Source organism: Hyla sarda, chromosome 4 (genome assembly GCF_029499605.1).
Source record: "Hyla sarda isolate aHylSar1 chromosome 4, aHylSar1.hap1, whole genome shotgun sequence".
NCBI classification, from domain to species: domain Eukaryota; kingdom Metazoa; phylum Chordata; class Amphibia; order Anura; family Hylidae; genus Hyla; species Hyla sarda.
The window spans coordinates 7,471,368-7,543,456 of NC_079192.1; the positions used below are offsets into that span (position 1 = coordinate 7,471,368).

Below are 72,089 nucleotides of genomic sequence, written 5' to 3' on the forward strand. Positions count from 1 at the left end.
CTATGATGTCGTGGCCCCGCGCTATAGAAAGTGAAAGGACTCATGACATACCGGTACGTCATGAGTCCTTAAGGGGTTAAAGGGGTACTCCACTGGAAAAAAAAATATCAACTGGTGCCAGAAAGGTAAACATATTTGTAAATTACTTCTATTAAAAAAATGTTATCGTTCAAGTACTTATCAGCTGCTGTATAGCACAGAGGAAGTTCTTTTCTTTTTGAATTTCCTCTCTGTGCTCTCTGCTGACACATGTCAGGAACTGTCCAGAGCAGCATATGTTTGCTATGGGGATTTTCTCCTACTCTGGACAGTTCCTAAAATGGACAGAGGTGTCAGCAGAGAACACTGTGGTCAGACAGAAAGGAAATTTAAAAAGAAAAAAAACTTCCTGTGGAGCAAATAGCAGCTAATAAGTACTGTAATTATCAAGATTTGTTAATAGATGTAATTTACAAATATTTTTAACTTTCTGGCGCCAGTTAATTAAAAAAAATGTTTTCCAGTGGAGTACCCTTTTAATGCAAAAATTGACACAGGTCAGATTAGCAAAAATGGCTGTGTTCTCAAGGTCAAAATTGGCTGCATCCTTAAGGGGTTAATTACACACACAGTATTCCTACCTGGATGTAAGACAACAGAGTTTAAAGTGTGTACATTGAACACACAATAGCCTTCTAGAGCGGCTTTAGGATTTGTCTAATTAGACAGTGCTGCTACCACCACTGCTGTCCGCTGGCTACTACAAGCCGACCATTTTGCCACATCCTGCTGTACGCTGACAACTATACAACGCCACCTGATGTATGCTACCTACTTACAGCCCCACTAGTCCATCACTTCTTTTATCTCCAGTGTAGCAGATAGAGTGTTCAGTGCAGTGTTGTCACCCCATAAGGAAACAAAATTGTCTGTCAGCAACATGGAAAAACTCACATTTGTTAAAATGAATCAGGCATGGATCAGTGAGGATTTAAACCTCCCATGAACAATGCCACTTATTAGACAGTACTACCACCACTGCTCTACATTGGCTACTACTAGTCTGACCAGACCTCCTACTGTACACTGGTACTACAATTCATTCACCTTCTGCTGAACGCTGTTCACTACAAAACCACCAGTACGCAACCTCCTGCTGTACTCTGGATACTACTGTAACTCCAACTTCTGCTGTATGCTGGAAACTACAGGTCCTCTTCCTCCTGCTGTACACTGGTCCTACAGGCCTTACTAGTCTGCCACCTTCTGCTATCTGCTTTGTACTACCAGGCTGCCACCTGATGTACCCAGGCTACTTCCAGCCTCACCAGCATGCTACCTCCTGCTGTATTCTGGAAACTACAGCTAACCAGTCTGTCAGCCCCTGTTGTATGGTATGCTGGCTACTACAAGTTGACTAACACCCAATGTACACTGTTTACTACTAGTCCCACCAGTCTGCCACCCCCCTTGCTGCTGCTACTTTCAACCAGGCCTACACAGCCTTTTATACAAAAACTTATTATTCTTTACTATTTTGGGACACCACAATTTTGGTAGATTGTTTTACAATAAAAAATAAATAAAAAAAATGGCTTTTTTTGCTGTCTAGGGGGGGGGGGGGGTGGTCATCAATTTTATTTTACAACGCCCCAAAAGGGAGAATTTTAGGTCATTATTTTCAAAATTACAAAATGTTAAAAATTGACTTCTTCAGTTAAAAATTTTTAAATAAAAAAATTGATTTCTTTACTGTTTAGCGGGTCTTCAAACAAAAAAAAAAAAAAATCAACAACTCTTTATTGTCTACAGGTCCTTTTGTAACTCCCAAAAGGAATACTTTGTAAGATTGTTTTCAAATTTTTAAAATTAAGTTCTTAAGTTAACCACTTAAGAACAGCAGGCGTATGCATAAACCCCCGTTTTAAAGTCCTTAACGACTGAGGGTGTATGGATCTGGACGGCAAAGATGGTGGCGATCGGCACCGGTTGGGGTCTCCTACCCTGCCCTGGTCCAGCGGGGGTCCCCTCAGGATCGGTGGCGACGACAGGGGCAGCAGCGGTGGCGGTCCCAGCGGAAGGATATAGCAGGAGGTGGGGCCTGTTAACTTCCTGCTGTTGCTTAGCAATAAATCGCAGCATGCACAGCCAAAGGGCATGCTGGGAGTTGTAGTTTTGCAACAGCTGGTGTTTCAAATGCAACTCCCAGCATGCCCTTTGGTAGTCTGTGCATGCTGGGGGTTGTAGTTTTGCAACAGCTAAAGGCACTTTTTTTTCTATGAAAAAGTATTCAGCCAGCTGTCCCAGCATGCAGAGACTACCAAAGGGCATGCTGTGAGTTGTAGCAGTGTGCCTCCAGCTGTTGCAAAGCTACAACTCCCAGCATGCCCTTCAACTGTCAATGCATGCTGATTGTTGCAGTTTCGCAACAGCTGGAGACACATTGGTTGTGAAAACTGAGTTTGTTACCTAACTCAGTGTTTTGCAACCAGTGTACCTGCAGCTATTGCAAAAATACAACTCGAAGCATGCACTGAGACTGTACATGCTGGGAGTTCTAGTTTTGCAACAGCTGGAGGCACACTGGTTGTGAAACACTGAGTTAAGTAACAAACTCTGTGTTTTGCAACCAATGTGCCTCCAGCTGTTGCATAACTACAACTCCCAGCATGTATGGTCGGTCAGTGCATGCTGGGAGTTGTAGTTTTGCAACAGCTGGAGGTTTGCCCCCCCCCCCATGCGAATGTACAGGGTACATTCACACAGGCGGGTTTACAGAGAGTTCTGCCGCAGCTCAAACTCCCAGCGAGAAACTCATTGTAAACCTCCGCCCGTGTGAATGTATCCTAAAAACACTACACTAACATATAATAAAGGGTAAAACACTACATATACACATACCCCTACACAGTCCCCCCCACTCCAATAAGAAAAAAAAAAAACGTATTGTACGGAAGTGTTTCCAAAACGGAGCCCCCAGCTGTTGAAAAACAACAACTCCCAGTATTGCCAGACAGCCACTGACTGTCAAGGTGGGAGTTTTGCAATAGCTGGAGACACCCTGTTTGGAGAAACACTGCCATAGGGTATTTTTGTGGCGGATTCACATCCCCAACTAAGTCCTCAAATGCGCATGGCACTCTCTCACTTCGGAGACCTCTCGTATTTCAAGGAAACAGTTTAGGGCCACATATGGGGTATCTTCGTACTCAGGAGAAATTATATTACACATTTTGGGGGACTTTTTCTCCTTTTACCCCTTATGAAAAGGTAAAGTTGGGGTCTACATGAGCATGTTAGCGTAAAAAAAAATATATTTTTACACTAACATGCTGGTGTTGCCCCATACTTTTAATTTTCACAAGCGGTAAAAGGAAAAAAAGACCCCAAAATTTGTAACGCAATTTCTCCTGAGTACAGAACTACCCCATATGTGGGCGTTAAGTGCTCTGCGGGTGTACAACATGGCTCAGGAGTGAGAGCGCACCATGTACATTTGAGGTCTAAATTGGTGATTTGCACAGGGGTGATTTTTACAGCGGTTCTGACATGAAAGCAAAACAAAAAATACCCAGATGTGACGCCATTTTGGAAACTACACTCCTCATGGAATATAACAAGGGGTATAGTGAGCCCTAAGACCCCACAGGTGTTTGACAAATTTCCGTTGAAGTTGGACGTGAAAATGAAAAAAAAAAAAAATTGTTATTACTAAAATGCTGGTGTTACCCTACAGTTTTCATTTTCATAGGGGAAAATAGGAAAAAAGCCCCCAAAATGTGTAGCACTATTTCTTCTGAGTAACAACATAACCCATATGTGGATGTAAAGTGCTCTACGGGCGAACTACAATGCTCAGAAGAGAAGGAGCGCCATTGGGCTTCTGGAGAGAGAATGTGTCCAAAATTGAAGGCCATGTGTGTTTACAAAGCCCCCATAGTGCCAGAATAGTGGACCCCCCCCACATGTGACCCCATTTTGGAAACTACACCCCTCACGTATTGTAATAAGGGGTTCAGTGAGCATTTACACCCCACAGGTGTCTGACAGATTTTTTGAGCAGTGGTCTGTGAAAATGAAAATTTTTATTTTTTATTTGCACAGCCCACTGTTTAAAAAAGATCTGTCAAATGCCAGTGGGGTGTAAATTTTCACTGTACCCCTTATTAAATTCTGTGAGTGGTGTAGTTTCCAAAATAGGGTCCACTGTTCTGGCACCACGGGGGACTTTGTAAACGCACATGGCCCCTGACTTCCATTCCAAACAAATTCTCTCACCATAAGCTCAATGGCAATCCTCCTCTTCTGAGCATTGTAGTTCGCCCTCAGAACACTTTACATCCATATATGGGGTATTTCCATACTCAGAAGAAATGGGCTCACTGTACCCCTTGTTACGTTCCTAGAGGGGTGTAGTTTCCAAAATAGTATGCCATGTTGAGTTTTTTGCTGTTGTGGCACCATAGGGGCTTCCTAAATGCAACATGCCCCCCAAAAACCATTTCAGCAAAATTTGCTTTCCAAAAGCAAAATGTGACTACTTCTCTTCTGAGCATTGTAGTGCACCCGCAGTGCACTTGACATCCACACATGGGGCATTTCCATACTCAGAAGAGATGGGGTTACAACATTTGGGGGCATTTTCTCCTATAACCCCTTGTAAAAATGTAAAAGTTGGAGGAAAACCAGCATTTTAGTGGAAAAAAAATTCATTTACACATCCAACTTTAACGAAAAGTCATCAAACACCTGGTCCCCTTGTTTCGTGCCTAGAGGGATGTAGTTTCCAAAATGGTATGCCATGTGGGGTTTTCTGCTGTTCTGGCACCATAGAGGCTTCCTAAATGTGACATGCCCCCCAAAAAACATTTTAGCAAAATTCACTCTCCAAAATCCCATTGTCTCTCCTTCCCTTCTGAGCCCTCTACTGAGCCCGCCGAACACTTGACATACACATATGAGGTATTTCCTTAATCGAGAGAAATTGGGGTACAATTTTTTTTTTGGGGGGGGGGCTTTTTCTCCTTTTACCCCTTGTAAAATTTCAAAAACTGGGTCTACAAGAACTTGCTAGTGTAAAAAATGAAGATTTTGAATTTTCTCCTTCACCTTGCTGCTATTCCTGTGAAACACCAAAAGGGTTAACACACTTTCTGAATGTCATTTTGAATACTTGGAGGGGTGCAGTTTTTAGAATGGGGTAATTTATGGGGTATTTCTAATATGAAGGCCCTTCAAATCCACTTCAAAATTGAACTGGTCCCTGAAAAATTCAGATTTTGAAAATGTTGTGAAAAATTGGAAAATTGCTGCTGAACTTTGAAGCCCTCTGATGTCTTCCAAAAGTAAAAACATGTCAACTTTATGATGCAAACATAAATTAGACATATTGTATATGTGAATCAATATATAATTTATTTGGAAGATTCATTTTCTTTACAAGCAGAGAGTTTCAAAGTTAGAAAAATGCAAAATTTTCTAAATTTTCATGAAATTTGTGGATTTTTCACCAAGAAAAGATGCAAGTAACGACAAAAATTTACCACTGTGTTAAAGTAGAATATGTCACGAAAAAACAATCTCGGAATCAAAACAATCGGTAAAAGCATCCCAGAGTTATTAATGCTTAAAGTGACAGTGGTCAGATTTGCAAAAAAGGGCTCAGTCCTTAAGGTGAAAAAAGGCACAGTCCTTAAGGAGTTAAAGGGGTACTCCGGTGGAAAACTTTTTTTTTTTTTAAATCAACTGATGTCAGAAAGTAAAACAGATTTGCAAATTACTTCTATTAAAAAATCTTAATCTTACAGTACTTATTAGCTGCTGAATACTACAGAGGATTTTTTTTTACTTTTTGGAACACTGTGCTCTCTGCTGACATCACGAGCACAGTGTTTTCTGCTGACATGTCTGTCCATTTTAAGAACTGTCCAGAGTAGGAGAAAATCCCCATAGCAAACATATGCTGCTCTGGACAGTTCCTAAAGAAAATAATTTCCTCTGTAGTATTCAGCAGCTAATAAGTACTGGAAGTATTCAGATTTTTTAATAGAAGTAATTTACAAATCTGTTTAGCTTTCTGGCACCAGTTGATTTAAAAAAGTTTTCCACCGGAGTACCCCTTTAAGTTCTTTACTATTTTGAAACACCATCACCAATTCTGTTGCTCTTCCAAAAAAGGGATAATTTTTGGAACGCTTGGAAAAAGCCATTGCTGCTTCCAAAACCTCTATGTGCATTTTAATACCATCTGGCATCTACTGACAACCAGGGATACTTTATTTTACTGTAGTAAAATACAACTTATCCTCTATCTAAAGGCTAGCTGATAAGTTATAGATTGCGGGGTCCGACTGCTGGGACTCCTCGCTATCTCCTGCATGTCACCCCATCAGTCTGCAGAAAGGGGGTGTTCCAAACCCCTGCACAAAGCGGCGGCCGACATGCCCCCTCCGTGTATCACATAGAGATACATAAAGAGGGTATGTCAGTCGTAGCTTCCTGTGGGGGTTGGCACGTCCAAGTCTGGAGCCATGTCCATATGCCCTTAATGGCCCCATGATGGATTCATAAAAATAAGAGTTACATTTGACACCTGCTGAATGTGTACAGTCTGTAAGAACATAAGTTTAAGGCAGAACATTACATATCATTCTTGGGCACCATGTTTGATTTACCCCCACAAAATTTAAGTTGGTAAATCTGAGTATATATATATATATATATATATATATATATATATATGTAGTAGAAAATGAAGAAAGAAAAAGACTGGTGCGCACCTCATGCGGGTAAACCCATGATTATGGGAAAGGCATTATAGATGATAATCTCGGGCCAAGTTGGACCCTTACCTGAAAGAGTTACGCCGAGAGCATAACGTCTGTGATGGCATATAGCATAGAGTTGCAGCCTCCTGGTCCTTCTGAAATTTCTGGGAAATCCGGTGTGGAATGAATAGAAAGAAAGCAGGTCAATGACCTTGAAAATGGGACATAAACCGGGGCGCAGACTTCTGAATGGGTTAATACAATTTTATTGTATAGATGCAACGCAACATTAAAGAGAGCTTTTCTAGCCCGGACCGGGTTCTTCGTCAGGCGATCAAGAACTGGGAGCACATGGGATATTAAAACAATAGTGGAGAATCCTTCCGGGTCCAGTGACCGTGCCGGTCAAACCGGAAACAATAATTTTAATACAAAGATGCATTCTAATTTTAACTTTGTAGTAAAACAACATTAAAACACTCTCTTTAATGTTGCTTTGCATCTATACAATGACATTGTATTAACCCATTCAGAAGTCTGAGCCCCGGTTGATGTCCCATTTTCAAGGTCGTTGACTTGCTTTCTTTATATATATATATATATATATATATATATATATATATATATAGATATATATGTATTTTTTATTTTTATTTTTCTGAAATAACAGGCATAGCATATTTTTAGTACCGTCTTCAGGGGCAAAAACACTATGATATGTCAAAAGTGTGTGGGAAGTTTAAGCACACTTTGAACCAAGATCTTGGATTATAAACTCACTGATGTATATTATATCATTCATATTTTACCAAATCACCCACTTATGTAGTATTTCTTGTACGGCTTTCCTAATATCTTTATTTTTCAGACTGTATATAATGGGGTTAACCATAGGAGTAAACATAGTATATAGCAGGGAGAAGATTTTACTCATGGAGCGTGTTAGACCTTTTGTTGGTACAACATAAACACTGCACATAGTAGAGTAAAATATGGAGACCACAACGAGGTGGGAGCTACAGGTGGAGAAGGCTTTCTGTCTACTGATATTGGATGAGATCCTTAGAATTGATAAAACAATATAAGTATAAGACATTATAATGATGGTGGTTGGAATAAAGACAACTGGAAAGCCTAATAAATACATCTCCAAGTGAACAATAAAGGTGTCAGAACAGGAAAGTTCTAGTGAAGGGATAATGTCGCAGAATAAATGGTCAATAACATTGGGACCACAGAAGTTTAGCTTTGTTATAGTTATGGTGGAAATAAAAATAATAGAAAATCCAATGACCCAACAGATAATGACCAATTTAACACAATTTCCTCTTGTCATGATAGAAGAGTAACGGAGAGGATTACAGATGGCCACATATCTGTCATAAGACATCACAGCCAGGAGAAGACATTCAGATGTTTCTGAGACGCCAAAAAAGTAAAGCTGAGTTATACAGTCGTTAAAAGTAATGGTTCCCCCATTATTCAGTAAGATATGAAGCAACTTGGGGACAACATCTGTGATCACCAAAATGTCACTGGTGGCCAGCTGTGAGATAAAGAAGTACATGGGGGTGTGAAGGTTCTTGCTGGTTGACACCAGGGTGATGATCAGGAGGTTCCCACATACTGTGCACAAGTATATACACAGGAAAAGACAGAAAAGGACAATTCTTAAATCTTGACTGACTTGAAATCCTGAGAGGAAAAACTCAGTGACCGCAGACAGATTGTTCTCCTGTGTGCAGAACAGAAGATACCAGAACAAAAAAACTTTATTGTTTCCGTTTATCAACCAAGCTCTATTGTCCATTCAATTCTGATCAATCTGCCATACTGTATATTACAGCTGATATGATGTAATAAAATCTAACAATCCTATTTACATCTAAAGTGAAGAAAGGACCAAAGAGACTATATTTTTTCTCTATTTACAAAACTATATATAAGTGTACAAAAACATAATTTCTGAGCCCAAGATGGGAAAGAAGGAGAAGAAATATGTTGAGATAGAGAAAAATGTGAGAAGACATGAATTAAAGGGGTTATCCAACATAAGGTGACTTTAATACTTTCCTGCCAGAAAGGAATGGAAATGCTTAGGAATGATCCGTGCTTGTGTTGGTGGTAAATGGCTGTGTCCTGAGTCGTCCATAACACTACTGTTTTTTTTGTGTGAATTGACTATTTTATGTTTGTGTTCCCTCCCTCCAACCACAATCCCCAGGATCCCTTGTTTCTAGGTGGGAGGTAATTTATCTCCCTTCCACACATCAGCCACCCCACCCATTACAGCACAGTTGAGCTCCCTGCCATGCTTGCTGTGCTTGAAACTCCAATTTCCTGCAACCCTGGGGAGAATGATTTCACACCCAGCGGTTGCCTTACCCATTGAAAGGTTCCCTTTCAACACCTGTCTAGTGATGTAATGTCTTGGGTCACACTGCAACCTATCAAAGGCCAGAGACAGCACTCACTTTTTATACTGCTAAAAATGAACATCCGGGGCAAAGACCACATAAGAAATGCGAGATCAGCCATCAAACACAGGTACAAACTGTTACGCCGAGCGCTCCGGGTCCCCGCTCCTCCCCTGAGCGCTCACGGCGTCTCTCTCCCTGCAGCGCCCCGGTCAGTCCCGCTGACCGGGAGCGCTGCACTGACATGGCCGTCGGGGATGCGATTCGCACAGCGGGACGCGCCCGCTCGCGAATCGCATCCCAAGTCACTTACCCGTCCCGGTCCCCTGCTGTCATGTGCTGGCGCGCGCGGCTCCGCTCTCTAGGGTGCGCGCGCGCCAGCTCTCTGAGATTTAAAGGGCCAGTGCACCAATGATTGGTGCCTGGCCCAATTAGCTTAATTGGCTTCCACCTGCTCCCTGGCTATATCACATCACTTCCCCTGCACTCCCTGGCCGGATCTTGTTGCCTTGTGCCAGTGAAAGCGTTTAGTGTTGTCCAAAGCCTGTGTTACCTGAACTCCTGCTATCCATCTTGACTACGAACCTTGCCGCCTGCCCCGACCTTCTGCTACGTCTGACCTTTCGTACTCTTGCTTCCGAATTATCATGGAATAACGAGGCTCTCTGCGCGACCTTTAAAAAAGGCCTATCCAGTAGCATCAAGGATGTGCTGGCCGCACGAGAGATTCCTGCCAACCTGCAAGAACTTATCCATTTGGCCACCCGCATTGACATGCGTTTTTCTGAGAGACATCAGGAGCTCCGCCAGGAAAAAGACTTAGATCTCTGGGCACCTCTCCCACAGTATCCGTTGCAATCTACGCCTGGGCCTCCCGCCGAGGAGGCCATGCAAGTGGATCGGTCTCGCCTAACCCAGGAAGAGAGGAATCGCCGTAGGGAAGAAAATCTTTGTCTGTACTGTGCCAGTACCGAGCATTTCTTGGTGGATTGCCCTATTCGTCCTCCACGTCTGGGAAACGCACGCACGCACCCAGCTCACGTGGGTGTGGCGTCTCTTGGTTCAAAGTCTGCTTCTCCACGTCTCACGGTGCCCGTGCGGATTTCTCCTTCAGCCAACTCCTCCCTCTCAGCCATGGCCTGCTTGGACTCTGGTGCCTCTGGGAATTTCATTTTGGATTCTTTGGTGAATAAATTCTGCATCCCGGTGACCCGTCTCATCAAGCCGCTCTACATTTCCGCGGTCAACGGAGTTAGATTGGATTGCACCGTGATTTACCGCACAAAACCCCTCTTAATGTGCATTGGACCCCACCACGAAAGGATTGAATTTTTCGTCCTTCCCAACTGCACCTCTGAGGTCCTCCTCGGTCTGCCATGGCTCCAGCTTCATTCTCCCACCCTTGACTGGACCACCGGGGAGATCAAGAACTGGGACTCTGCTTGCCACAAGAAATGCCTCTCCCCCCCTCCCAGTCCCTTCGGGCAAGCCTCAGTGCCTCCTCATGGCCCCCGTCCTGGTGTCACCCTGTCCCGTGCCAAGCTTCACCCTCTGCCCTCCCTCCCCATTCCCACTCCTGCTGTACGGCCTGCCTTTGAGGAAACCCTTCAATCACTCCCGGTGTCCTCATCCCATGGGAAGCAGTTACCGGACAAAGAAAGGGGGAGACCTAAGGGGGGGGGTACTGTTACGCCGAGCGCTCCGGGTCCCCGCTCCTCCCCGGAGCGCTCACGGCGTCTCTCTCCCTGCAGCGCCCCGGTCAATCCCGCTGACTGGGAGCGCTGCACTGACATGGCCGTCGGGGATGCGATTCGCACAGCGGGACGCGCCCGCTCGCGAATCGCATCCCAAGTCACTTACCCGTCCCGGTCCCCTGCTGTCATGTGCTGGCACGCGCGGCTCCGCTCTCTAGGGCGCGCGCGCGCCAGCTCTCTGAGATTTAAAGGGCCAGTGCACCAATGATTGGTGCCTGGCCCAATTAGCTTAATTGGCTTCCACCTGCTCCCTGGCTATATCACATGACTTCCCCTGCACACCCTGGCCGGATCTTGTTGCCTTGTGCCAGTGAAAGCGTTTAGTGTTTTCCAAAGCCTGTGTTACCTGAACTCCTGCTATCCATCTTGACTACGAACCTTGCCGCCTGCCCCGACCTTCTGCTACGTCTGACCTTGCCTCTGCCTAGTCCTTCTGTCCCGCGCCTTCTCAGCAGTCAGCGAGGTTGAGCCGTTGCTAGTGGATACGACCTGGTTGCTACTGCCGCAGCAAGACCATCCCGCTTTGCGGCGGGCTCTGGTGCACACCTGTAGCCTCTTAGAACCGGTCCACCAGCACGGTCCACGCCAATCCCTCGCTGACACAGTGGATCCACAACCTGTAAGCCGAATTGTGACACAAACACTATAATATGAACTTCACTAACTTTACAGCCCCTGTAGCACAGTCAAATAAAATAAAAAAATCCTGGAATACCCCTTTAACCATGAATTAATTTTACTTATTCAAGGCATTCTTGGCTATAATTTCTTAAAAGCTCAGTGAAGAATGTTACCTTATTTTGATTAAAGGAGAAGGTTTAGTGAAGTCTATGGGCGAACATGAATTGTGTAAGTTTGAGATAAAATTTAGAATTTTAAACTATAAATATTTTGCCAAAAACTCCCGCTCTTACTTTCCCTGTGATTTAATTGTTATTCGTGAAGAAACCTCATTTGTAGAGTACCTCCCTTAGGGTGTGTTCAAAATTTTTTATAGCAGTTCTAAAATTCAAAGCCAGGAACACATTAGGAAAGACTGAGACATCAACTCTTTTAACATCCATTATTTTTTTTTTTAATCACTGCTTTTAACTCCTTAACGACAATGGACATACATGTACGTCATGATGCGGTGGGACTTAACGCACCACGACGTACATTTACGTATGCACATGAGGCGAACAGCGGACTGGGGCTTGCATTATGAACAACAGGTCCCGGCTGTTACCAGCAGCCAGGGACCCGCCGGTAATGGCGGACATCAGCGATTGCACTGATGTAAACTATTAATCCTTCACATGCCGTGATCAATACAGATCACGGCATCTGCGGCAATGCAGGTGTTTACACGGATGATTGGATCACCTACGGCGCTGCCGCAGGGATCTGATCATCCAACATAGCGGCCAGAGGTCCCCTTACCTGCTCTGGCCATCATCCCAGGGTCTTCTGCTCTGGTCTGACATCGAGCAGACCAGAGCAGAAGATCGCCGATAATAGTCCCTATGGGGACTATAAAAGTATAAAAAAAATTGTAAAAAAAAGTTTCTAAAAAAGCAGAAGCTTATGTCACATGCATGTTCATCTTACATGTTCCTATTTTGCAACCAGTGAGTTGTCAGTTTATGTAATGGAATCAGGGAAAATGATGGAGCAGATCTTGTGGGGTGTCCCCAGTATGCAGTGATAAGTACCTACCAAATTGGTCCAAGATGGGATAACTCATAACCTGGAGAAAGGTTCATCAGTACCCAAGGATGATTTGTGAGGGGTGAATACGAGACCATCTGGTATGATCCCACGGAAGAGCTAATGTAGTACAACATACTGAAAAGTTTCTGCTGAACATGATAGAAAGATGTTAGAACACAAATGGAATTGTATCATACTCCATTCCGCTACATAGCTATAGACCAGCAAGAGTTCTACTACTGATCACTGTATAAACATTAGAACAACCATGGAACAATGGAAGGTCAAGTGTATGTGTGCCAATTACCTAGGGAAGAGATAGTACCAGGATGCCCTTTAGGATGAAGACAAGCTGAAGGGGAGGAGACGGGTAATGCTCTACTGCAAACCTTGGATCCTGACATTCATATCACACTCCCCCTACCTGACCATTGTACTGACCATGTCTCCCCCTTCATGGCAGCAGGATGCCCTAATGGCAGTGGCCTCTTTCAACAGGATAATGCACCGGCCACACTGCAGACATTGTTCAGGATTTAGGAACATGACAAAAATCATGTAAACAGCTGCTATTGTGGCAGTAGGGGTCACACAAAAACATTAGGTAGGGGTTTTAATGTGTTGACTAATCAATATACAATGCATTTGAGAAGTTTATAGACCCTTGCACTTTTTTTTTTTACATTGAGTTATATTGTGACCTTGTGCTAATATACAAAAAAAATAAAAAATAAAAAAAAAACATGTTTACCTCCATCATTCTGCAATGGATACTCCATAATGACAAATTGAAAACTGAATTTTAGAAATTTTATTAAAAATGCCCTCCTGTTTCTCCTGATAATCTTTGAACTGTTTCTATACTTTAAATGGAGTCATCTCTTGTAAATTCAGGTCATTTGGCAGGATTTGGAAAGACACATGACTGTTTATATAATGTATCACAGCTGGAAACGTATATCAGAGCAAAAACCAGGCCGTGGGGGGGGGGAAGAACTGCATGCAGAGCTCAGAGACAGGATTATGTGAAGCTATAGATTAGAGAAAGGCAAAATAAAAGTTAATTGTCTCCATCATTTCTAAATGGAAGTAATTTGGAACACTGAAGACTCTTTCAAGAATTGGGCCCCACCAATTTGGTAAGAGAGGTGACCTTGAACCCAGTGGTCACTTTGGTTGAGCTCCAATGCACACAGCCAAGACAACACAGGAGCATAGGGACAACTCTGTGAATTTCCTTAAGGGGCCCAGCAAGCACTCTGACTTGAACCCAATGAAAGAATTCTGAAGAGACCTGAAAATGTCTTCCACCGATGGTCCCCATTCAACCTGACAGAACTCGAGAGGATCTGCAGAGAGGAATGGCTGAAAATCCCAAAATCCAGGTGTGTAAACCATGTGGCCTCATCCCCAAGAAGACTGGAGGCTGGAATAGCTGACAAAGGGGTTTTGACTAAATCGAAAGTAGAGGGTATGAATACTTATGTCACAGCACAATTGTAGTTTTTCCTTTTTAATAAACTTGTTGAAATGTCTTTATTTATTTTAGCACAAGGAGCAGCCTCACGAAATGTGGAAAAAAGTGAAAGGGTCTGAAGACTTTCCCGAATACACACATTAATGTTTATATGTCATGTATAAAAAATCCTGGACCTGCCTAAGATTATCAGGAACATTCAGCCCGAAGCTGTTGTTTTTTTAAATGAAGAAATTAAGATAAATTCTTATAATGTGAATGAGACGGTGCTTCTATGCAAATATTCTTTTAAAAAATTTTCAAGTCCTTCCCAGCATTACTCACATCAGATATTTGTTTAGTCTCAACATTCATTTCCATGTTTCGTTTTTTTGGCTCTTCTTTTAGTTCTGTTCTAAAGATAAGTCCAGATATCATGGAGGACAATGTTACAGCGTCAGCTTCTATGACCACCAGACCCCTGAATGTGAAGCATTACCTGCCGATATTTATCTACAAGATGAAGACAAGGGAGCAGGTAGAAGAACCCCCCGGAGATATCTCTGCTATCGTCTGATGAGTCTACAGGGTTCCAATTAATTGTGGGTTGTTGATGAATTCAGAATTAATGAATATAAAAATGAATATAGTGACGCAGGACATTATTGTGGAGATAAAAAAAATTAGAATCAAGAAGAAAAAAAATGTAAGACTAGTAATTATTAAAAATAGAATGGATGGTTTTGTGTTTTTGGATTGAAAACGTCATATATAAACTACTATTCATGGCCAAAAGTAAAAATGTCTTCTCTCTTAAAGAGGTATTCCAGTAAATGGCATCTTATCCACTATCCCCAGTGGTGGGGGCTACTGCTCCAATCTCGAAAACCTCTGTGCTACCAAGACTGGAGATGTAATGTCATGTCACGCCCCCTCATGATGTCACGCCACACCCCCTCCAATCATGTCTATGGGTGGTGGCATGATGGCCATCATGTCCCCTCCCGTAGACATGAATGGAGGGGGTGTGGCGTGACCTCACGATGGGGCTTGGCGTGACGACACATCTCCAGTCCCGGAAACACAGAGGTCTGTGAGACTGGAGCAGCAGCCCCACATAGAATGCCGGGTGCTGCATGGAAGTCCCAGTGACGGGCCCCCCGCAATTAGACATCTTATCTCCTATCCTTTGGATGGAGGATGAGATGTCTATCACCAGAATACCCCTTTAACCTATCTCTAAATTCAACATACCCAGAGATGTACCGTGTAGGATTACCAGCTTTTACAACAGCATGAATTAGTGCACAGAACAAAAATACTGTTATTAGGGAAAGGGATGTAGTCTAACCACAACAACCAAAGGGCCCCACTTGGCACTAATAACCCTAATAATACATAATTTTTAATTGAATGATTAAACAGTGACATTATATTTAAAATCACCAATATTGCAAATAAGTAAACAAGATAAATCTCAGTGATTGATTGATATGAAGATCAGTATGATAAGCCAAAGGCTCCTTAGGCTACTCAAACTGTGGCAACATTACAGACACATCCCCCCTGACATGTTTCGCTCTAAACGAGCTTATGAACATCAAAATGGTGGTCGTTTGGCTTTTTATATCCTCTGTCATCAGAAGGTGAAACCATATCCACCCAATTATAATGCTCCTTAAAGGGATACTCCACCCCTAGACATCTTATAAGATGTCTTATCGCGGGGGTCCTGCTGCTGGGGCCTCCGCAATCTCTGCTGCGGCACCCCATTTATCCGGTGACTAGCGATGTGGTGCCGGAGGCTCATGATGTCACGGCCATGCAACCACTCGTCATGTCATGCCTTCCCTCTCAATGCAAGTCTATGGGGGGGAGACACCATGTCACAAGCCTCCCACGTCGCAGCCAGCATTCTAAATAAATGCCAGGTGCTGCAGGGAGATCACAGGATGTCCCAGAGGCGGGACCCCCATGATCAGACATCTTATCCCCTTTGGATAGGGCATAAGATGTCTAGTGGCAGAGTACCCCTTTAATAGCTCCTTGAAACAGTATCCAATGGTCCTACTCCTTATAAGAATGACTTCAGTAGGAAAACAGCCAATGGGGTTCATTGTTTATCTATGACCACTAGTAACACTAATGACATATTGCCATCTCAGATCAACATCATATGATGATACTTCCTGTGAGACTGTTTATCCAATAAGCATTCCCCTACCATCTCTACCAATAAACATCCTCCTCTAAACTTACCAGTCATTAGTAACTGACAGGAAACAGCCATCCTTTCAGAGACATCTAGCACATGTGTACTCCTCCACAAGCCTCCTCACATGGAAATAGACTTAGCCAAAAGAACAACGATGTTGGCCCGACATTGCGCACGTATTGACACTACGTAAGTAGCATTCACTCAGGGCCGGCTCTGCCTATAGGAAAAATAGGAAGCTGCCTAGAGCACCCTCTTGATGGGGGTGCTGCTCTGCCTACCACAAGAAAGTTAGACAACCAGCATCCAAACCACTCACTCAGCCAGCAGCATGAGGAGGAGGCTTGTTATAATGTGTCACCCCAGTAGTAAGTTAAGGAGGAGGCTTGTTATAGTGTGTCACCCCAGTAGTAAGCTGAGGAGGCTTGTAATAGTGTGTCATCTGTCATGCTAATTACAGCTAATTACACCCCAAAAATGAATCACTGTTTAATATGCTTCATAGAATAGGAGCATGATGTCAGACATTTTGTGTATGTTCTAAATAAGACATCAAGAAGAAGAAAGATAGAAAAATCAGGAGGCACTCACGTTCGGAAGGTGGATCACGGCTTCTTTATTGTAGATGCGGCAGTCTGCTGACAGCGGCGTGGGACGCCGGAGCGGTAGGAGTAACACTGAGTGACAATTGTTTCACGCCCCTTCGGGCGTTTCTTCAGACTAACCCGTCTCTGGATCTTCACACAGGTAAATACCTTCACCTTGCGTGACGTCACCAGAGGGGGGGAGGTAACTTGTTATACAAGATAAAACAGTTAAAAACATATACAGTGAATTCATAACAATTAATTACATGGAGTGCTACACAGGATTACAAAAACACACTAAGATCTAAACGGTCATTTAACCCCAGATTTCCCTGGGCGTTCAACTCCAGGATTAGCCTGGCTTCTCGTTGTAACAGGGCTCTATAACGATCTACTCCTTCCCTATAGTTAACCCTTTCTATTCCCAGGAGATTTAAACAAGTGGGATCTCCATTATGCTGTTCTAAAACATGTTCTATTAATCTGGGGCTACCATGACCGGTTTTTAATGTACATGCTCCCTAAAACGGATGTTTAGAGCTCTTTTTGTACAGCCTACATAAAACCTTTTACACGGGCATATTATGATGTATACGACGAAACTGGTTCTGCAACATATAGTGTCCTTAAACTGTATAAATTTGCCACCTATATTTACGCTTTTATATATGCATAAATAACTGCACCAGTTGCATGTATTACATTTGTAATTACCCGGTGGCAAGGTTTTACACAGCCAATCACTATTTTGTTTCTTTTCAGTAAACTTACTTTGGACCAATTCGTCTTTAAGATTTCTGGATTTTCTAAATGCTATTAAGGGTTTATTTTTAGTAAATTCCCTCAATTTCACATAATTTTGCACCAGAAACCAGTTGTCAAAAATTGCCTTCTTGTTTTTTTCTGCCATAGGGCTAAAGCGGAAAGACAAAGCAAAAGAAGGTGTATCTCCTTGATTCCTTTGTTTTTTATAATGTTTTTTCCCCTTTAGCAAGTCCTTCCTCTGTTGTTTGAAGGCTCTATCTAGAGCCTGATCTAAAACTTTTGCTGGATAACCTCTAGCAATAAGGCGTCATTTTAAGTCCAGTGCCTGCAATTTAAAATCCTCATCATTGCTATTCACTCTTCTTAGTCGCAAGAACTGCCCATAAGGGACAGCCCTTTTGACATGTTCAGGATGATAAGATTCAAAATGCAAGAGGGAATTGCAGGCAGTGGGCTTTCGATACCCTTAGCATAATGGAGATCCCACTAGTTTAAATCTCCTGGGAATAGAAAGGGTTAACTATAGGGAAGGAGTAGATCATTATAGAGCCCTGTTACAACGAGAAGCCAGGCTAATCCTGGAGTTGAACGCCCAGGGAAATCTGGGGTTAAATGACCGTTTAGATCTTAGTGTGTTTTTGTAATCCTGTGTAGCACTCCATGTAATTAATTGTTATGGATTCACTGTATATGTTTTTAACTGTTTTATCTTGTATAACAAGTTACCTCCCCCCCTCTGGTGACGTCACGCAAGGTGAAGGTATTTACCTGTGTGAAGATCCAGAGACGGGTTAGTCTGAAGAAACGCCCGGAGGGGCGTGAAACAATTGTCACTCAGTGTTACTCCTACCGCTCCGGCGTCCCACGCCGCTGTCAGCAGACTGCCGCATCTACAATAAAGAAGCCGTGATCGACCTTCCGAACGTGAGTGCCTCCTGATTTTTCTATCTTTCTTCTGCTTGACTTGTTGTAATCTGGAGAGGATTGAGCACCACTAGGATTGTTGGACATATGGTTGTGAACGCTGCCTTAGCTCTCAGTATCAGTGCACATATTGCGCTAATTGCCATACACAGCAGCTGTGCCGGTTCTGTGTCTTGGATCCTATCTTGTTCTAAATAAGACCACAATAATTCTAAAGTCTTTACTGCATCTCTAAATGCCAGTCGGGGAGTAGAGATGTCTACTTAGTTTATTTATGGTGTTTAGACAAGAGACTGATAAGGGGTCTGGTTACATTCTCTAAAACATTCACACATCTGTGAAAGAGACCTACATCAAACTCTTATCTTTCCAATAAATTTTGGATGTCCAATTGGAGACTCTATGTCTATGAGAATCCAGGGTTTGATTACTTATAGATGTCAAAAGTAAGACCGGAATTGTTAATAATGGCTCCACCTTTCAAGTGTGGAATGTTGGTTTAAGACCAATTATTGACAAGTTAATCCTTAATGGTAATGATGCTAATTGCTTATGCAATAGCAGCCCCTAGTGGATGGGTAGGTGACATTACACTGAAAGGAAAGGCATTATGGGTGATATGCTCAATGCATTCTGGGTAGTAAAGTGATGTCATAGTCATCACCATATGTACACGCCCAACCTACATTCATTGGGGAATTCTAATTTAGGAGGGTGTGTCTAACTAATTAAAAAGTCTGGTAAACCAGATGTTAGGGTTACTGAATGCTGAAGTCTGTACTGCTCTAACTGAGCAGTAGATTGTAGGCTGAGAACACAAAGACAAAGAGATCAACAAGATGGATGCCATGAAAGCCATGTGAGATACCTGCCAGCCAGACTGATCAAACGGTACCGACCCAATGGCTGTCCCTGACGATGAGATGGACCGTTCAGTGTTCCTCAGAGCAGAAGTATTGTTCTTACAAAGTTTTGGTAAGAGACACAAAAATGGTATTCCATTTAATTAAGACTAATTGGGATAATGTGGTTGGGATTATACCATTTAGAATGGGGAATAAATTAATTAAATAAAATAATGATCTCGATATTGAGATTATAGTTTTAGGATATTGTGTGACTTAATTTTACCTGCAGAAAAATCAAGACTCATAATCTATCAAAGCATTAAATAATTGCTTATACATATTGATAGAATTCCTACTCGCCAAGCTAAGTGTTATAACTATATTTCCCACACAGGAAATTTGATTCAAGTTCGTCCTCCTAAAAAGATAGAGCAAGATCATATATCATTGCTATTTAATTGTCTTAATGTCTTACCAAGATAATGTATAGAAAATAGTCCAGAATGGGGAGGAAGTATATCATAGTTCTTCACTGTATATATCTTAGATGGATTTCCCCATTCTTGGAGTCATGTGATTTGTAGTGGTTAGAAGAGGGCGGAGTGAATTTAGTATTCCATATTGATGTCTAATGATTAGATTTTGCCCATCTTAATATCATGAGGTTCCTCTGAACACAGTGATATGTAACCTTTTTCTTATATGATATTCTAACCTAGTGGCTTTTGTTTTATTGTAACAAGTTACTTACTATTCACATGTATTGTTCTACTATATGTAGTCAATTAACAAGCTTATACTGTTTACTAATATCTAATTGATATTCATTTGCATATGTCATTGTGTTTATTGCTCATTTATGTTCATAATCCTATAACCAATAAATCTGCATACTTTATAATACCTGTGTATTATTGTATATTGCAAAACTACATTCTTAAGCGTTAATGTCATCCCGTCATAAAAAGAACTTGCTGTTATCTGAGGAAATAGACAGACTCAGATGTGAATTGATTAGGTTTGTCTGCAATTCACCAGGTCATCATTTTGATATTTTTAATAATTTTAATGTTTTTTTTATTTTTCATAATTAATCATTTTTATGATCATAATTCATAGTTGAGTTATTAATTCACGACACATCCCAGCAGTAAGATGAGGAGGGGGCTTGTTATAGTGTGTCACCCCAGTAGTAAGATGAGGAGGGGGCTTGTTATAGTGTGTCATCCCAGTAGTAAGATGAGGAGGGGGCTTGTTATAGCGTGTCATCCCAGTAGTAAGATGAGGAGGGGGCTTGTTATAGTGTGTCATCCCAGTAGTAAGCTGAGGAGGAGGCTTGTTATAGTGTGTCATCGCAGTAGTAAGATGAGGAGGGAGCTTGTTATAGTGTGTCATCCCAGTAGTAAGCTGAGGAGGAGGCTTGTTATAGTGTGTCATCCCAGTAGTAAGATGAGGAGGGGGCTTGTTATAGTGTGTCATCCCAGTAGTAAGCTGAGGAGGAGGCTTGTTATAGTGTGTCATCGCAGTAGTAAGATGAGGAGGGGGCTTGTTATAGTGTGTCACCCCAGTAGTAAGCTGAGGAGGCTTGTTATAGTGTGTCACCCCAGTAGTAAGATGAGGAGGGGGTTTGTTATATTGTGTCACCCCAGTAGTAAGCTGAGGAGGCTTGATATAGTGTGTCACCCCAGTAGTAAGCTGAGGAGGGGGCCTGTTATAGTGTGTCACCCCAGTAGTAAGATGAGGAGGGGGCTTGTTATAGTGTGTCATCCCAGTAGTAAGCTGAGTAGGGGGCTTGTTATAGTGTGTCATCCCAGTAGTAAGCTGAGGAGGCTTGATATAGTGTGTCACCCCAGTAGTAAGCTGAGGAGGGGGCTTGTTATAGTGTGTCACCCCAGTAGTAAGATGAGGAGGGGGCTTGTTATAGTGTGTCACCCCAGTAGTAAGATGAGGAGTGGGCTTGTTATAGTGTGTCACCCCAGTAGTAAGATGAGGAGGGGGCTTGTTATAGTGTGTCACCCCAGTAGTAAGATGAGGAGGGGGCTTGTTATAGTGTGTCATCCCAGTAGTAAGCTGAGTAGGGGGCTTGTTATAGTGTGTCATCCCAGTAGTAAGCTGAGGAGGCTTGATATAGTGTGTCACCCCAGTAGTAAGCTGAGGAGGGGGCTTGTTATAGTGTGTCACCCCAGTAGTAAGATGAGGAGGGGGCTTGTTATAGTGTGTCACCCCAGTAGTAAGATGAGGAGTGGGCTTGTTATAGTGTGTCACCCCAGTAGTAAGATGAGGAGGGGGCTTGTTATAGTGTGTCACCCCAGTAGTAAGCTGAGTATGGGGCTTGTTATAGTGTGTCATCCCAGTAGTAAGCTGAGGAGGCTTGATATAGTGTGTCACCCCAGTAGTAAGCTGAGGAGGGGGCTTGTTATAGTGTGTCACCCCAGTAGTAAGATGAGGAGTGGGCTTGTTTTAGTGTGTCATCCCAGTAGTAAGCTGAGGAGGCTTGTTATAGTGTGCGACCCCAGTAGTAAGCTGAGGAGGCTTGTTTTAGTGTGTCACCCCAGTAGTAAGCTAAGGAGGAGGTTTGTTATAGTGTGTAACCCCAGTAGTAAGCTGGCCAATGGGCAGAGTCAAGGTGGTGGCAAAATTAGCTTTTGCTAGGGTGGCAAAAATCCTTGCACCAGACCTGCATTCATTCTGGACATCACTGTGCATGACACTATTCCCTTCCCTGAGCATTTCAGCGAACTTAGCCGCCACAGCGGAGGTACGGAGCCTCTACTGCGCAGAAGCAAACACTTAGTCATGGATCCTCAGGAGAGCTTCTTCCATATATACGATTGTAAGTAGCGTCATAACATTAAGGATTATATGGAAAGTATTTAATATTACAAAATAAAAGATGATGAAAACCATGAGTCTTTACTGCTAGTTTTCAATACTATTTACTCAATATGCATTGACATTATAAGGTAAGGGAAAAGTAGGAGACTTAAAGGGTTACTCCACTCCCCAGCGTTTGGAACATTTAGTTCCGAATGCTGGATGCGGGCTGCGGGGGTCACCACGCCCCCTCATGACATCATGTCCCACCCCCTCAATGCAAGTCTATAGGAGGGGGCGTGAAGGGGCTAATGCTGGGAATCACCGTGATCAGTGATATACGGCATTAGACACGGGCCCTCGCCCATGCTCAGCTCCTGAGCCAGCGTCATAGAAGGGGGAAAAAAAAGACTATTATAATATTAGTATAGTATTGCTATGTGATGGTAAGTGAGTGCAAAGAGTTGTTGCATTTGTAATCCCTTCATGGCCACCGAAATTTTGATTTGTGGCTTACATTTTCTTTTTTCTCACCTTCTGAGATCCATAACTTTTTATTTTTCCATTGAAAAAGTTGGATTATTTCTTTCTTTTTTTTTTTTTTTTTGTGGTGGAACAAGTTGTACTTTTCAGTGGCACACTTTATTTTATCATCTAATGTTAATGTATTACCAAGCAAGAAAAAAATTCACAATACGGTAAAACTGACACGCTGACTTTATTTTAATTCTAATGATATCTAATGATTCTAATGATAATGATATCAGAACATTTTTGTTTTGTTTTATGTTTTATGACACCATGAGCTGTAGATTTTAACTGTGCCATGAGCTGTGTAGGTATGATTTTTTTTTGTCTCTGTAGTATACAGTTAGGGATGAACAAATCGAATCTGACAAATCCGAATTTGTTATAAATTTCAGGAAAAATTTAATTCATAACGAATGTGAATATTGCCGCGATTCGATCACACAAATTGCTTCATCAAACTCCATTTAGTGCGGTTCAGGCTCCAGGGCATCTAAAATGGTGGGTCCACATGTGAGGACATGGGGCAAGGAATCCTGGGAAGGCAGGAACAAAAGTAGACGGGATGACCCTAAATCACATGCAGCATGCAGCCTATCAGCAGCAAGTCACCCCTGTGTTGTCACAACCCTGTATAATCGGCAACCATCTTGTGGCCAGTCACATCAGCGTTCTATTACAGAGAGAGAGTGGGACAGAGAGCAGTCTGTGTTGCACAGAAAAGCTTTTTTTACAGCAGCGATTCTTCTCAAGCTAAATCCAACCAAGAAGCACTGATAGGGAAGGGAGTAAGATTGAGAGAAATAGTGAAATTTTGGGTGTAGTACACAGCGACTGTGTGCTGCAGCACTAGTGGGTACAACAACTGAAAAGCTAATAGTAGCCAGCCAGTTAGGGTGAGCAGAGCACTAAAAGCATTTTGACCTCTACTAAGTGTAACCTGTGCGTACATCTAAGTGGTGTACCATTTTATTCCTGTTAAAGTCTTAAGGGCCTAGATACTGTGAAAGTCTGGCCAAAAGTACACACCTGCTGGTGTTGTACACAAATACTGTTTTAAATGTAGTGAAGCGCTTTGTCCTCCCATCATATACGCACTAAGTATGTAAGGCAGAGAAGTGCCACGACGTGCACATAGGAGTGGCAGAGGCCTAAATTCATCAGGCAGAGGTCGTGGCAGACTGGGGGCGAGTTGCAGCAGGAGTTGCAGCCAGAGACCTGAGCAACCGGTATCAGCTAGCGGTCGTGTCTTGACCAGCAACCCATCTGCCGTCATCGATTGGTTAACACGGTCATCCACTTCATCACAAGTAACATCTGACACCCCCAGTAAACAGTCGGTGGGTTCCTCAGACACAACCCTCAGTTGGAATGGTTACTGGAGGGTAGTCAGCAGTTACTGCCCAGCCAAGAAGTGGAGGAGACATCCGCCGCTTCCTCCGCTAGTCGGGCAAGTAGTGATGAGGAGAGTGGTGTGGGAGGTGGTGTTTCAGGAAAATCAGCTACTCGGCAGTGTGGCAGTTTTTCATCAAGCATCCGGAGGAGGTTCACATGCAAGATATGTCGGCAGAAGGTGAAGGCCAGGGTCCCAATGTTGGCACCACGGCCCCGCATCAACATATGCAGAATCACCATAAAGCGGAAAGGGAGAACCGTGGCTCCGATGTAGTGGTCCAGCCTGCTGCATCACCGAGTGGCACCCCGCTCCCTCTTTCAGCCAACAAAGGCTCCACCACCTCCGCCGAAGGTAGCTGTGTGTCATATCTTTCTTCTGTCGCTCCAGATGCTCCTCCTACTCCTACTTTTAGTCAGCCATTCTGCCAGCAATCCATCCGCAAAGTCATGTCCAAGAGACAACAGTATGCGCCCACTCATCCAACGGCGCAGAAGCTGAATGTGCTCCTGTCCAAGTTGCTGGTGTTGCAGTCCCTCCCTTTTCATGTAGTGGACTCTGCACCTTTCAGAGAATTGATGGCTTGTGCCGAGCCGAGGTGGAGAGTCCCAAGCTGTCATTTCTTTGAGAAGAAGGCAGTACCAGCCCTGCATAAGTTTGTGCAAGACAAGGTGGGCCAGTCCTTAAGCCTGTCAGTGTGTACCAAAGTGCACGGCAGCACTGACGTTTGGAGCTGTAGCTACGGTCAGGGACAATACATGTCCTTTACGGCCCACTGGGTGAATGTGGTTCCTGCACAGCCACAACAGCAACTTAGACAGGTCACGTCGCTTCCTCTTCCATACTTTCAGGCCGTTGGTCCTGTGACAGTGTGCGACTCCGCCTCCTAATCCTCCACCGTGTCCTCAGCCTCCACTGCACGGACAAGTCTCAGTGCCCCTCCAGCATACCATGGGGGAGACTTACCAAAGCTGTCTGTGTCCAGCATCAATATAGACTAAACTACAGAGCGTTGGGCTGTTCTATTGTGCGCATAATTTATCAAAAGCCGCATGACTCTTGATAAATTCTGCGCACGGACTTTGGGATCTATGCTTTAGACTGTATGTAAACCTGCTCCAGCATGGTCTGACATTTCAGCGTACTTTCAGCCGATGAGACTTGTTGCCGAAAAGTCGCTTTTGATAAATTCAGCACCAATGCCTTTTCCCATCTAAAATGGAATGCATCATGTTCTAAAAACCCTCTAAAGCAAAAGTCACAAAATTCAGACATATTTAGACTGTGACTTTCTGTGTGACAAATTTAGGTGGGAAAAACCAGTCTAAATTCTTTGATAAACCTGCCCCCATGTTTGCAGGGCACGGCGGTGTCACGCTGTTTTTCACATGGTTTTCCTTGGCAAACGGAGTCACACAGGAGAAACTGCTAAAAGTAATTCATCAAGAAATGGAATCATGGCTTACTCCATGAAAACTGGAAATGGGAACCATGGTGACCGACAAGAGGAAGAACATCTTGTCTGCGCTGCGACAAGTAAGCCTTGTCGAGCCTACTCGTCTTAAAATGAGTGGCCCCATACACAGGAACCTCTCCCTATTTTTACCTAAAAACCCTGGGAAATGGCAGTATTTGCAGGTGGAAAGAGGGAGAGGTTCCTGTGTGGGGCCGCACTTTTTAGGGCAAGTAACACTTGCCAAGAAGGTAATTAGTAATGCAAGAGTAGGGCCTTACAGGTGAAGTTTTTACCCCCACAGGTTACAATGGACCATACGTTGTTCCCTTCCACCTTATAGAGGTCTTTGCATCACATCAGTACTTCAGTGGTGTACTTTGTGCTTTGTTTATTTTGTTATGTCAAAACTGTAAAAAGATTAACCCCTTCCTGACCCTTGATGTATTTGTGCATCATGTGTCAGGTGAGGGTAATATGGTGCGAGCTGTGAGTTGGGTCCACGTCTTAAACGGAAGATGTCCATTGCTATCGGCAGCAGACATCTGCCGATAATAATGGACATCGCAGATCGCTCTCATGTCCGTCATCTAAATGGTTAAATGCCACAATCTATACAGATCACAACATTAAAAAGTCGGCAATCTCTGGCATCTAGGGATCCCATCATGATGATTTAATTGCGGGTTGCCGATAGTTTGCTTGGGAATATCTCTATATCTGCAATGCAATGCTTTGTTTGCAAGTATAAACTTAAACGGGTACTCCGCCATAGACATCTTACCCCCTATCCCCGATCCCCCGTGATCTCCGTGCAGCAACCGCATTCTATGTCGGGCTGCTGCTCCAGTCTCGGAAACCTTTGTGTTTCCGGGACTGGAAATATGATGTCATGCCATGCCCCCTCCATTCATGTCTATGGAAGTGGGTGTGGCGGCAGTGTTCGCCAGTCATCGGGCATGGAACGGAGTTCGCCACAGCGGATATTAATATCAATATTAACTATGGATAGGGGATAAGATGTTTTCAGTGGAGTACCCCTTTAAAGGGGTACTCCAGTTGAAAATAATTTTAAATAAACTGGTGCAAAGTTAAACAGATTTGTAAATCACTTCTATTTAAAAATCTTAATCCTTCCAGTACTTATCAGCTGCTGTATTTGGGGTTGAGCTAATATTTGAAAACAGCTATTTCTGGCCTACAGAGAGCCACAATAGGGGGCGTAGAACACTTTGCCTTGCTGTAACACACATAGGGAGTCTGCTGGGTTAGTGAAATGATAAAGTTATTCAGTATGACATGCAGATTAGAGGTGTAGCTATTAGAATCACAGTCGCAGAGTGGCACAATGACAGAGCCTGGAGGTAGCATCAGTATGAGGAGACAATATAGGGGCTGAATGACAAAGCGTGAGGGTGGCGGCAGCATGAGGAGACCATATAGTGGCTGAATGACCCAGCCTGGAGGTGGCAACAGCCTGACGAGACCATAGGGCCTCACAATTGAAAAGATTAAAGCTATTTTTTTCAACATTTAAATTGAAGATTTCAAATAGATGAACCTAAAAAGTTTTATTTAATGTGACAGCAGAATGAGGAGACCACATGGCACAATGACACAGCCTAGAGGTGGTGGAAGCATGAGGAGACCATATAGTGGTTGAATGACACAGCTGTCACTTACATGCAGGAAGAGAGAGAAAGATGTCATTATCAGATCCACCTTGTCTCTGTGCAAAGCCCTCACTGAGACTAGCCCCCACCCTCCTGGAAGACAAACACCATGTGATTTCTGTCTTGTCTGGCTTCACAGCCTCCCATCCCCGTGTGAGGATCTTGCTGGAAAAGAAACAGCCTAGCATCTCCTCAGCACATAATGCTGCTCTTTTCCTGCTGTAGATCTAATCACTGACTGCTGCCATTCAGAGCGTAGCATGATTTATTGCTGGGAGGGAAGGAAAGTTTGAAAGAAAAGACATGTACAGTTTACAACAATAAAGCATGCACACAGATAGCAAAAGCAATTGTCTGGCAGCCATTACACAGAGCCACACTGACTGCTGGGAGTTGTCTGGGCTGCAAGCAAGGAAAAAGAATATTCAGGAAACAACAGGGGCCACAGGAGCTGGTAAAAATCACACGGATAACTACAGGGGACACAGAACATGTATTGTGGTGGCCTTGGGGCATTTTTATTTTTCTTAACTTCCCCGGAGCCCCCCCCCTTAATGGACAGACCATATTTGTTCAAACATACACTGTATGAATATAGACAAAAAGAACCATGTCAGATGTGTTGAAAGGAAGGTCAATCAATGTTTAATAAAATGATGTACAGCTTTCTTAATGTCTTTATTCCTCAGACTGTATATAATGGGGTTGACCAGAGGAGTGAACACAGTATATAGCAGGGAGAGGATTTTACTCATGGTCAGTGTTTGTCCTTTTGTTTGGACAATATAAACACTGAATATAGTCCCATAGAATATGGAGACCACAATGAGGTGGGAGCTACAGGTGGAGAAGGCTTTCTGTCTACCAGAATTGGATGGGATCCTTAGGATTGTTAGAACAATATAAGTATAAGACCCAACAATGATTGTGGTTGGGATTATTACACTTGGGATACCTAGTACATAGATCTCCAGCTGAACAATGAAGGCATCAGAACAGACAAGTCCAAGCAAGGGAAGAATGTCACAGAATACGTGGTCAATGATGTTGGAGCCACAAAAAATTAGCTTCAGTGGTGTTGTGGAGATAATGGATGAAATGGCAATACCCAACAACCAACACATAGCGGCCAATTTCATACAAATTCCATGTGTTACAATAGAGGAGTAACGGAGGGGATTACAGATGGCCACATATCTGTCATAAGACATCACTGTGAGGAGAAGACATTCAAATGTTTCTGAGGCACAAAAGAAATAAAACTGAGTCATACAACCAATAAAAGTCATGGTCCCCCCATTATTCAGTAGGATGTGGAGAAGGTTGGGGACAATATCTGTGCTCACCAAGATGTCACTGATGGACAGATGTGAGATGAAGAAGTACATTGGGGTGTGGAGGTTCTTGCTGGTGGACACCAGGGTGATGATCAGGAGATTCCCACATATTGTCAGACAATAAACCACAAGGAACAGACAGAACAGGAAAAGTCTTAACCCTCGACTGACCTGAAATCCTAAGAGGAAAAACTCTGTGACCACAGTTTGATTCGTCTGCAAGTAGAGAAAAAAATAATAACAATTGAGTAGATTTCACATGACTTCAAACCTTGTTTTTTTTTTTTTTTTACCACTAAACTAGAATAGACTGTGGCCGTGTAGTAATACATAAATGCTGCGAATGGATGACAATGACTGACAAGATCAGCAACTAATCTGAATATGATTAAAAACCTTCTAGGCCTGAAATGCAGCAGCCATGACTGTGCTTTCCCTGTGTTTTATTGATTGAACATTGTTACACCAGTGGGTTTCCTAGGAAGATGAGTGTCATTGTGACTTATCTAACTAATTCCGGGCCCGAGGCGGAATATCAATACATGTTTACAAAGGGGGCCTTCCATGATGTCCGAGCCAGGTGGGGGTGGGGGGATAAGCACTCTGTTCCGTGCTACACCTGGCTTTGATGCAATGGAAGGGGGTGGGCCGGGGCAGAATATTGATGAGACAGAGGGAGCTGTGTGAGTCAGCTCCCCGCCTGAAATGCACTCATTGATAAACATCTTCTAACGGGTAGAGCTATGGATATACGTAACAAAAAAACTATAAGTGGCCATTTTTAGTACAGCTATTCACTTGCACTTTACCCAATATATTGGGTTAGTGCGGGTGAATTGCTGTCTGATTCTCTTTAAAGGGGTACTCTGCCCCTGGACAGCTTATCCCCTATCGAAAGAATAGAGGATAAGATGTCTGATCGAGGGTGCCCCGCGATCTCTGTGCAGCACCCGGAGTACGTTTAGAACGCTGTGTGTGGAAGGTGGGATCATGAAGCCACTGCCATGCCCCTTGTGACACCACGCCACACCCCTTCAATGAAAGTCTATGGGAGGGGGGCGTGAAGTCACGATCCTGCTGCCCGCTCCAAGCGTTCGGAACACAATGCTCTGAATGCTGGGGCAGCGGAGTACCCCTTTAAGCGGATAGAAAATTAGGTTTAACAGATGCTTTGGTCATAAACACTTTTGCTGCATATAGTTTTTGGACATTTCATGTGTCTGGTACGCTAAGAACAACATACTAAACCTTCAAAGCCAGACACCTAACATATTTTTAAAACGACACACAGGCCCCTTCATGCAATTTTGTGTTAAATTGTAATAAATATTATGACAAAAAGTGTTACGCAAGTAATACACACCACGCCTCCTAAAAATAAAAGTTCAACATGTGCATACAGTAGTTAAAGGGGTTTTCTGGGATTTTCAGTTCTTTGAAAGTAAGACAGGGGCAGCAGAGTTAGTCTAGTTACTAATATATTTCACTTACCTGTATTTGGTGGCTTGTATCAAATTTCTTTGTTCATTTTCTGCAGCCTACAAAATGAGTATTGTCTCGGACCTTTCCCAGATCACAAATCAAGTGCTGAAAGGGGGCTTGCCTGCTTTGTCTGTTGTGTGTGAAACCAGCATCCTGATGACGTTACCGGTGCACATGTGCGTGCATTCATCATCACACAGGTTTACAGCTTGTGTGTCAGGTGATGTTGGGCGAGTCAAGTGATCAAAAAGAGAGCATGGGAGGAAAATAAGTCACCTTTCACCCTGAAACAAAGAATCCTGGGGATTGTAGTATATGGGGGACCACAGAAACAGGAAGTAGCCAGTTCCGAAAAAATAAGCCAGCAACATTATGGGGGACACAGGACACGGCCATTTACCACCAACACAAGCACAGATCCTTGATAAGCCTGATCCAGTGGCACTTACCGCACCAAGACGTACATTTATGTAATGTACTGTCAAGGGGTCACACTGTAAATGTTAAGGCCTAGCATTGCTTATCCTGTATTTTATAATCATGATGACATCTGAGCAGCCATTAGGTAGAAACAAGTAAAATGGTTGTAAGTTAAGTTAGAATATCATTGCAAAATCCATTAGGTCATCACGTATTCATTTCTTCACATAATAAAACGTGTCCAAAGCTATTTTATCACAATGTTTTGGTTTAATTATGTATATATCTTACAATGGCCTCCAATAAGAGACAAATAAGAGCAAAATTTTGGAAAATTAGATTCGGCTGAATCGCCGAATTTCCCCAAAACTTTAATTCGGTCCGAATTTATTTGCGGAAATCGCTATTAAAAATGGCTATTTCTGGGCTACAAAGAGCATCAATAGGGGTGTAGAACACTTTTGCCTTGATGTAACACGTATAGTGTGTATGCTGTGTTAGTGAAATGATACTGTTATTCAGTATGACATGAAGATTGTTTTGGAAATGTCCTTCATGCTATGAGAGTTACCTTCCATTCAGTACTTCTTATCTGGCTTTTATATACCTAAATATTTTTTTAAATTCTATAAAATTTTATTAAAAAATTTACAAGTCACTTTTCTACAATTATAAAACAAAAAACAACCTTAACCCCTTAAGAACTCAGACCATTTTGGCCTTATAGGGGTACTCCGACCCTAAGACATCTTATCCCCTATCCAAAGGATAGAGGATAAGATGTCTGATAGAGGGTGTCCCACCGCTGGGGACCCCCGCAATGTCGTATGCAGCACCCACCTGTGGGAGCTGCACGCAGCGCTGCAGCCTCCGAGTCTGCCGGACTATGGGCCAGGGTAATCGTGACGTCACGACTCTGCCCCGTGTGACGTCACCCCGCCCCTGCAATGCAAGTCTATGGGAAGGGGCTTGGCAGCCATCACACTTGGGCGGAGTCTTGATGTCACGATACTCCAGCCCAGTAGTCGTGACCACAGATGGGTGCGACATTGCGGGGGTCTCCAGCAGCAGGACACCCGTGATCAGAAATCGTATCCCCTATCCTTTGGATAAGGGATAAGATGTTTTAGGGCTGGAGTCCCCCCTTTAAGGCCAAAATGGGCGGAGTTCTTAAGGGGTTAAGGACATTTTTGTTTTATAATTGTAGAAAAGGGATACATAAATAATTTCGATACATAAAATAAACATTTTTATTTTTTGTTTTTGTTTTTTCCTCCTCGCCTTCTAAAAATCATAACTCTTTTATATTTTCATCCACAGATAAGTATGAATGCTTGTTTTTTGCGCAACCAGTTGTCCTTTGTAATGACATCACTGATTTTACCATAAAATGTATGACACAACCAAAGAATACTATTTGTGTAGGAAAATTGAAAAGAAAACCACATTTTTGTAAATTTTTGAAGAGACCATGCAGTGGCTTAATGACACAGCGTGGAACTGGCGGCAGCATGAGGGGACCATATAGTGACTGAATGACACAGCCTGGAGGTGGCGGAAGCATGAGGAGACCATATAGTGACTGAATGACACAGCCTGGAGGTGGCGGAAGCATGAGGAGACCATATAGTGGCTGCATGGCACAGCGTGGAGATGGTGGCAGCATGGAGAGACTATAAAATTGCTGAATGACACACCCTGGAGGTGGCGGAAGCATGAGGAGACCATATAGTGGCTAAATTACATAGTTTGGAGGTGGTGGTAGCATGAGTGGACCATATGATGGCTGACTGACACAGCGCAGAGGTGGCGGCAGCATGAGGAGACCATATAGTGGCTGAATGACACAGCCTGGAGGTGGAGGGGTATTCCAGTTAAAAACATCAACTGGCTCCAGAAAGTTTAAACAGATTTGTTAACTACTTCTATAAAAAAAAATCTTAATCCTACCAGTACTTATCAGCTATTGAATTTGAGTTGTTATTTCCTGTCTGACCACAGTGCAGGAGAGGTTTGCTATGGGGATTTCCTCCTACTCTGGACAGTTTCTGAGACAGACAGAGGTGTCAGCAGAGAACACTGTGGTCAGACAGAAAAGAACAACTCAACTTTAACAGCTTATAATTACTGGAAGGATTAAGATTTTTTGATAGAAGTAATTTACAAATCTATTTAACTTTCTGGAGCCAATTGACATGAAAAAATAAAAAGTTTTTAACTGGAATACCCCTTTAATGAAACTTTGGAACGCTGTATTACCTCCTTCTTGTGTGAATTGAAAAGTAAAACCTACTTTTTTGAAAAGATGTTAAAATAATAAATCAATGGTTAAACAGAGGCAAGAAATATTTCAGTTTTTGGCCGTTAATGTATAAGGCTGGATCTAGCATGGGTGAGCTCAGCCTAAATCTCTACGCAACGTGGATCAGTTATCATCAGTTGTATGGCATTGGGCGTCCATTGTTTCTGCACAGTGGACAGGAGAATGCAGTAAGCTGTCTGGTCCCCTCCAGCGTGTCCAACCATCCGACATCAAAATTGAGATGCTGGATGATTGTGAACTGTCCCATTCAAATGAATGGAATCAGCTCTAGCATCAGTTTCCCTCGGGTGTACACCAGAGGGAAACTATGCCGGATGCTGGATATATGTGAACACAGCCTAACACAAATATGCAATATACCACAAACCACTAATATCCTACCAAAATCTACAATAGGACTGCAAACCAATAATATCATCTTAACACAAGGGTAACAGCAAAAAATCTAGAAAAGACTCTACAAACTGCATAAAATCTCTGTTTATGTCGTGTTTCCACTATTTGAAATATACATAAAAAAAATTGTGTTCATGAAAGGACATCACATGAGAAGCCTTTGCAGACATAATAATGCAAATAATGCAAATAATAATAATGCAAATAATAATAATAATGGTAATAATAATAATAATGTAATTAATAATAATAATATTAACCTCTTAACCTCTTGGGGACGCAGGGCACATGCATACGTCCTGCATCCTCGGAGACCGGGTTAAACCCAGTGGATCCCGGTTGCTACGGGCAGCCAGGACACCGCCGATCAGGCCGATGTCCGGCATTAATCCTTTAGACGCCATGATCAAAGTTGATTGCGGCATCTAAAGTGAAAGTAAAAGAATCTCGGCAGCTCAGTGGAGCTGATCGGGACTATTGTGACAAAATCGCAATGTCCCGATCAGCTTACTGGATGATGGGAGGGTCCTCACCTGCCTCTCCTTCGTATGATCGGAGATCTATTGCTACATGCCTGCTCAGCAGGCTAGAGCAGTAGAGCGCATGTTAGACAAATCAATGCTGTGCAATGGCATAGCATTGAACAGTGTATGCAATCAGAAGATTGCATGTTGTAGCCCCCTATGGGAGCTAAACAAAAGTGTAAAAAAAATGTAATAGAAGCTCATTAACCCCTTCCCTATTAAAAGTTTAAATCACCCCCTTTTCCCATTTTTTTTATTATAAAATAATGTAATAAAAAATAATCATATGTGGTACCGTCACATGCGTAAAGTTCCAAACTATTAAAATATTAGGGTAGCTAAACCGCACGGTCGATAGCGTACACGTTAAAAAATAAAAAATAAATTGTGCATTTTTGGTCACTTCATATACCATAAAAGTATTAATAAAAAGCAATCAAAAAGTTCCATCAAACAAAAATGGAACAATAAAGATTACAGATGACACAAAAAATGAGCCCTCATACTGCCCCGTACACAGAAAAAATTTAAAGTTATAGGGGTCAGAAAATGCTAATTTTAAACACACAAATTTTGGTGCATGTATTTTAATTTTTTTTTAAGTATTAAAATAGAATAGAACCTATATAAATTGGGTATCCTTGTAATTGTATTGTTACGCCGAGCGCTCCGGGTCCCCGCTCCTCCCCGGAGCGCTCGCTTCTCTCTCGCTGCCGCAGCGCTCCGGGCAGCTCCACTGACCCGGAGCGCTGCGATACCGTCTCCAGCCGGGATGCGATTCGCGATGCGGGTAGCGCCCGCTCGCGATGCGCATCCCGGCTCCCGTACCTGACTCGCTCTCCGTCTGTCCTGTCCCGGCGCGCGCGGCCCCGCTCCCTAGGGCGCGCGCGCGCCGGGTCTCTGCGATTTAAAGGGCCACTGCGCCGCTGATTGGCGCAGTGGTTCCAATTAGTGTGTTCACCTGTGCACTCCCTATTTATACCTCACTTCCCCTTCACTCCCTCGCCGGATCTTGTTGCCAATGTGCCAGTGAAAGCGTTTCCTTGTGTGTTCCTAGCCTGTGTTCCAGACCTCCTGCCGTTGCCCCCGACTACGATCCTTGCTGCCTGCCCCGACCTTCTGCTACGTCCGACCTTGCTTCTGTCTACTCCCTTGTACCGCGCCTATCTTCAGCAGTCAGAGAGGTTGAGCCGTTGCTAGTGGATACGACCTGGTCACTACCGCCGCAGCAAGACCATCCCGCTTTGCGGCGGGCTCTGGTGAAAACCAGTAGGGACTTAGAACCGATCCACTAGCACGGTCCACGCCAATCCCTCTCTGGCACAGAGGATCCACTACCTGCCAGCCGGCATCGTGACAGTAGATCCGGCCATGGATCCCGCTGAAGTTCCTCTGCCAGTTGTCGCCGACCTCACCACGGTGGTCGCCCAGCAGTAACAACAGATAGCGCAACAAGGCCAACAGCTGTCTCAACTGACCGTGATGCTACAGCAGCTACTACCACAGCTTCAGCAATCATCTCCTCCGCCAGCTCCTGCACCTCCTCCGCAGCGAGTGGCCGCTTCTGGTCTACGACTATCCTTGCCGGATAAATTTGATGGGGACTCTAAATTCTGCCGTGGCTTTCTTTCCCAATGTTCCCTGCACTTGGAGATGATGTCGGACCAGTTCCCTACTGAAAGGTCTAAGGTGGCTTTCGTAGTCAGCCTTCTGTCTGGAAAAGCTCTGTCATGGGCCACACCGCTCTGGGACCGCAATGACCCCGTCACTGCCTCCATACACTCCTTCTTCTCGGAAATTCGAAGTGTCTTTGAGGAACCTGCCCGAGCCTCTTCTGCTGAGACTGCCCTGTTGAACCTGGTCCAGGGTAATTCTTCCGTTGGCGAGTACGCCGTACAATTCCGTACTCTTGCTTCAGAATTATCCTGGAATAATGAGGCCCTCTGCGCGACCTTTAAAAAAGGCCTATCCAGCAACATTAAAGATGTTCTGGCCGCACGAGAAATCCCTGCTAACCTACATGAACTCATCCATCTTGCCACTCGCATTGACATGCGTTTTTCCGAAAGGCGTCAGGAGCTCCGCCAGGATATGGACTTTGTTCGCACAAGGCGTTTTTTCTCCCCGGCTCCTCTCTCCTCTGGTCCCCTGCAATCCGTTCCTGTGCCTCCCGCCGTGGAGGCTATGCAGGTCGACCGGTCTCGCCTGACACCTCAAGAGAGGACACGACGCCGCATGGAGAATCTCTGCCTGTACTGTGCCAGTACCGAACACTTCCTGAAGGATTGTCCTATCCGTCCTCCCCGCCTGGAAAGACGTACGCTGACTCCGCACAAAGGTGAGACAGTCCTTGATGTCTACTCTGCTTCTCCACGTCTTACTGTGCCTGTGCGGATATCTGCCTCTGCCTTCTCCTTCTCTACTATGGCCTTCTTGGATTCCGGATCTGCAGGAAATTTTATTTTGGCCTCTCTCGTCAACAGGTTCAACATCCCAGTGACCAGTCTCGCCAGACCCCTCTACATCAATTGTGTAAACAATGAAAGATTGGACTGTACCATACGTTTCCGCACGGAGCCCCTTCTAATGTGCATCGGACCTCATCACGAGAAGATTGAATTTTTGGTCCTCCCCAATTGCACTTCCGAAATCCTCCTTGGACTACCCTGGCTTCAACTCCATTCCCCAACCCTGGATTGGTCCTCTGGGGAGATCAAGAGTTGGGGGCCCTCTTGTTTCAAGGACTGCCTAAAACCGGTTCCCAGTACCCCTTGCCGTGACTCTGTGGTTCCCCCTGTAACCGGTCTCCCTAAGGCCTATATAGACTTTGCGGATGTTTTTTGCAAAAAACAAGCTGAGACTCTACCTCCTCACAGGCCTTATGATTGTCCTATTGACCTCCTCCCGGGCACTACTCCACCCCGGGGCAGAATCTATCCTCTGTCCGCCCCAGAGACTCTTGCTATGTCGGAGTACATCCAGGAAAATTTAAAAAAAGGCTTTATCCGTAAATCCTCCTCTCCTGCCGGAGCCGGATTTTTCTTTGTGTCCAAAAAAGATGGCTCTCTACGTCCTTGCATTGACTACCGCGGTCTTAATAAAATCACGGTAAAGAACCGCTACCCCTACCCCTCATCTCTGAACTCTTTGATCGCCTCCAAGGTGCCCACATCTTTACCAAACTGGACTTAAGAGGTGCTTATAATCTCATCCGCATCAGAGAGGGGGATGAATGGAAAACGGCATTTAACACTAGAGATGGACACTTTGAGTATCTGGTCATGCCCTTTGGCCTGTGCAACGCCCCTGCCGTCTTCCAAGACTTTGTTAATGAAATTTTTCGTGATCTCTTATACTCCTGTGTTGTTGTATATCTGGACGATATCCTGATTTTTTCTGCCAATCTAGAAGAACACCGCCAGCATGTCCGTATGGTTCTTCAGAGACTTCGTGACAATCAACTTTATGCCAAGATAGAGAAATGTCTGTTTGAATGCCAATCTCTTCCTTTCCTAGGATACTTGGTCTCTGGCCAGGGACTACAAATGGATCCAGACAAACTCTCTGCCGTCTTAGATTGGCCACGCCCCTCCGGACTCCGTGCTATCCAACGTTTTTTGGGGTTCGCCAATTATTACAGGCAATTTATTCCACATTTTTCTACCGTTGTGGCCCCTATCGTGGCTTTAACCAAAAAAAAATGCCAATCCCAAGTCTTGGCCTCCTCAAGCGGAAGACGCCTTTAAACGGCTCAAGTCTGCCTTTTCTTCGGCTCCCGTGCTCTCCAGACCTGACCCATCTAAACCCTTCCTATTGGAGGTTGATGCCTCCTCTGTAGGAGCTGGAGCGGTCCTTCTACAAAAAAATTCTTCCGGGCATGCTGTTACTTGTGGTTTTTTTTCTAGGACCTTCTCTCCGGCGGAGAGGAACTACTCCATCGGGGATCGAGAGCTTCTAGCCATTAAATTAGCACTTGAGGAATGGAGGCATCTGCTGGAGGGATCAAGATTTCCAGTTATTATTTACACCGATCACAAGAACCTCTCCTATCTCCAGTCTGCTCAACGGCTGAATCCTCGCCAGGCCAGGTGGTCTCTGTTCTTTGCCCGATTTAACTTTGAAATTCACTTTCGGCCTGCCGATAAGAACATTAGGGCCGATGCTCTCTCTCGTTCCTCGGATGCCTCGGAAGTTGAACTCTCTCCGCAACACATCATTCCTCCTGACTGCCTGATTTCCACTTCTCCAGCCTCCATCAGGCAAACTCCTCCAGGAAAGACCTTCGTCTCTCCACGCCAACGCCTCGGAATCCTCAAATGGGGTCACTCCTCCCATCTCGCAGGTCATGCAGGCATCAAGAAATCTGTGCAACTCATCTCTCGCTTCTATTGGTGGCCGACTCTGGAGACGGATGTCGTGGACTTTGTGCGAGCCTGCACTGTCTGTGCCCGGGATAAGACTCCTCGCCAGAAGCCCGCTGGTTTTCTTCATCCTCTGCCTGTCCCTGAACAGCCTTGGTCTCTGATTGGTATGGATTTTATTACAGATCTACCCCCATCCCGTGGCAACACTGTTGTTTGGGTGGTCGTTGATCGATTCTCCAAGATGGCACATTTCATCCCTCTTCCTGGTCTTCCTTCAGCGCCTCAGTTGGCTAAACAATTTTTTGTACACATTTTTCGTCTTCACGGGTTGCCCACACAGATAGTCTCGGATAGAGGCGTCCAATTCGTGTCAAAATTCTGGAGGGCTCTCTGTAAACAACTCAAGATTAAATTAAACTTTTCTTCTGCATATCATCCTCAATCCAATGGACAAGTAGAAAGAATTAACCAGGTCTTGGGTGATTATTTACGACATTTTGTTTCCTCCCGCCAGGATGATTGGGCAGATCTTCTACCATGGGCCGAATTCTCGTATAACTTTAGAGTCTCTGAATCTTCCTCCAAATCCCCATTTTTCGTGGTGTACGGCCGTCACCCTCTTCCCCCCCTCCCTACTCCCTTGCCCTCTGGTTTGCCCGCTGTAGATGAAGTGACTCGTGATCTTTCCACCATATGGAAAGAGACCCAAGATTCTCTTTTACAGGCTTCATCTCGCATGAAAAAGTTTGCCGATAAGAAAAGAAGAGCTCCCCCCATTTTTGCTCCCGGAGACAAGGTATGGCTCTCCGCTAAATATGTCCGCTTTCGTGTCCCCAGTTACAAACTGGGTCCACGCTATCTTGGTCCTTTCAAAGTCTTGTGCCAAATTAATCCCGTCTCTTACAAACTTCTTCTTCCTCCTTCTCTCCGTATTCCTAATGCCTTTCATGTCTCTCTTCTTAAACCACTCATCATCAACCGTTTCTCTCCCAAATTAGTTTCTCCCACTCCTGTCTCCGGTTCTTCTGACGTCTTCTCAGTGAAAGAGATACTGGCCTCCAAGACGGTCAGAGGGAAAAGGTTCTTTTTGGTGGATTGGGAGGGCTGTGGACCTGAAGAGAGATCCTGGGAAACTGAGGACAACATCCTAGACAAAAGTCTGCTCCTCAGGTTCTCAGGCTCTAAGAAGAGGGGGAGACCCAAGGGGGGGGGTACTGTTACGCCGAGCGCTCCGGGTCCCCGCTCCTCCCCGGAGCGCTCGCTTCTCTCTCGCTGCCGCAGCGCTCCGGGCAGCTCCACTGACCCGGTGCGCTGCGATACCGTCTCCAGCCGGGATGCGATTCGCGATGCGGGTAGCGCCCGCTCGCGATGCGCATCCCGGCTCCCGTACCTGACTCGCTCTCCGTCTGTCCTGTCCCGGCGCGCGCGGCCCCGCTCCCTAGGGCACGCGCGCGCCGGGTCTCTGCGATTTAAAGGGCCACTGCGCCGCTGATTGGTGCAGTGGTTCCAATTAGTGTGTTCACCTGTGCACTCCCTATTTATACCTCACTTCCCCTTCACTCCCTCGCCGGATCTTGTTGCCATTGTGCCAGTGAAAGCGTTTCCTTGTGTGTTCCTAGCCTGTGTTCCAGACCTCCTGCCGTTGCCCCCGACTACGATCCTTGCTGCCTGCCCCGACCTTCTGCTACGTCCGACCTTGCTTCTGTCTACTCCCTTGTACCGCGCCTATCTTCAGCAGTCAGAGAGGTTGAGCCGTTGCTAGTGGATACGACCTGGTCACTACCGCCGCAGCAAGACCATCCCGCTTTGCGGCGGGCTCTGGTGAAAACCAGTAGGGACTTAGAACCGATCCACTAGCACGGTCCACGCCAATCCCTCTCTGGCACAGAGGATCCACTACCTGCCAGCCGGCATCGTGACATGTATAGACCTACAGTATAAAGATAAGGTGTCATTTTTACCGAAAAATGCACTGCGTAGAAAAGGAAGCCCCCAAAATAAAAAAATGGCATTTCTTTTTTTCGTTTCACCCCACAAATATTTTTTGTTTTTGTTTTGCCGCAGATTATATTATTAAATAAGTGATGTCATTGCAAAGTACAATTGGTGACGCAAAAACAAGCCCTTATATGGGTCTGTAGGTGCAAAATTTAAAGTGTTATGATTTTTAGAAGGGAAGGAGGTAAAAACGAAAATGGAAAAACACAAATTTGCTGTGTACTTAACCCCTTAAGGACTCAGGGTTTTTCCGTTTTTGCGTTTTTGTTTTTTCCTCCTCACCTTTAAAAAATCACAACTCTTTAAATTTTGCACCTAAAAATCCATATGAGGGCTTATTATTATTTGCGCCACCAATTCTACTTTGTAATGATATCAGTGATTTTACCCAAAAATCTACGGCGAAATGGAAAAAAAATAATTGTGAGACAATTTTTTTTTTTTTAAACTCCATTTTGTAACTTTTGGGGGCTTCCGTTTCTACACAGCACATTTTTCGGTAAAAATGACACCTTGTCTTTATTCTGTAGGTCCATACGATTAAAATGATCCCCTACTTATATAGGTTTGATTTTGTCGCACTTCTGAAAAAAATCATAACTACATGCAGGAAAATTTATACGTTTAAAATTGTCATCTTCTGACCCCTATAACTTTTTTATTTTTTCGCGTATGGGCCGGTTTGAGGGCTCATTTTTTGCGCCGTGATCTAAAGTTTTTATCTGTTCCATTTTTGCATTGATAGGACTTTTTATTCATTTTTTCATGATATAAAAAGTGACCAAAAATACGCTATTTTGGACTTTGGAATTTTTTTGTGCGTACGCCATTGACCGTGCGGTTTAATTAATGACATATTTTTATAATTTGGACATTTACGCACACGGCAATACCATATATGTTTATTTTTATTTACACTGTTTTTTATGAGAAAAGGGGGGTGATTCAAACTTTTATTAGGGGAGGGGTCAAATTATCTTTATTCACTTTTTTTTTCTCTTTTTTTTTGCAGTGTTATAGCTCCCATAGGGACCTATAACACTACACACACTGATCTCTTATACTGATCATTGTTATCCCATAGGGACCTATAACACTGCACACACTGATCTTTTACATTGATCAGTGGTTTCTCATAAGAAACCACTGATCGATGATTCTGCCGCTTTACTGCTCATGCCTGGATCTCAGGCACTGAGCAGTCATTCGGCGATCGGACAGCGAGTAGGCAGGTAGGGATCCTCCGGCTGTCTTGTAAGCTGTTCGGGATGCCACGATTTCGCCTGCGGCAATCCCGAACAGCTCCCTGAGCTAACCGGCATGGTTTCTCTTTCACTTTAGATGCGGTGTTCAACTTTGAACGGCGCGTCTAAAGGGTTAATAGCACGCGGCACCGCGATCAATGCCGCACGCTATTAGCCACGCTGTGGCCCCGTGTTATAGATCGGGAGCGGACTCATGACGTACGCGTACGTCGTGGGTCCTTAAGAGGTGAAGGTGAAAATAGAATGAGTCCCTAAGTGGTTAAGGATGCAGGGCGTACCAGTACGCCCTGCAACTGCTCCCCTGCGCACAGGGATGTTCATGCGCATGAACGTCCTTGTGCGTCGTCGTCAAGGTAATGTCACTAGTCCGGGGCCGGCCCGGAGCGAAGAAGAGGGCCTGCCGGTGAAAATGGAAAGCCCGGAACGACTAACCCTCCCCACCGGACGGTCCCTGCAGCATAGATGGCCCAGACCAGCTCACTCTTCCTCCCCACTGAGGGGAGGTGAGTAGAAAACTAAAGGGGGTCTTCAACCTGTGGACCTCCAGATGTTTCAAAACTACAACTCCCAGCATGTTGTAGTTTTGCAACATCTGGAGGTCCGCAGGTTGAAGACCACTGAAAGGATTGACAGGCGGTGATGATGACAGGGTGATGATGACAGGATGATAATCACAGGGGTCTGGATGATGACAGGGGGGAGGATTACATGGGGGGATGATGTATTTCCCACCCTAGGCTTATAGTCGAGTCAATTACTTTTCCTGGGTTTTTGGGGTGAAATGAGGGGCCTCGGCTTATATTCGGGTTGGCTTATACTCGAGTATATACGGTGTGTGTATATATATATATATATATATATATATATATATATATATTACAAATATAACTTTTAAACACAATGGGGGGTATGTATCAAACCTTTTACTCCATTATCTTGGCTGTAGTTTGTCTTTTTTTTGTGCAGTTCCCTTTTAGAGACAAATAATTGCGACAAACCAAATAGAACATTTTTTTTCAAAGTGGCATTGGAAGTCGTGATTTCCATTGCAATCATGCAGTGGTCAGGAATTTATGATTTGAGACTTTGGAGACTTTGTCGCATATTTTGGCGCAACTATTTTGGCGCCTTACAAACTGGTTGTGGACAGCATTATTAAAAAGTCGCACATTTTGTCGCACGGGTTAAAAGTTGCAAATAAAGTTGCAGAAAAATTTGATCAGCACCAGATTTATCACATGCCCTGCACCATTTATTACATTTGGTGCAGGTACGCAGCCTTCAACACGTGATTTAATGGAGTGAAAAGTCGTGCAGCTCCTCCACTTATCATGAATACCCCCCCAATATTTGGAGAAAAAAAACAACACTAAAACCTCATCCCAACTATAAAGCCTAATGAAGACAGCATCAGGCATTGCTTAATAGTGATAAGCGGCAGGGGCCATATTCGAATTTGCGATATTTCGCAAATATATTGATGAATATTCGTCCTATGTTTGCAGAATTTGCATATTTGCTATGTTCGTTCACTTATATTTCATGCGAAAATTCGCATTGAAAAGTCACATTAAAAAATTGCATGAAAATTTGCATGTGAAAAAAAAATACAAAAAAAATGGAATATTCGTCATTACGAATATATAGCACTATATTCTAAATAATCGGGAGATCGCGAAGTGCCGATATTCGCAATAAAAATTGCATTACAAATATTCGTGCTTACCACAAGTGATCATTAAGGAAACATACAAGTAAATCCACGAAAAAAGAGACTGAAGGAGTAGATTTGCATTTGGAAAAATACAAATACCGTATATACTCAAGTATGAGCCGACCCGAATATAAGCCGAGGCCCCTAATTTTACCCCAAAAACCCAGGAAAAGTTATTGACTCGACTATAAGCCTAGGGTGGGAAATACATCATCCCCCCATGTCATCATCCAGACCCCAGTCATCATCCCCGCCCTTCATCATCACCGCCTGTCAATCCCTTCATCAGTGGTCTTCAACCTGCAGACCTCCAGATGTTGCAAAACTACAACTCCCAGCATGCCCGGGCAGCCATCGGCTGTCCGGGCATGCTGAGAGTTGTAGTTTTGAAACCTCTGGAGGTCCGCAGGTTGAAGACCACTGAAGCCTTCGTCGTCATCATCCAGCCCCCCCTTTTGTTTTGTACTCACCTCCCCTCGGCGGGAAGTTAGGGTGAGCTGGTCCGGGCCATCTACGCTGCAGGGACCGTCCGATGGGGAGGGTTAGTCGTTCCGGGCTGTCCATTTTCACCAGGGGGGCCTCTTCTCCGTGCCTTGACGACGACGCACAAGGACGTTGTGCAGGGACGTCCCTGTGCGTCGTCGTCAAGGCAACGTCACTAGTCCGGGGCCGGGCCTGGAGCAGAGAAGAGGCCCCTCCCCGGTGAAAATGGACAGCCCGGAACGACTAACCCTCCCCACCGGATGGTCCCTGCAGCATAGATGGCCCGGACCAGCTCACCCTAACTTCCCGCCGAGGGGAGGTGAGTACAAAACAAAAGGGGGGGGGGGGCTGGATGATGACGACAAAGGCTTCAGTGGTTTTCAACCTGCGGACCTCCAGAGGTTTCAAAACTACAGCCGATGGCTGTCCGGGCATGCTGGGAGTTGTAGTTTTGCAACATCTGGAGGTCCGCAGGTTGAAGACCACTAATGAAGGGATTGAGAGGCAGAGAGTTCACTCGAGTATAAGCCGGGGGGGGGGGGGGGGCGTTTTCAGCACGAAAAATCGTGCTGAAAAACTCGGCTTATACTCAAGTATATACGGTAAATGTTTGGATTAATTTGTTTTTCTTTTTCTGGAGGGATCTATTATATTGAGTAAATTAAAGATTAAATATATATATATATGCACCAAATAAAATCCTGATGGATGTAACTCCTGCTCTTCACCCTTTCTTCTTCTGTCCCTTTCCATAATTTCCAACTCTTCTCCTTTTCTTCTGCTTCGTTCTCATTTTTTTCTAACATAAAAAAAAAAATCTACATTTCTCCATTTTCCAAGCATTTAGAGACGACCTGAAACTATTTGGTTACACAAGGGTATAATATCCCCTAACCATCATACAGATGAATAATAATAATAATAATAATAATAATAATATCACTAATAATAATAACATTAATAATGATAATAGTTATATATATATATATATATATATATATATATATATATATATATATATATTATTATTATTGCTGTTATTATCATTATTATTAATATTAGTAGCATATTTATTATTATTATTATTATTATTATTATTATTATTAATAATATTAAATAAATAAGAACTTACGTCAAGCATTTTCATTATTCTTTCAAAATATTCTTCTCTTTCTTCCTTGGAAATATTTCTTACATTTCTCTTTTTTTCATTATTATGTCAATAAATAAAACAGCAACAAAATGTTCCAATAGATGGAGCCTGTAGAGATCCTGTGTAAGGTGAACAGGCCCACCGCACCTCCTGTATACAGGTATACACACACAGAGACACAAACACACATATATATATACACAATGAAGGGTAGGGACTCTGAAAACTACAGAACGTTTTGCCGTGATCTCATGTGTCCCCTGTGTTTCAGGTCACTGGAGCAGAAAACTTCTGCAAGTTGTGAAGAGATCAAAAAAGTTTCGTCAGTAAAAGTAAACTTTGTCTAATAAATCTGACTAATAGAGAAAAAAAAGAAAAAAAAGACAAATAAGATTGTAAAACCGGCTTCAAATATCCAATGGGCATTATCGAATATATGGAAATCTGGTCATACACATCATTACATCTCTATCTGCCCCGACCCTTTTTACCCTCCAGACGTCTTTGACCCCTTCGGACCACTCTTTCCCCCTGGGTCTACTTGCCATCTCTGTTCTCCATTTTAGACCTCTGTCCCCTCGTCTTACCTCTCCATACACCTCTGACTGTGGCTTTTTACCTAGGGATGTAGATTTTTGGGAATGTTAATGTCTAATATTCTTTTCTTTTCTAATTTGAAGTGAACGGCAAAACCTACACAGTACCAACAGCACAATGATCCTAGCGACTTACACCACAGAAATAGAGTAGTGGGCCACCAATTATGTTGACAGCCACTAGATCTACACTTTAACAAATTCTTAAAGGGGTACTCTGCTGAAAACATAAGATGTCTAATTGTGTACGATGTCTAATCGCGGGGGTCTCGCTGCTGGAGACCCCCGCGATCTCTGGGCCGGAGCTTCTGTGTTTGTGACATCACACCACGCCCCCCCCCCATTCATGTCTATGGGAGGGGGTGTGACAGCTAGTATGTAGCCGTCATGCCTCCTCCCAGTCATTGGGCACAAAGCAGAGTTTGCTCCATGCACCGAATGACGGGGTAATGCAGCGGAGATTGCGGTGGTCCATTAGACATATTATCCCCTATCCTTTGAATTAAAAGGATTTTGGTTAAAGATAGAAAACTGTGCAACATTAATAAAGTGCAAAATTACAAGGGAATGCATTAACCCTTAAGATGCTGGTGCTCGAATTATGTGTCCTTCAACTCTCAACACCCTGGAAACCCATGTTGTGGAACACTACACATGGTGCTGGAATAACAGAGTTGTCCTAAATACCATGAGGTCTGTCCTAAAAGTATCCGGCCATGTTATATGCAGAATAGAGACATTTATTGAACGAGATAGAAGGAGAAGACGATTCAATAAACCTTGTACATAGGCCAATCTGATTGCAGAAGTTGTAGAACAAATTTTGCCACAACTTGTCGTATGCCAAGAGCCTGTGTCAAAATCTTGGACACTGTAGTTTTAAGACTCCCAGATCCTCTTCTGGTTCCTGCACTGTCAATCGCTGATCTTTATTGGTGGCAACCCATACACGTTCAACATTCTCAGATGTTCTGCTTTCTGCTGTCCTAACAGAATTTGAGAATCACTTACAACAGAGTCTCGACTAACTTTAAAGGGGTATTCAAGCTTTATACATCTCATCCCCTATTTAAAGGATAGGGGATAAGATGTATGATAGCAGGGGTCCCGCCGCTGGGGACTCCAGCGATTTTGGTGTCCCAGTGGCAGGACCCCTGCGATCATACATCTTATCTTATCCCCTGTGTGTGTTACATAGAAAAGCTTTTTCCAGCAGCGTTTCCCCTCCTAGTCCCATCAGCGTTCTGTTGGACAGAGAGCAGTGTATTTTCACAGAAAATTATTTTTACTGCAGCGATTAACCTCTTAGTCACTTTCTACAGCGTTGTATTACAGAGAGGGGCAGAGAGCTGTTTGTTGCCTCATACGTTTGAACAAGCTTGCTCAGCTGGAGAAACGTTAGTAGAGGAGGGAGAAATACGTTTTAATCGCATCTCTGTATCTTTGTTCCACAACAAATGGTCTGCTGGTTATAATAGTCTGTAGACGGTATAACACCCAGCAGTCCATTCCTAATAGTCTTTGAGAGAGAAAGTGCAATTTTGGGTTTATTACACAGCGACTGTGTGCTGCAGCACTGTTGTGTACTGCTGGTGTTGTGCAAAAATACTTACTGTAGCAAATTTTTCTACCCTCATAAGTGCATACCACATACCTACATCTAAGTAGTGTGCTATTTTGTACATGTTAATCAGTCAAGGGCCTGGATACTGTGAAAGTCCAGGCAAAAGTAATCACCGGCTGGTGTTGTGCTCAAACACTTTTTTAAGTGTACTGTAGCGCATTTTTCTGCTCTCATAAGTGCATACCACATATCTACATCTAAGTGGTGTACTATTTTGTACCTGTTAAACTCTCAACGGCCTATATTCTGTAAAGGGCAGCAAAAAATACACATCTGTTGCTTTTCTAGACAACTACTGTTAAGAATAGTGGAGCACATTCTACTGCCCTCATAAGTGCATACCACATACATACATCTAAGTGTTGTACCATTTTGTTCCTGATAAAGGGCCTAGTTACTGTAAAAGGCCAGCCAAAAGTACACACCTGCTGCTGTTCTAGACAAATACTGTTTTAGGCTTAGTGAAGCGTATTGTACTCCCCTCATATACGCACTAAGTATGTCAGGCAGAGAAGTGCCAGGACATGCACAGAGGAGTGGCAGAGGCCTAAATTAATCAGGCCCAGGCAGAGATCGCAGCAGAGTAGGGACATATGGTAGCAAGTGTCGCAGCGAGAGGTCTGAGCTCCTGGTGTGAGAGTAGGTCCTTACAGGGGAAGTTGTTACCCCCACCGGTTACAATGGACCATACGTTATTCCCTTTCACCTTTTAGAGGTCTTTGCATCACATCAATACTTAGTGGTGAAGGTGGCACATGGTGATTTGCACACCTTTCCTTTTGTTAGATTTAAAAAAAATTGGGGGTCATATATTTTATCCTAAGAATAATATTAAAAGTTATGTTTTACGTAATGCATATCCTCAATAGTTACTTGTGCACACCAACACTTTGCCAAAAAAAGACCGTCATTTTCTTCTGCCTACCTGCCTCAGCTACTATTCTGATCTTGCCACCCGCCTGATGCCACACATCTGATGCCAAGTTCTCCTTCTTTCACCCACCTTCATCACAGGTACTGGTATTAACACCCACCACCCAACTCTACCAAAGTGTACCAAAGTGCACGACGTGTGGAGCTGTAACTATGGTCAGGGTAAAGTCATGTCCTTTACAGCCCACTGGGTGAATGTGGTTCCTGCACAGCCACAACACCAACTTAAACTTGTCACAGCGCTTCCGCCTCCATGCTCTCAGGCCGTTGGTCCTCAGACAGAGTGCTCCTCCACCTCCTCATCCTCCACGGTGTCCCATAGTCACCCCAAGGAGAACTCTTGTGTCCATGAAAAATGTGGAGAGACTGACCTTTGTGAAGATGAATCAGGCATGGATCAGCCAGGATTTCCACCCACCAATGCCAGATGCATCAGAGTAGATTGACCATGGTGCCACACCAACACTTCACAAATATGGATAATGACAAACAGATTTAAGGCGCTGCTCCCCAGTTACATACATTCCTCCGCATCAGACCTTTTTTTTTTAAACTGTTTTTATTGCAATGTAAGTGCTCAACACAATAAATACAGATGGAGAGTATCAAAAGCAGGCGGTGAGAAATACAGGTATCATCCGACACCGTGCCGGAAAAAGGATGATCATTCATCAGCATGACACGAGCAGATACATCAGCAATGAATCAACTGAAACACAGAAAACATTAAAACCAACCACCGTTTGGCGGGAACGTAAGAACTATGGAAAGGGAAACAAAGACAAACACAGAGACGAGACACTACAAACGCAAAAACGCCACAAAAATCCGTCCAGGTCAGGGAGGAAGAGGGAAGAGGGAGATGAGAAAGAGAGAGAGAAAAAAAAAAAAGGGGGGAAAATAAGGGGGAAAGGAAGAGAGAGAGGGAAAAGGAGAAAGGGAAACAAAGAAGGGGGGAAATATCAGCCTAGGTCAGACGAGAAAAGAGAAATCAAGTAGCCGGGGAAGAAGACTGTGATAGAATGAGGTCTCTTGCTGCCAAGAACCTAGATACCGTGTATTGGGCATGGGGGGAGGCACACCAGGTCGCCCATATTTTATAGAACTTGGCAGGGTTCTTACGATGTTTGTAAACCAGATACTCATAGTTCACTGAGGTGTTCACGAGGGCCTTCCAACCAGCAACCGTGGGAGTCCTAGAGTCCATCCAACGCAATGCTATGGCCTTGCGTGCAAGGAAGAGAACCTCCCTGAGGAAGATGATCTCAGCTGGCGACCACAGTTCCTCATCAAAAAGACCCAAAAGGCAGTGCCTCGGGAGCATCGGCACTGGTCGTCGAGTTAAGGAATTAAGAAACTGTATCACCTCGGACCAGAATGATGCTATATAATGGCAGGACCACATCATGTGCATAAAGTCAGTGTCAGGATGTCCACAACGGTGGCAAGATGAGTCTGGGCGCCTACCCATTTTAGCCAAGCGTATCGGGGTGAGGTACGACTGGTGGAACATGTACAGCTGAATCAGTCTGTTGTTGATAGAAGGTGAGACGCACAGATGTGAGGAGAGGGCATCATCCCACTCCTCATCAGTCATGTCAGCTACACAGCTCCTCCAGCGCGCCTCAACCAACAGCGGATCCCCACCCATCTTAGCATTCAAAAGGGCAGTATATAGAGCCGATATAAGTCCCCGAGGCCCCTGAGTGGTGAACACCCCAATAACCGGGAAGTGAGAGAATGGAGCACTAGACCTAGGGAATTGTACTTGAAAGGCGTGTCTGAGCTGGAGGTATCGGTAAAATGACAGGGGACAGATTTAACGTCAATAAAGTACTGGAAGTCCTTAAAGGCACTACCATCATAGACATCACCAACGGAGATCACACCATAGGACCTCCAAAAGTGCGGATCCAGTTGGTCAGAGAAATGCGGCAACGTAGGATCATGCCACAGTTGTCTATCCAACAGGTTGTCCGTAAAGACAAATAAATGTTTAGCATAGGTCCAGAGTTTCAGGGCCAGTCTATGCAAAGGAAGCCAAGGGCCCCCCAGGCCAACCCTACCCTCCAAGACGGGCCACAGGTGAGAGAGGTGTAGACTGTGGGCAAGGTGATGCTCACTATTGGGGAGGGGCTGCAAGGAGACCCAGTGTCTAAGATACCTGAGCTGGCCAGCCATGTAATATAACTGTAGATCGGGTAGTGACATACCTCCCTGAGTTCTAGGTCGCTGCAATGTGGTCAGTTTTAGCTTGGATCTATTACAGCCCCAAATAAACGGGGGGAAGAGAGAATGCAGCTGCCTAAAAAAGGAGACTGGTACTATGGCTGACGCATGCTCTAACAGATAAAGACACTTGGGGAGGATCACCATTTTGATGAGATTAATGCGGCCCGCAACAGAAAGGGGCAGGGCAGCCCAGGTCCGGAATTTGGCACGGACATAGGATAGAAGAGGTAGAATGTTCGTCTGGTGATCCTCCCCAAACCGCCTGTTGATAATGATGCCTAAATATTTGAACTGATCTACAACCCGTAGGCCATGTAAACAATTCCCTATCGGAGAATCTCTGATGGGCATATACACCGATTTGCTCCAATTGATCCTAAGACCCGAGTAAACCCCAAAGTTGTCAATGAGGCCAATCCCCAAAGCCAGAGTGCACGCAGGATCAGACATGAATAAGATCATGTCGTCAGCATACAGGCCTACCCTATCCTCCCTCGAGCCAATGCTTATACCGGCGTATCCCGGATGCTGACGGATCCGGAGGGCCAAAGGTTCAATAGCAATAGCAAATAATAGGGGAGAGATAGGGCACCCCTGTCGCGTGCCCCTGCCCAGGGAAAAATAAGGAGAAAGAGCACCGTTGATGGACATACGTGCCCTCGGGGATCTATATAAAAGGGAAATCCATTTTATAAAGTTAGGTCCGAAGCCAAATCTCCGAAGAGTTTCCAGCAGGAAGGACCACTCAACGGAGTTGAATGCCTTAGCCGTGTCTAAAGATGCCAGCGCCCAATCCCTCCCCCCAGTAGCACCTATTTGGGTGAGTGTCTGGACCCTCCTGATGTTATCAGATGTGGACCTCCCAGGCATAAAGCCTGATTGATCTGCATGAATAATTTCCAAAATAACTCGATTCAGCGGAAGGGAGAGTATTTTAGCGAGCAACTTATAATCTAAATTGAGGAGGGAAATGGGCCTGTACGAAGAGCATTCTAAGGGGTCCTTATCCAGCTTCAAAATGACCACTATAGTAGCATCATAAAAGGACTCGGGCAACACGTCAGAGGCAAACGCATAGTTATACATGGCCAGCAACACCGGAGCCAGCTGCTCCTTGTATTGCTGGTAAACCTCCACTGGAATGCCATCAGGGCCCGGCGACTTACCTCTCGCCAGGACACCCAAGGCATCCTCCAATTCTTCTATAGTCAGCTCCGGCTCCAGAGAGGAGGCACTGACAGCAAACAGTCGAGGGAATGTGATGTCATCCAGGTAGTCAGACAGTTCCCGTGAGGAGTAGGTGGCCTGAGAGGTGTATAAATCAGAGTAGAAGGAGACAAATCTGTCAGATATCTGGAAAGTAGTGGTCAACACAGTCCCATCCACCGAACGGACCTGTAGTACCGTCGGAGACTGGGCATTCTGGTGTATAAGGTGGGCTAGTAATCTACTGGACTGATTTCCCATCTCAAAGGCCTTCTGTTGGGTAAAAAAAAGCTTACGAGCCGCTTTCTCCTGCAAACAATGTAAGTACTGTCGCCCCGCATGCAGCCATACAGTTTTATTGTCATCGGTCGGGTCAGTAATGTAAGTCCTCTCCAGGTCAGCACAACGGTCCCCCAGCTCAGACTCCTCCCTCATCGCCTCCCTCTTAATATAAGATGTGGCCGATTGTAAACACCCCCGTAGGAATGCTTTAGTGGTTTCCCATACTAAGATGTGGTCGTCAACCCCATTATGATCTACAAAGAACATGGATAGTTGTACAGGTATACCATCATGAGGTCCGAATAAGGACAACCAATAAGGATTTAATTTCCAGCTTCGGATATTAGAAGGGCCAGGGGTCTGTAGGGTCAGTAGGAGAGGGGAGTGATCGGAGACCCCCCTAGTAACATACGCTACAGCCTGGACCATAGGGAGTACAAGTGGATTACCCAACACCATATCTATGCGCGAAAGGGAGTTGCCGCTAGCGGCCTGACAAGAATATACACGGGCATGGGGATGTAAATGCCGAAAGGTGTCCCTCCAACCTAGCTCCTGAACCAGGGCGCTTAGCGGAGTCGGGGAAGAGGAAGGAACAATGCCATCCCCTCTCCTATCCAAAGCTGGGTCCAACACATTATTGAAGTCACCCATGCAGAGAACTCTAGCCCCTGGAAAAGAGGCAGCGAAAACTGCAGCTTGGTGGAGAACCTCCAGGGCACCAGGGGGAGGGACATAAATACCCAAGAGGACATAGGGGGAATTGTCAATAAGTGAAAAAATGAACACATACCTGCCCTCAGAGTCAACCCGAGTGTGCCTCGCCTCCCACCTCAGGGATTTGTGTATCATAAAAGAGACTCCCCTGGAATGTGAGGTGTGGCAAGAGTGTAGCGTCCATTGCACCCAGGGCCTAGACAACCACCGAGTGTTAGGGGCAGTTAGGTGCGTCTCCTGCAAACAAACCACAGTTGGTTGGTACTTACGTATAGTGGCATACACCAGAGATCGCTTACGAGGACAGCCAAGACCCCTCACATTCCATGAAAGATACCTAACATTCGCCATGTGGAGAGAGTGAAGCTGAAATGAAAGGAATGGTGAGAGAAGAGGAACAGGGGTAAAAAGAGTACCCGACGTGAGAGTAGAAGAGGGGGCAGGTAGGGGGAGGACAGAAGGGAGCGGAAGAGCAGGGAAACCACAGAGAAGGAGCGCAGGGAAGAGGGAAAAAGGGCAGGCAACCCGACTGGGACGTACACAAAACGAAACAGACACAAAACACTAGACAAAGACAAAACAAGAAGGTCATAAACAGATGCATAAGGCCAATGGCCTAAGGCCCAGAGAAGATGTATAATACGGGGGGAACCGTGTTAATCAAGGTCGCAGGGAAACGAGACCTCACAATCTGCCATCAGGGACAAACAGCAGCACCATCAATTAACTAGGGTACATAAACAATGGGAAATACGGGTGGGCTATAATCCGGGCAATATACCGCACAGTGTAGCGAGTATGAGCCTTTCAGAGTAACATGCAGTCCTGAGATATCAACCGGGCTTCAAGTCCCATCAGCAGAGCGGTAGCGGGTCATCAGAACTGCTGCAGTCACGGGTGTACGGCAACATTCACCAGTGTAGTACCAGGTCCCCTACGGGGAAGTCCAGCATAGGGGAAAGGGATAAACGGTACAGGGAGGATGCAGGGTCCGTTGGGCACAGGGCAGCATGAGGAAGGGGTCTGCATGGGTCCGGCATGAGAGGGAGCATAGAGTTACTGAGGGGCAGTCCATGGGGGGGGGGGGGTAGGACAGCAAGGTCGGGTGGGGTATCCAGGTGGGGTATGCAGGTACGGAGAGTGAAAGTCCACGGGTGAAGGTGGCAGTTGGGTGCATCCCAGAGTGTATATGCACATGGGGGAGTAGGCCACGAGGGGACCGGGAGATGGGTACAGGGGCACACCAGGGGACCCAGAAGCGAAGTCACTGTAGACAGCAGTACTCACAGTTCACCGGCAGTCCGGGAGCTCCAGACAGTGCAATAGACAGCAGGGCCCAGCCGGGCCCAGATGGCGTTTAGGACTTCAGCGCCTTACATTGCGCCTCCTCGAGGCCCACTCGTCAGCCTCCTGCGGGGTAATGAAGAAGATGGCCCTCTCACCGTCCACGACCCTCAGTCGGGCTGGGTACACTATAGAATAAGGTATCGCCATGTCCCTCAGCTTCCGCTTCACCGCTTGGAAGGTGGCACGCTTCTTCTGCAGGTCCTGGGAGAAGTCAGGGAATATCGACACGGAGATCCATTGAAGGTGAGCTCCAGCAGGCGACGGAGCAGTCGTAAGGCGATGTCCCGGTCATTGCAGTTCAACATTCTGGCTAGAAGCGGCCTCGACGGGGCCCCTGGCGGGAGGGGGCGAGTCGGGACCCGGTGTGCCCTCTCCACTGCGAAGGTGGTAGTGAACGGGCATCAGGCAACAGCTCACGCAGCCATTTTTCAACGAAGGAGCCGGGGTCCTGTCCCTCAGAGTGCTCCGGCAGGCCAACAATACGGAGGTTGTTCCTCCGCAGCCGGTTCTCCAGATCGTCTGCCTTCTCTTTCCATTGTGACGCAGTGCGCTCAAGGTCTGAAATCGCTGCAGGTAAGGGCGACACCGAGTCCTCGGCTGAGGAGATACGAGCTTCAGCCTGTCTCACCCTGTCTCGGAGGTTGTGCAGGTCCTGCCTGATTAGGCCAATATCAATCTTCACCTCCTCCAGCATACTCGTCAGGGAAGTTTTGCACATGGTAATGGCAGCCAAGAGTTGCGCAGACACCTCACTTAGGGTCATCTCCCCCGGGGCAGCGGCCAGTGTAGAGGGAGTCTCCGGGCGGGAGTCAGCGACCGGCTCAGCAGGAGCGGGGGAAGAAGGCCCGGCGCCATCTTGGTCTTGGCCGCGCGCGAAACCCTGCAACTTCGCGGCTGCCGCCACACTGCTCTTATTAGCTGGCATGATGGACCCCACCGATCCACTGCGGTTCCGAAGTCTCTGAGGCAAAGTTCTGAGGTCCAGGATGAAGACAGGATGCTAAACAACACGGTTCAGAGCGGAGCTAGTTCAGCATGCGACCGTTCGGCTCAGCGTCTAGGCCACGCCCCCCGCATCAGACCTTTTTTCACCCACCTTCGTCACCGGGTACTGGTATTGCCACCCACCGCATCACTCTGTCACCGGGTCACTTTCAGGACTCCTGATGCTGCTGCCACCTCCAGGCTGTCTCATTCTGCCGCCAAATGTTATCCTCATGCTGCCGCCACCTCCACGCTGTGTCATTCAGCCACTATATGTTCTACTTATGCTGCCGTCAACTTCAGGCTGTGCCATTCAACCACTACATGGTCTCCTCATGCTGCCGCCAGCTCCAGGCTGTCTCATTTATTCTATATTCATAATTGTAATAAATAAAATAAATGCAGGGGTTGATCTAATGCTGTAGAAAGCCAATCTTAAAGGGGTACTCCTCAGACCCAGCATTCAGAACATTTTTTTCCGAACGATGGGTGCTGGTGGTGGGGGGTCATGACTTCACGGCCATGCCCCTTGTGATGCCACACCACACCCCCTAAATGCAAGTGTATGGGAGAGGTGTGGCGGCAACCACGCCCCCTCCCATAGACTTGCATTGAGGGGGTGTGGTGTGCCATCCCAAGGGGCGTGGTCATGACATCATTGCCCCCACCGCCCACACCCAGCATTCTAAATAAACGTTGGGTGCTGCATAGAGATCACGGGGGTCCCAGCAGCGGGACCCAAACAATCAGACATCTTATTCCCTTATAGTATCAATAAGAATAAAGAAACAACACAATACATCTTTCCAGAAATAATGGAGTCCTCACACTTAGGATTATGGAATAACCCTTTTTTAACCCCTTCAGTTTTTTAAGTTTTGCACTTTCGCATTTTCCACCTCACCTTCTAAAATTCAGAACGCTTTCAATTTTACACCTACAGACTCATATGAGGGCTTGTTTTTTGTGTCACCAATTGTACTTTGTAATGATATCATTTATTTTATAAACATAATACACTATCTGTGGCAAAAAAAATAATATTTGTGTGGTGAAATAAGTACTCAGTTCCAAGCAGTGCAGTTTTCGGTAAAAGTGACACCTTATTTTTATTCTGTAGGTCCATACAGTTACATGGATACCCAATATATAAAAGCTTTATTTTACAGTATTTTACTACTTTAAAAAAAACTATAACTACATGCACCAAAATTAGTATGTTTAAAAATGTCTTGTTCTGACCCCTATAATTTTTTTTCCACATATGGGGGTATATGAGGGCTCAGTTTTTGCACAGTGGTCTGTAGTTTTTATCCGTACTGTTTTTGTTTTGATAGGACTTTTTGATCGCTTTTTATAATTTTTTTTATGGTACATGGAGTGACCAAAAATGCACAAATTTAGACTTTGGTATTTTTTTATGTGTACGCCATTGGTTTAGAAAACCTTTTATTTTACTAGTTTACTAATTTAGATATTTACCACATATGATTATTTTTATTTTTTATTACATCATTTTGTTTAAAAACATGTGAAAAGGGGAGGGGGGTTCAATCTTTTATCAGGAAGGGGTTAATTCACTTTTAATAAAACATTTTTTAACACTTTATTATTTTTTTAAGCCCCCAAAGGAGGCTACACCATGCAATCTTTTGATTGCATGTACAGATCAATGCTATGCCATAGCATAGCATTGATCAGTGTTATTGGTCCTCTGCTGCTCTAGCCTGCTGAAGCCTCCTGGAGCATCAGAGGACCAATCAGATGGTAAGGAGGCAGGTCAGGGCCCTCCCTCCGTCCTCTCAGCTAATCGGGACATCATGGTTTCATCGCGATGGTCCCGATCAGCTCCGCTGAGCTGCCAGGATCACTTTCATTTCACTCTAGAGGCCACAAACAACTTTGATCGTGGTGTTTAAAGGGTTAATGCCGGGCATTGGCCTGATCGGTGGTGCCTGGCATTAACACTGGGTACATGAGTTATGTTATATTGTTATTTGTTACAGGAGAAGAGGAAGACACGGTGCCTGCCAGATTATCAGATTAACTTTTGTTTTGTGCTCAGTTTATATATATATATATATATATATATATATTTGTGTTCGGGGCTCCATAAATGTACTAGTGACAGGAAAGATTGCCTACTTACTGTCACGATTCGGCTTCCAGGTAGTGGATCCTCTGTGTCAGCGAGGGATTGGCGTGGACCGTGCTAGTGGACCGGTTCTAAGAGGCTACTGGTTTTTACCAGAGCCCGCCGCAAAGCGGGATGGTCTTGCTGCGGCAGTAGCAACCAGGTCGTATCCACTAGCAACTGCTCTACCTCGCTGACTGCTGAGAAGGCGTGGGACAGAAGGACTAGGCAGAGGCAAGGTCAGACGTAGCAGAAGGTCGGGGGCAGGCGGCAAGGTTCGTAGTCAGGATGGGTAGCAGAAGTTCAGGTACACAGGCTTTGGACACACTAAACGCTTTCACTGGCACAAGGCAACAAGATCCGGCAAGGGAGTGCATGGGAGGAGGTCAGATAAAGGCAGGGAGCAGATGGGAGCCAATTAAGCTAATTGGGCCAGGCACCAATCATTGGTGCGCTGGCCCTTTAAGTCGCAGAGAGCTGGCGCGCGCGCGCCCTAGAGAGCGGAGCCGCGCGCGCCAGCACATGACAGCAGGGGACCGGGACGGGTAAGTGACCTGGGATGCAATTCGCGAGCGGGCGCGTCCCGCTGTGCGAATCGCATCCCCGACGGCCATGACAGTGCAGCGCTCCCGGTCAGCGGGACTGACCGGGGCGCTGCGGGGAGAAAGACGCCGTGAGCGCTCCGGGGAGGAGCGGGGACCCGGAGCGCTAGGCGTAACAGTACCCCCCCCTTAGGTCTCCCCTTTTCTTTGACCGGTAACTGCCTCCCCTGGGATGAGGACACCGGGAAAGAATGGAGGGTTTCCTCAACGGCAGGCAGTACAGCAGGAGTGGGAATGGGGAGGGAGGGCAGAGGGCGAAGCCTGGCACGGGGCAGTGTGACACCAGGACGGGGGCCATGAGGAGGCACAGAGGTTTGCCTGACGGGACTGGGAGGGGGGGAGAGGCACTTCCTATGGCAGGCAGAGTCCCAGTTCTTTATCTCCCCGGTGGTCCAATCAAGGGTGGGGGAATGAAGCCGGAGCCATGGCAGACCGAGGAGGACCTCAGAGGTACAGCTGGGGAGAATGAAGAACTCAATCCTTTCGTGGTGGGGTCCGATAGACATCAGGAGGGGTTCTGTGCGGTAACGCACGGTGCAGTCCAATCTGGCTCCGTTGACCGCGGAAATGTAGAGCGGTTTGGCGAGACGGGTCACCGGGATGCTGAATTTATTAACAAAGGACTCCAAAATAAAATTCCCGGAGGCACCAGAGTCCAAGCAGGCCACGGCTGAGAGGGAGGAGTTGGCTGTAGGAGAAATCCGCACGGGCACCGTGAGACGTGGAGAAGAAGACTTAGAACCAAGAGATGCCACACCCACGTGAGCTGGGTGCGTGCGTGCGTTTCCCAGGCGTGGAGGACGGATAGGGCAATCCACCAAGAAATGCTCGGTACTGGCACAGTACAGACAGAGATTTTCTTCTCTACGGCGATTCCTCTCTTCCTGGGTCAGGCGAGACCGATCCACTTGCATGGCCTCCTCGGCGGGAGGCCCAGGCATAGACTGCAAAGGATGCTGTGGGAGAGGTGCCCAGAGATCTAAGTCTTTTTCCTGGCGGAGCTCTTGGTGTCGCTCAGAAAAACGCATGTCAATGCGGGTAGCCAAATGGATGAGTTCTTGGAGGTTGGCAGGAGTCTCTCGTGCGGCCAGCACATCCTTGATGCGACTGGATAGGCCTTTTTTAAAGGTCGCGCAGAGAGCCTCGTTATTCCAGGATAGTTCAGAAGCAAGAGTACGGAATTGTATGGCGTACTCGCCAACGGAAGAATTACCCTGGACCAGGTTCAGCAAGGCAGTCTCAGCAGAAGAGGCTCGGGCAGGTTCCTCAAAGACACTTCGGACTTCAGCGAAGAAGGACTGGACTGTGGCTGTGGCAGGATCATTGCGGTCCCAGAGCGGTGTGGCCCAAGACAAGGCCTTTCCTGAAAGAAGGCTTACTACGAACGCCACCTTAGACCGTTCTGTAGGAAACAAGTCCGACAACATCTCCATATGCAGGGAACACTGAGACAAAAATCCACGGCAGAGTTTAGAGTCCCCATCAAATTTGTCCGGCAGGGACAAGCGTAGGTTAGGAGCGGCCACTCGCTGCGGAGGAGGTGCAGGAGCTGGCGGAGGAGATGGTTGCTGCTGTAGCAGAGGCAGAAGTTGCTGTAACATGGCGGTCAACTGCGACAGCTGCTGTCCTTGTTGGGCAATCTGCTGCGATTGCTGAGCGACCACCGTGGGAAGATCAGCGAGACTTGGCAGCGGCACCTCAGCGGGATCCATGGCCGGATCTACTGTCACGATTCGGCTTCCAGGTAGTGGATCCTCTGTGTCAGCGAGGGATTGGCGTGGACCGTGCTAGTGGACCGGTTCTAAGAGGCTACTGGTTTTCACCAGAGCCCGCCGCAAAGCGGGATGGTCTTGCTGCGGCAGTAGCAACCAGGTCGTATCCACTAGCAACGGCTCTACCTCGCTGACTGCTGAGAAGGCGTGGGACAGAAGGACTAGGCAGAGGCAAGGTCAGACGTAGCAGAAGGTCGGGGGCAGGCGGCAAGGTTCGTAGTCAGGATGGGTAGCAGAAGTTCAGGTACACAGGCTTTGGACACACTAAACGCTTTCACTGGCACAAGGCAACAAGATCCGGCAAGGGAGTGCATGGGAGGAGGTCAGATAAAGGCAGGGAGCAGATGGGAGCCAATTAAGCTAATTGGGCCAGGCACCAATCATTGGTGCGCTGGCCCTTTAAGTCGCAGAGAGCTGGCGCGCGCGCGCCCTAGAGAGCGGAGCCGCGCGCGCCAGCACATGACAGCAGGGGACCGGGACGGGTAAGTGACCTGGGATGCGATTCGCGAGCGGGCGCGTCCCGCTGTGCGAATCGCATCCCCGACGGCCATGACAGTGCAGCGCTCCCGGTCAGCGGGACTGACCGGGGCGCTGCGGGGAGAAAGACGCCGTGAGCGCTCCGGGGAGGAGCGGGGACCCGGAGCGCTAGGCGTAACACTTACCGTATATACTCGAGTATAAGCCAAGTTTTTCAGCACGATTTTTCGTGCTGAAAACACCCCCCTCGGCTTATACTCGAGTGAACTCTCCACCCGCAGTGGTCTTCAACCTGCGGACCTCCAGAGGTTTCAAAACTACAACTCCCAGCAAGCCCGGGCAGCCATCGGCTGTCCGGGCTTGCTGGGAGTTGTAGTTTTGAAACCTCCGGAGGTCCGCAGGTTGAAGACCACTGCGGCCTTCGACATCATCCAGCCCCCTCTCACCCCCCTTTAGTTCTGTACAGTACTCACCTCCGCTCGGCGCTGGTCCGGTGCTGCAGGACTGTCCGGAGAGGAGGTGGTCCGGTGGGATAGTGGTTCCGGGCTGCTATCTTCACCGGGGAGGCCTCTTCTAAGCATTTCGGGCCCGGCCCCAGAATAGTCACGTTGCCTTGACAACGACGCAGAGGTACGTTCATTGCCAACGTACTTCTGTGTCATTGTCAAGGCAAAGCCTCTATTCCGGGCCCGCAGTGCGGAGAAGAGGCGCCCCCAGTGAAGATAGCAGCCCGGAACCACTATCCCACCGGACCACCTCCTCTCCGGACAGTCCTGCAGCACCAGACCAGCGCCGAGCGGAGGTGAGTACTGTACAGAACTAAAGGGGGTGAGAGGGGGCTGGATGATGTCGAAGGCCGCAGTGGTCTTCAACCTGCGGACCTCCGGAGGTTTCAAAACTACAACTCCCAGCAAGCCCGGACAGCCGATGGCTGCCCGGGCTTGCTGGGAGTTGTAGTTTTGAAACCTCTGGAGGTCCGCAGGTTGAAGACCACTGAGGGCGGATGATGACAAGAGGATGATGAAGTGGGGGGGGTGTGGGATGATGACAAGAGGATGATGAAGGGGGGTGTGGAATGATGAAGGGGGGTGGGGATGATGACAAGGGGATGATGAAGGGGGGGGTGTGGGATGATTATAAGTGGATGATGAAGGGGGGTGGGGATGATGATAAGGGGATGATGAAGGGGGGTGGGGATGATGACAAGGGGATGATGAAGGGGGGATGTGTGGGATGATGACAAGGGGATAATGACAGGTGATGATGATGAGGGTCTGGATGATGACAGGCGGTGATGATGATGAGGATGTTAATGACGGGTCTGGATGATGACAGGGGGGGGATGATGTATTTCCCACCCTAGGCTTATACTCGAGTCAATAACTTTTCCTGGGATTTTGGGTTGAAATTAGGGGTCTCGGCTTATACTCGGGTTGGCTTATACTCGAGTATATACAGTACCTATACAATATCTTACCATAGCATAGCAGTCTGAGTTGTGCCATAACCGCGCAATGAGGGAACGCCTATAGAGAGTAAAAAGCAACCATGCCACGATGAATACAATTCCTGAAAACAGATCCTACACCCAGCATTTATCTTCAAATACCCGAAGTAGACTATACCTAGTGTGCTGAAAGAGTAGCCCTGACCAACTAGTGACTACTAGAGGTGGTAACCATACCTTGGAAACCGTGGTGGTAACGTCCATCTGTAAAGAAAAAACCCGAGAAGGATAACATTCCCTGGCAATATACTAACTGAACTCTACCTATTACCATCCCTACTTGTGACATTACTTCAAATGGACACGGAAAGGCTAACTTAATGGCAGGTCTGCCAAGCACCAATCCCCTGCTATTTAAGAGGCAAAAACTAAACTGACAGGTAAATGACAAGAAATACCTATCTAACTGATAGACTGTATGGGTCATGTCGCCTGACAAGGTTCACGAAGGCACCTTACCTGATTGAGACTGTAACAACAGAGATACCAAACTAGCCACTGTACTGACCCAACTGGACTTGGAAGTGATGACCCGTTGCAGATGACAGCTCCCTGCATGAGCAACGTGCCTGTAGACGTGACCAGTGTTTAGGTGAACCATCATGCCTGTAGACCTGACAGGTCTTTGTGACACCGTCGTGCCTGAACCCGCCACAGGTCCCCGCGGAACCATTGAGCCTGTAGACATGACAAGACCTGCTTGCCGCTCCGGGCCCCCACTACCGCTGCAGGCAGAGCCAGCCAGAACCATACCTGCCCAATATTACCTTATAATCAGAGTGGGACACAGCATCCCCAGATAAGACAGCCAGCGTAGCTGCCAGGGATGCTGTGCCTGCACCCCCCAGACTTATGATCAGCGAGGCCTCTGCACCGTGAGCAGCAGCTCTGAAGATTTTTGGCATATACTAGCTGTGCGGGTGGCGGGCGGTCCACATGTCACCATGAGGCAGCTAGCATGCTGTGCGAAATGCTGAAGCCGCACCACCCCCAGAATCGTTCTAACTCACCTGCTTGCCGCTCCTGGCCCCCACTACCGCTGCGGGCAGAGCCAGCCAGAACCATACCTGCCCAATATTACCTTATAATCCGAGTGGGACACAGCATCCCCAGATAAGACAGCCAGCGGAGCTGCCACGGATGCCGCGCCTGCACCCCCCAGACTCATGATCAGCGAGGCCTCCGCACCGTGAGCAGCAGCTCTGAAGATTTTTGTGGGACATTCAAACACCAGACTGCCACGGGAAGCAGAGATTCCACAAACGACACGTGCTCTGCCCCTGTAGGAGAGGGGGAAGTTATATACACACACGCCCCCACTTGTTCCCAATAAGCCCAACCTGGAAGTGCAGGGAGCGATAATTACTTCCGCCCCTCGCACAAATACAGCCCATCAGGCTTTATACATATATATATATAGTAAATTTGAGTAGCCGTATTAGTCCAGTGATTCAGATGCAAATCATAAAATGTTGCAGTATCTTGTAATAACCTTTTTTATTGGACTAACAGCATTTTGTAGAGACAAGCTTTCGGGATTCCTCCCTTTATCAAGTCCAAAGCAAATCTAAGCTGACAAGTAGAAGACACAGGTTACATCTCACAAATATGCAGGGGTTAAGATAATGGCCCATCTTAGTGTGAATTCTCCACATCTATTGTCTTAACCCCTGCATATTTGTGAGATGTAACCTGTGTCTTCTACTTGTGAGCTTAGATTTGCTTTGGACTTGATAAAGGGAGGAATCCTGAAAGCTTCTCTACAAAATGCATGCATGCATGTGTATATATATATATATATATATATATATATATATATATATATATATATACAAAATGCACATACATATACATATATATATATATATATATATATATATATATATATATATATATATATATATATATATATATATAAACGGGCTGAGTATTTAACTCAGGGAGAGTTCACCACTCCTGGTGTGACGGAGCTTTCAAGGGCCACTAGTGGCCCTTGAAAGCTCCATCACACCAGGAGTGGTGAACTCTCCCTGAGTTAAATACTCATCCCGTTTAGTTGGTCTAAATCCCCTCATCTCAGCCAAGCCAGATTACCCTGCTCTGTACTGATGAGGGGCAAGTACACTGAAACAGCTGTCTGCAGATGGGTGCTCTTTCCTTCTGGAGAGAGAGTTCTGGCTTGGCATTAATCCTGATTAGCTTTTTATATTCCGTAACCGGAGCTAAGCTGATACCAGGGAACATCGCCTGAAAAGGTGATGTAATGAGCTGATTTGCATATTTATATATATATATATATATATATATATATATATATATATATATATATATATTTCTAAATACCTGTATACTCTGAATGATGGTTTACATATGAGACATATAATGGTGGCCAATTGTTGAGTCTCTCCTGAGGACGTCACATAACTATGACAGAAACGCATTGAGAGTGATATTATTACAATAAACGCATCTTTATTTGCTCTTCAGTCCTATTACTGGACAAACTATGCAAAGGTGAATGAGGTAGACCCCGATTGGGGTAAAACATTGACACTTTATCGCAACTTTTTTTGGTTGCCATGTGTGACCGCAAAATTGCACAAATAGTGTCTAATTTCTCAAACTGATGACAGAGAATTTGTAGCCATCTGTGAAGGCTCCGATAGACCTAATTGGAGTATTTACATTAGGCTATGCTCTGGGCTGGTTGCTAGGGACAATAGTACTCAGACAACTTTGAAATTTAACTATAGGTGATATGTTGGACTTCTACATTGTCTGATACTTACCTAGTGCTTGTTGTATATAGGTTGCTAAGGGCAACAACATCCTTTGTAACATAATACTGATAGAAACCCGGTCAGTTTCAAATATATTATGATTATTTTTGGTGTGGTATTAGAGCACGATGTGGTATGTTTTATGATTGACAATAAATGTGAAGTTTTAGGCACCTCCCCTTTGTACTTTTTGTATGGTTCAGTAAATATTTTTTTTTTTTTTTTTTATTGTTTTTTTTCATAGCTGGGAGAATTGGACCCCTTGCAGATTATTACATTTTTATGCAAGTTGTTTTGATATCAAATTTCAAGAAGATTGGATAATATTTAGGGGTTGCACACATTGATCACCTTTATCTCAAACTAGTGACATTTCTAACATTGAAGTGTTTTGTACTAATGGGCTTCTCATGTATTTCTTTCAACCAAACCAATGGGAGCCAAAAGAGGAATTTGGCTACTAGAAAAGGTGCCTTGTGGTGAGTTTTTAGGAGTCGGCTCCCTTCAAAGGAACAAGTACTTTTAGTTTTTCTCTCATAGAGAATAGAAAGCACTCGGCACTGCTGCCTGTTTGTATAACAGCAACGTGTTAGTACCTCTGTTGGCTGATCCACGCCAGGTGGTGCTCTCTGTATAATGCACAGCCCAACATACGAAATCCAACAACATAGAAAATAACCAGGGCGACTCATCATATGCGTTATCTTTACCACTTCTTTCAAGAAAACATAGGGGATACAGGCAGTGCAGGACATGGGTGGACAACAGACTCTGGGGGGATACTAATTGGGGGTTCGGTGCTGTTTCGCAGTATATGCTTCAACTGGCCCACCTGGCCGTGGCCCCCGCGTTACATAACGGGAGCGGACTCAGGGCGTACAGGTATGCACTTGGTCCTTAACAGGTTCATATAATATAATTTGACCAGAAAGACTTTTTAACCCCTTAATAATCCGGGAATACAAACCCCTTCTAGCTCCAGATTGTATGGGTGGGGACTTCAGTTTTGAAGCGGGATCCTGCCGTTATCCTGCTCCATGCACAATGACCCCCATCGAGGATGATCCATTATTAAGACAGCCAAAGGCCTTACCTGGCCTTCTATGACTGCTTCTTGACTTCTGTTAATAAAGCCTGCCTGTACAGATCTCACTGATCAATGCAAGACTAAGGGATTAGTGTCTGATCCCAGGGGATCCGATCCCCCACAATCTCCTGAACTGGACGCAGACTCTCTGCAGACCCTCCATTCATTTCTATGGGAGTGCTGTGCTTAGGCATCACCGGGGTTGCCATGGAAATGAAGGGAACGTGTGCTGTCTATAAACTTCATGTATTTGTGAGTATAAGTTTAAAAACGTATGAAATGTTTCTAATTATCCAATAACCATAGGAATGTCTGACTTAAAGATGTGTTATGCCTGGGGGTCTGCTGATACTTGTTGTTCTCTTCCCGTCAGTTGGTTAGGCTTGGTTATGTCACAAATTGCTTCGAGTGGTGAAATTGACCCAAATGTTCCCTAAGTGCTCATACATACTTTCACTGAAGGGACCTGCCCTTATTTTTTACGTGGAGCAGAATACTCAATATGTGGGGGTGCACTCAATATGTGGGGGTGCAGGAAACCAGACCCGGGGAGATGAGCGGGAGGTGAATGGGTCTTTTACTTCAGGAGATGAAAATCTTCAACACAAAATTGTTCAGTCCCTCACTCTAGAACTCTTGGTTGTGAAAGGGTTACCAATGTGCAAAGTGCAAATACAGGAGAGGTGCTGTGTGTCACTAGTCCTGAAATATATGTTCTTCTAGATGTTGCTGACCCTGAGGTGGCTTGAAGTTGTCCCTGTTTGGCTTACAGAGGTTATGCCTTGAGAAATATATGAAAAGTCCCCACACACTTTATGGGGCTCGGCTTGTGCAGATTATGAAATGTGACTTGGCTACTTCTCTCTAGACTTGACCGGAAGACTAATGTGGTCATAAGATATTGGCTACAGAGTCCTTCATTAACAATATTTCCTCTGCACGATTAACAGAGTTGAACAAGATGTGGCCTTTTGCACGGGGGCGAAACATACATACTGTTTAGGATGCCAGGTGCTGCACAGAGATCGCGAGGGGCCCCCTGTGATCAGACATCTTATCCTCTAGCCTTTGGATAGGGGATAAGATGTCTAGGGGTGGAGTACCCCCTTAACTCTTTCTCTACTAACTTCCTGGTGTACAAGGTATTTATAAGGGTTTATTAACATACTTCAAGAACATTCCTCTATTGAACTCTATGGGGGACAATAGAAAATGTGTTGCCTACATTTGGTGCAATGTGCATGTAGGTGTAAACCTTTTGGTAACCCTTTCACTGCCTGACAGTTACACTGGAATAGGAAGTAAAAATACAATACATAAAAAAATACATTGAGTGCATAAAAGTGCAACAAATACAAGAAATCCACATAGAGTGATAGGAAATGTAGTATATCCAACCCCAGATAGTGCCCTGGTGCACCACATATACCGAACACTGATAACAGCGATTCTACTGTACTTCATGAATGTCAACAAAGAAACTAATATTTTGTCATTTCCTTTGATGTATATAAATTAGCTACTAAAGCCCACTCTTTAACCCTTTCACTACCCTTTGAATTTTCATTTGTGGCTTAGGTTTTTCTTTCCCCTCACCTTCTCTCCTTCTTAGACACATCACTTTTTTTTAGATTTTTCCACTGACAAAGTGATATCTGGGTTTATTTTTTGGGGGACAAGTTTTACTTTTTATTCTCATACTTTATTTTATCATATACTGTATTAAGAAACCATAAAAAAAAAATATGTAGGGCAAAAAAAAAGGTGGGTGGGATTTGGCAATGTTGTGGGGCAGTATGGTAAAACTGACATGCTCAGTGTATTCTATGGGTCAGTACTGTTCCGATGATACCAAATTTGGAAAATGTAAGTTTTGTTTTATGGTATAAAAAAAAATATGGAAAACTAAAAAAAAAAAAATATATATATAGATATATATATCTATATATATATATATATATATATATATATATATATATAAATTGTTCATTGCCATGTTCTGACCCCTATAACTTTTTTTATTTCTCCACATAGGGAGAGTGTTGAGGTTTATTTTTTGCACCATGAGCTTCAGTTTTTACCGATACTACTTGTTTAGTTGTGGCTTTTTGATCACTTTTTATTACATTATTTGGGGGATGTGATGTGACCAAAAATGTTGCATTTGAAATTGTTTTGTATTTACACTGTTGACCGTGCAGAATCAGGATTACACTGCTTTATTTAACACCTTAAGGATGAAGGGCGTACCTATACACCCTCATCCCACTCCCCTACTATGATGCAGAGTCAGGAGCTGATAGCCGTCGGGACCAGTGGCTAATACCAGACATCACCGATCGTGGTGATTCCTTATATTAACCCCTTTGATCACGGTGTCTAAATTGTAAAAAAAAAAAAGTGCTTACATTAAGAAAATGTAAAAAAAAAAACTGTCCCGGCAGCAGAAGGGCCCTTACCTGCCTTCTAGCCATCCAATCATTGGTCTGATGCTCCAGCCAGGCACTGCAGGCTGGAGTAATCAAGCACAGATAACACTGATCAATGCTATGCTATGGCATGGCATTGGTCAGTATATGCAATCAGATTGCATGTAATAGTCCTCTATGGGGACTATAAGATGGTGTAAAAAAGTAAAACAAAAATTAATACACGTGAATTAACCCCTTCCCTAATAAAAGTTTGAATCACTTTTTATTGTGAATCCCTTTTACAATAAAAAAAATATAAAAAATGTAAACAAAAATAAACATAAACACATGTGATATTGCCACATGCGTAAATGTCCAAACTATAAAAATATAAATACAATTTACAAAATGGCGTTTTTTTTTCTTTCAATTTTGCCCCAGAAATATTTATTTCTGGTTCTGCTGTCGATTTTGTAGAGAAATTATGGATGATATTACAAAGGACCCATATGGGTCTGTAGGTGGAAAATTTAAAGTGTTATGATCTTTTAGGTGAGGAGGAATAAACAAAAGTGCATAAAATAAAAAATGGCCCGGTCATTAAGGCGTTAAAAAATAGGAAAAGTGGGTTGATTAACATTTTTATTAGCGAGGGAGTTTTTTTTTTATATATACTTTTTTTTTTAACACATTCCTCCTAGGGTATCTATTATGAGATTTGGCATAGCATGTCTATGTTATCTGCATTCAATTGCTACAGGCTGGCAAGAAGCAGCAATCACTGAGCCATGGAAGACCCAGAGGCACAAGAAAGGCCCCCAGCAACCCATCAGCACCCCAGAACTACATTGCGGAGCTACCGATTGGACCACTAGACACTAGAGATTACTGGCATTTAATGTTTATAGGCCATGATCGCTATTGATCTGCTGATTTTTTTTTATCATTTTCAAATTCAAATTTAAACTTATAGATAATATCCAGCAAATACACTTTATATCCCATGCTAACCCCCTCCACCATGAAAAAATAAAAAAAAAACAATAATTAATTTAACTCCCCTCATTCCAATCCTTTTCTAATCTCTTATATTTTTTCCTTCCTTTATATCCGATTAATTCAAATTTCTTTACTTTCTCTTCTCATTTTCTCCAGATTACTTCTTTAACCTGTTAAGGAACCAGGGATACCTGTACATTATAAGTCCGCTCCCGTTATATAACGTGGGGCCACGGTCGGGACCTGTGGCTAATAGTGCGCATCTAAAGTGAAACTAAATCACTGCCGGTTAGCTCAGGGGGATGTTCGGGATCGCTGCGGCGAAATTGCGACGTCCCGAACAGCTGTAGGACACAAGGAGGGTCTCCTACCTTGCCTCCTGGTGTCCGATCGCCGAATGACTGCTCAGTGCCTGAGATCCAGACATGAGCAGTTAAGTGGCAGAATTATCGATTAGTGGTTTCTTATGAGAAACCAGTGATCAATGTAAAAGATCAGTGTGTGCAGTGTTATAGCCGCCTATGGGATAACAATGATCAATGTAAAAGATCAGTGTGTGCAGTGTTATAGTATCCTATGGGATAACAATGATCAATGTAAAAGATCAGTGTGTGCAGTGTTATAGTCTCCTATGGGATAACAATGATCAATGTAAAAGATCAGTGTGTGCAGTGTTATAGTCTCCTATGGGATAACAATGATCAATGTAAAAGATCAGTGTGTGCAGTGTTATAGTCTCCTATGGGAGCTATAACACTACAAAAAAAAGTGAAAAAAAGTGAATAAAGATCATTTAACCCCTTCCTTATTAAAAGTTTAAATCACCCCCCTTTTCCCATTTACAAAAAACAAAAACAAAAAAAAAAACATATGTGGTATCGCCGCGTGTGGAAATGTCCGAATAATAAAAATATATAATTGATTAAACCGCACGGTCAATGGCGTATGCGCAAAAATTCCAAAGTCCAAAATAGTGCATTTTTGGTCACTTTTTATATCATGAAAAAATGAATAAAAAGCGATCAATAAGTCCGATCAATGCAAAAATTGTACAGCTATAGAATTCAGATCACGGTGCAAAGAATGAGCCCTCATACCGCCCCATACGTGTAAAAATAAAAAAAGTTATAGGGGTCAGAAGATGACAATTTTAAACGTATAAATTTTCCTGCATGTAGTTATGATTTTTTCCAGAAGTACGACAAAATCAAACCTATATAAGTCGGGGATCATTTTAATCGTATGGACCTACAGAATAAAGTGAAGCTGTAATTTTTTCCAAAAAATTTACTGTGTAGAAACGGAAGCCCCCAAAATTTACAAAATGGTGTTTTTTTTTTCAATTTTGTCTCACAATGAATATTTTTTCCATTTCGCTGTAGATTTTTGGGTAAAATGACTGATATCATTACAAAGTAGAATTGGTGGCGCAAAAAATAAGCCATCATATGGCTTTTTAGGTGCAAAATTGAAAGAGTTATGATTTTTTAAAGGTAAGGAGTAAAAAACGAAAATGCAAAAACGGAAAAACCCTGGGTCCTTAAGGGGTTAAAGGGGTTATTCAGAAATTGAAAAAGAGACCTAATTTTTTTAAACCACTCCCTGTTTGTCTCCAGGTTGAGTGTGGTATTACTACTTGGTTCCATTCACTTCAGTGGAACTGAGCTGAAGACCCACCCAACCAGAAGACAGACGGGGAGCGGTCTTTGAAAGAAGTTAGCAATGTTTTTAGATTCTTGGATAACCCCTTTAATTTTTAAAAAGGTCTAAATAAAATGAAAGAAGCGATCTGATTGGTTGCTATGGGCACCTGGTCAACTTTTCCTCTGAGCAGGTTTTGATAAATCTCCCCCATTAAAGGGGTATTCCAGGCCAAAACTTTTTTATATATATCAACTGGCTCCGGAAAGTTAAACAGATTTGTAAATAACTTCTATTAAAAAATCTTAATCCTTCCAATAATTATTAGCTTCTGAAGTTGAGTTGCTGTTTTCTGTCTAACTGCTCTCTGATGACTTACGTCCCAGGAGCTGTGCAGTTCCTATGGGGATATTCTCCCATCATGCACAGCTCCCGGGACATGACATTATCATTGAGCAGTTAGAAAACTTCAGAAGCTAATAACTATTGGAAGGATTAAGATTTTCTAATAGAAGTAATTTACAAATCTGTTTAACCTTCCGGAGCCAGTTGATATATAAAAAAAAGTTTTTGCCTGGAATACCCCTTTAACCTCTTAAGGACCCAGGACGTACGGGTGCGTTCTGGGTCCCCGTCCTGCGATATAACACGGGGGCATTATAGTGAAGCTGGGACCCGCCTCTAATAGCGCGGGGCACTGATCACGGTGCCGCGCGCTATTAACCCTTTAGCCGCGTGCTCAAAGCTGAGCCTAAAAACGAAAGTGAAAGTTGCCGGTTAGCTCAGGGAGCTGTTCGGAATGGCCGCGGTATAATCGCGGCATCCCAAACAGCTGTAGCACAGGAGGAGGTCTTCTTTCCTTCTCCTGCGCTGTCCGATCGCCAAATGAATGCTTCAAGCCTGAGATCCAGGCTTGAGCATTCAATCGCCGAAAACACTGATTGATCCATTCCTATGGAGATGGATCAATCAGTGTAAAAGATCAGTTAACGCAAAGTTATAGCCCCCCCTATAGGAGCTATAATATTGCATAAGAAAAGTGTAAAAAAAATCATTAACCCTTTCAATTATCCCTTTCCCCAATAAAAGTTTGAATCACCCGCCATTTTCAAGAATAAAAAAAAAACACAGTGTAAATAAAAATAAAAACAAACATATGTGGTATCGCCGCGTGCGTAAATGTCCAAGTTATAAAAATATACCACTTTTTAAACCGCACGTTCAATAGCGTACGCGTCAAAAAATTCCAAAGTCCAAAATAGCGCATTTTTTATTACTTTTTATACCATAAAAAAGAATAAAAAGTGATCAAAAAGTCTGATCTAAACAAAAATGGTACCACTAAAAACTTCAGATCACGGCGCAAAAAATGAGCCCTCATACCGCCCTGAACACAGAAAAATAAAAAAAGTTATAGGGGTTAGAAGATGACCATTTTAAACGAATACATTTTCCTGCATGTATTCATGATTTTTTTCTGAAGTGATACAAAATCAAACCTATACAAGTAGGGTATCATTTTAACCGTATGAACCTACAGAATAAAGACAAGGTATAATTTTTGCCGAAAAATGTACTGCGTAAAAACGGAAGCCCCCAAAATTTACAAAATAGTGTTTTTTCATCAATTTTGTCGCACATTTATTTTTTTTCCCCTTTCACCGTAGATTTTTGGGTAAAATGACTAATGTCATTACAAAGGAGAATTAGTGACGCAAAAAATAAACCATCATATAGAATTTTAGGTGAAAATTTTAAAGAGTTATGATTTTTTACAGTTAAGGAGGAAAAATTTAAAATGAAAAAACTGAAAAAGCCCGGGTCCTTAAGGGGTTAAGTCTTATTAGTCAAACAAAGTAGGTTTAGTATTCTTAACATTATGGCATGATTTACCTGCTTTGCATTATCCTTTTTTCCCCAGTGAAATGCGGAAGACCTTAAAATCTCCACACACTGTTATGTTTCGTCTCCTCAAGGATAAACCATTTCTTTGATGATCTGAAAAAAAATAAAAAGTTGAGTTGACTTTACTTA

At 44.7% G+C, this 72,089-nt stretch overlaps 2 protein-coding genes across 2 annotated transcripts; both read right to left on the reverse strand.

The window, feature by feature from the left end:
* Positions 1 to 7,551: 7,551 nt before the first annotated feature.
* Positions 7,552 to 8,556, reverse strand: LOC130367188 (olfactory receptor 11L1-like). The gene has a single exon (XM_056569591.1). The coding sequence runs from the start codon at positions 8,554 to 8,556 to the stop codon at positions 7,552 to 7,554; it is 1,005 nt and encodes a 334-aa protein (XP_056425566.1).
* Positions 8,557 to 27,903: 19,347 nt separating this feature from the next.
* On the reverse strand, positions 27,904 to 49,474 carry LOC130367189 (olfactory receptor 1009-like). Its single transcript, XM_056569592.1, has 3 exons — positions 49,000 to 49,474; positions 45,312 to 45,343; positions 27,904 to 28,818 (listed from the first exon to the last, which is right to left on the reverse strand). Exons 1-3 carry the CDS (start codon positions 49,472 to 49,474, stop codon positions 27,904 to 27,906), a joined length of 1,422 nt encoding a protein of 473 aa, XP_056425567.1.
* Between the last annotated feature and the right edge of the window lie 22,615 nt (positions 49,475 to 72,089).

Bases quoted from the DNA above. Each gene is read 5' to 3' on its own strand.
- LOC130367189 (XM_056569592.1), bottom strand. From the start codon at position 49,474: ATGACTGATGAGGAGTGGGATGATGCCCTCTCCTCACATCTGTGCGTC. The intron at 45,344-48,999 runs GTAAGAACCCTG...CTACATCCCTAG, and splicing joins GTATCTGGTTTACAAACATC to GTAAAAAGCCACAGTCAGAG. The intron at 28,819-45,311 runs GTAAGACGAGGG...CTCTACTTGCAG, and splicing joins AGTCAGAGGTGTATGGAGAG to ACGAATCAAACTGTGGTCAC.
- LOC130367188 (XM_056569591.1), bottom strand. From the start codon at position 8,556: ATGGACAATAGAGCTTGGTTGATAAACGGAAACAATAAAGTTTTTTTG.